The sequence below is a fragment of the Pleurodeles waltl genome, chromosome 1_1 (assembly GCF_031143425.1).
Source record: "Pleurodeles waltl isolate 20211129_DDA chromosome 1_1, aPleWal1.hap1.20221129, whole genome shotgun sequence".
Taxonomy (NCBI): Eukaryota; Metazoa; Chordata; class Amphibia; order Caudata; family Salamandridae; genus Pleurodeles; species Pleurodeles waltl.
This window is the reverse complement of record NC_090436.1, coordinates 277,729,725-277,801,813: the sequence shown is the minus strand read 5'-3', so window position 1 is coordinate 277,801,813 and position 72,089 is coordinate 277,729,725.

Below are 72,089 nucleotides of genomic sequence, written 5' to 3'. Positions count from 1 at the left end.
TGCCTCTTTGGAGGCCTAGCTGAGTGAGATGAAGACAAACCCAGAAGGTGCTGTATATGTGACTGTAATCATCATGTGCACAGTGCAATATGAATGTGTTTGCTGTCAATACCAATCTGGTGATGCATCTTGAGGCCTTATGAATACTTTTTCACACACCAAAGTAAGGTGTCAATCCTGTCCTCAAATATCTCATCTTAGGTTAGCAAGTCGAGATGTAACTATGTCAACAGATATGTCTCTGATTTGGGCATAATCTGTGCTTGATCCCTCCCAAGTGAGTATACTTTATTTGAGAGTTGACCAACAAGGGTACTTGTAAAAGTGTACACTGGGTTGGTGGTTGGAATTTCAGTAACAGGGCCTCCTGGCCTTAGCAGTAAGGTCACTCCCTCTTCTTCCCACATTTGACAAATGGTATGCTCCGAGATGAGTAAACTTTATTTGAGAGTTACTAAAAAGGGGTATGTGGACAATTGAACACTGATCTGCTGTTTGGAGTAATAGAATCAGTGCCTCCTGGGAGTTGCAGTCAGGTAACTCTCCCTACTACACACTCTATTTACATGTTATTCTACCAGGTGAGTAAACTTCATTTGAGAGTTAACAAATGGGGGTATATGGGCAAGTGAACACTGGGACGGTGATTGGAATTACAGACACAGGGCCTCCTGGAAGTTACAGTCATGTCATTCCCTCTGCTTCCCACATTTGGCAAATGGTATCCTCCCAATTGGCAAGTGAAAACTGGTCTGGTGCTTGGAGTCAGAGAACTCCCTGTACTGCACACACTATAACATTTTTGTATATTACATATCTCTATACATACTGCGTTTAGGTTAGGGCATACATCTACCTGTTGAAATATACCATGAGTCCTGGGATTACTATTGTATATTGAATGACGTACAGTCCCAATGACATATGACGGACCTTAGTAGCTGTGCTGTTGGGTCCAACAATACAGATTGACAGTTTTTAAACCCATATACTCTGGGTATTGATGTTTGGTGGGGTACATGAACAAGACAGTTGGTAAAGGTGAGCTATAAGCATGCATGACATGGCATTTTTGTGACTTTTTTTGTGTTCTGACTTAACAGACTCCACTCCTCCAGATATTCCTGTCAAGCCATAAGGATCAGGATGGCCAAGACCTTCTCCTTCCTATATCCTTGCTGCCAAGCCACCGTTGGTCTGCAAATTTTGCTTGGCTGTTGGTGGTCCAGCCTGTGTAACTCATAATAGTGCGATTTATAAGACCACCAACATGGCTGTCTTTTCAGTATGGTCAACATGTGGGTCTGGTGGTTCGACCACCAAACTTAGAATGAGGCACTATGGGGGTCATTCTGACCTCGGCGGTAAAAGGTGCTTACCGCCGGTCAGAAGACCGCCATAACATCGCCGCGGTCGCGGTAAACCGCCACGGTCATTCTGACCCGCAACTGGCAAACCGCCAAAAACCCGACATCAACAAAAGTCCGCCACAGCAACGGCCAGCGAAAAACTGGCGATGACCAAACCTCCACCGTCACGCCAACAGAAATACGCCCATGCCATTCCGACCCACAAATCCCCGCAGCGGTCTTTCAACCGCGGTATTCCATTGGCGGTGCACACCGCCGCGGTCAAAATACACACACCTTTACAAAACACTACCACATTGGACGATTCAAAATACACACACCTGAGACACATGCACACACCACTCCCACACACCCAATACAATATAAAACACACACCCACATCACCCACAAACCCTTATGACCACAATTGAGACTGAAGGACAGAGAGAGACAGCACAGCATAGAGTAGACCATCACACAGAGGCAAATCACAACATCACCCACACAATATCCACGCACAAAACACCATACACCACCACACTCACCACACTCTACAACACATACACCACCCCTCACCTCATCCACACCACCCCATGGCACCCCAAAGACACCCCAGGTTCTCTGACGCAGAACTCAGGGTCATGGTGGAGGAAATAGTTCGGGTAGAGCCCCAGCTCTTCAGGACACAGGTGCAGCACACCACCATTGCCAGGAAGATGGAGCTATGGCAAAGAATAGTGGACAGGGTCAACGCTGTGGGACAACATCCATGAAATTGGGACGACATCAGGAAGCGGTGGAACGACCTACGGGGGAAGGTGCGTTCCATGGTATCAAGGCACAACATCGCGGTACAGCGGACTGGCGGCGGACCCCCACCTACTCCCCCAGAATTCACAGCATGGGAGGAGGAAGTCTTGCACATCCTGCATCCTGAGGGCCTCGCAGGAGTAGGCGGAGGAATGGACTCTGGTATGTCAAATCTTCACTACTTCATTCCCCCCACCCTACCTGCATGCCAAATCATACCCCCACCCTCACCCCCACCCCCATCACACCAACTCCTTGCAAATGGCTCACCATCACAACCCACCCATCCCAAAACCTAGCCCTGCATGCGTCCACAAAGCATGGACACCCATCACCAAAGCATGCCCACTGCACATACCCATCTCCCCCACAAGCCACCGTCACAAAAGCCCCCACAAGGGAATGCCAGCACTGGGGTACACGGCCACCCACCCATTACACGAAATGGCACACACAGAAGCAATAACCATACTCTTATACCCCTGCAGGACCCGAACGCCACCACACCGCCCAGGAGGGTCCAGAGATGTCCATCCCACCCCCAGAAAAGGCCCCCAGTGATGACAGCAGCTCTGTCTCCCTGGACCCAGATGACCAGCCCGGCCCATCGGGGACCTCGGGACAGTCGGTTCCCCACAGACAGCCACAGGCTACAGCAGACCTAACCCCCTCTGGGAACACCAGCACAGCTCCCACCCAGCGGGCCCATGCCTCTGTCTCCAGGACACGTCAATCAGCGGTGTGTCCACCACTACAGGGCACCCAGGTTGACCCACCACCCCAACAACAACAGGGACCTGGGGGCAGTGGTAGTGGGCACACGGTCCAGGAGACAGAGGCCCAGGGAAACAGGGGAACTGGGAGGGCTGCTGTGGACAGGGGGGGACAGGCCCAGGGAACCGACTCTCCAAGAGGCCCTCTCCACCATCATGGGAGCATACCACCGCTCCCAGGAGACGATGGCTACGGTACTGGCCAGGTTCCAGGAGATCCAGGTACTGCAGGAGGAACAGTACATGGGGTTCAGAGAGGAACTGAGAAACATTAGTTCTGCAATGGGGACCATCGTCGTGGCCCTTAACCAGATAGTCACCACATTGCGGGACCATGTGGCACCACAAAGGGCCCCTGTCACTAGCATGGACCCAGACCAGGCTACCACCACCGCCGGTGCTAGTGGACAGGAGGCCCCCACAAAACTACATTACACCAGAACCCACCTGCTGCAGAAGAAGAACCACCCCGCAAGCGGTACCTGAGATCTCACAAGAAGACAGAGAAGGATGCCAAGACCCCCGCCAGCAAACGATACCCCCTGATGTCATCCCACTGTCCCACATTGTCACCCTGTCCAAACTTAAACTGCCCCTGCTCCATCCTTCCACCAGCATATGGACAATGCACCTGTGAGACTGAAAACTGGACTCTGCCATGGACATTACTCCACCATCACCCATCACCGTTTTACAATCATGTCCCTAAATTTAGCACTTTAATAAAATCACTTATTCCACATAAAAAATCTGGAGTCTGCTTGTATTTTGAACAAATGTATTAGACATAACGGTGCCAAAATGTTCAGGTACATTGTGATGACAACATACCACTGTCATACAGCTGTAGTCCATGGGCAAACAAAGCAGAGGTCACGCAGTGGGGCCCACAGCTCTGAAAACGGAAGGGAAAGTCACAACTCATTTAACAGGAACTGGGGGGAAACACAGAGAGTAGAGAGGCAGGAGACTTTAAGTAAATGTAAAATGGCGGGGTTGATTCGTACCTGTGTGCTACTGAAAATACTGTTGTATCACTGTGTCCCTGTTGTCTGTGTCGTCCACGTCGTCTTCCTCCTCTTCACTCTCCACAGGCTCCACAGCTGCTACAACACCACCATCTGGACCATCCTCCTGCAGGAAAGGCACCTGGCGTCGCAAAGCCAGGTTGTGAAGCATACAGCAGGCCACGATGATATGGCACACCTTCTTTGGTGAGTACATTAGGGATCCACCTGTCATATGCAGGCACCTAAACCTGGCCTTCAGGAGGCCGAAGGTCCGCTCGATCACCCTCCTAGTACGCCCATGGGCCTCATTGTACTGTTCCTCTGCCCTTGTCCTGGGATTCCTCACTGGGGTCAGTAGCCATGACAGGTTGGGGTAATCAGAGTCACCAATTAGCCACACATGGTGTCTCTGTAGCTGTTCCATCACATAAGGGATGCTGCTATTTTGCATGATGTACGCGTCATGCACTGACCCAGGGAACTTGGCATTTACATGGGAGATGTACTGGTCAGCCAAACAGACCACCTGGACATTCATAGAATGATAACTTTTTCTGTTCCTGTACACCTGCTCACTTTCACTGGGGGGAACCAAAGCCACATGGGTCCAATCAATGGCACCAATGATGTTGGGGATATAGCCAAGGGCATAGAAATCACCCTTCACTGTAGCCAAATCGCCCACCTCAGGGAAAACAATGTAGCTCCGCATGTATTTCATCAGGGCAGACAACACTCTGGACAAAACCTTAGAAAACATAGGCTGAGACATCCCTGATGATATGGCCACTGTTGTTTGGAATGATCCACTTGCCAAAAAATGGAGTACTGACAGAACCTGCACCAAAGGGGGAATCTCTGTGGGTTGGCGAATGGGGGACATCAGGTCTGGCTCCAGCTGGGCACACAGTTCCTGTATAGTGGCTCGGTCAAGTCTGTATGTCAGTATGACATGTCTTTCTTCCATTGTCGACAGGTATACCAGCGGTCTGTACACGGGAACATTCCTCCATCTCCTCGCAAGTCCCAGCGGACGGTGCCTAGGAAGGACAACATGGAGCACAGAGTCAAGCAACCCACAAGTACGTAACCACAGCTTGCACAGAACACGATTCGCTATGCATTGAATGGCTTGTATGAGTGGCAATGCAAGGCCTAGGCCTGTGTGACGCAGTAGAAATTAAGCCAAGTGGGCCCTTGAAATGGCGGCTGCCTGACCTGTGAAGTGTTACAATGGGATGTGAGGTCAATGCGCTGGCGTGGCACACCATGGCGGTAGGCGGTCGAAGACCGCGGCGCAAAGCAGCATTGGTTAACATTGAACCCTATGGGTCTCAGGAGCCAATGACGATGTGCGCCGGCGGTCGCGGTACGCACCGCCGCGGTACGCACCGCCACGGGCGTGACCGCCATCTTCTATCTGCTTAATCACTCGAGACCTGATCATCCACAGGAGAGGACCTATACTGCAAGTGCTGCTGTGACCTCAGTCTGGAAGATACAATGGCTGCTGCGACTGGGGAAAGGGCCCCTGCCTTCACATCTGAGGAATTGGAGAAACTTGTTGATGGGGTCCTCCCCCAGTATGCGCTACTCTACGGTCCTCCAGACCAACAGGTAAGTACACTGGGACCATGCTTTGTGGGAAATGCCTGTGTTGAGTGCGGTGGATGAAAGATGGTGGGGAGGGGAGCGAATGAGGCATGCATTGCACGACAGATGCGAGCATGTGCCATATGGCAAGGTTGGGGAGGGGAGGACACTCACATCGACCATGCAGAAAATGATGATATTTATTTTCCCACCCTGTCCATGTCACATAGGTCAGCGCCCATCAGAAGATCGACATTTGGCGTGCCATCGCCAAGGACGTCCGGACCCTGGGGGTCCACAACAGACGGGGCACCCACTGCCGCAAGAGGTGGGAGGACATCCGCCGCGGAGCAGGAAGACCGCGGAGGCTCTGCTGGGGATGGCCTCCCAACGTAGGAGGGGTGGCTCCCGTCAATTTACCCCCCTGATGTCCCGGATCCTGGCGGTGGCCTACCCCGATTTGGATGGGCACGTGAGGACATCACAGCAGACACAAGGGAGTGAGTACCAGCACATTCTGCTATGTTAGCGCACAGTGGAGGTGTCTGGGTGGGGGAGGAGGGCTGTGGGTATCTCTAGGCCAGGGCGATTTCTGTAGGCTGGGCCCCTCCGTAAGGCATGCCCTGTGCCCCCGCCCCCCACCTCTGTAGGGTGCTAAGTACAGCTATCCATGGCCCTGGGTCACCTATGTGTGCAGTTGTCGTCCATAGGCTTGTAGGCCAAGTCACAATAATTGAGTAGTGTACACCGAGTGCGCGGCGTAGTGCAGGGGGCTTCTGTGTCTGTCCTCTCCGCCAACGGTGTCGCCAATGCATGCACTCAACATGTCATTTTTTCTCCCCCCCCTTTTTTTTTGGTCTTCCTGTTCATGTGTGCATTAGCATCATCAGGCGGAGGAGAAGTGGCATCGGAGCATGAGGGAGCTGCATCTCACATGGCCCCGGAGGGCCATGCAACCGACTCCGAGTTCACCAGTGAGACGGAGGGCGAGGGGAGCTCCACAACGGGGACCCGTGGAGACGTCAGCGACACAGACACGTCCTCGGAAGGGAGCTCCCTTGTGGTGGCGGCAACATCCGTGCCCACCGCTACAACAGGTACAGCCGCCACCCAGCGCACCAGCTCTGCCCTCCAAGCAGCCCCTCAGCGTTCGCCCCGTGCCCGCTCGGCCAGGAAGGCGGGCATCTCCTTCGCCCCAGGCACCTCAGACCCTGCCCCAGTTACCCCTGCTGCCCTCAGTGAGGAGATCATTGACCTCCTCCAGACGCTCATTGTTGGGCAGTCTACCCTTTTGAATGCCATCCAGGGTGTAGAAAGGGAGGTGCACTGGAGCAATGCATACCTGGAGGTCATTCATTCGGGTCAGGCTGCCCATCAGCGATCGTTCAACGCTCTGGCCTCAGCACTGACGGCAGCCATTGTCCCTGTCTCCTGCCTCCCCCCTCCAATTTCCTCATCCCAGTCCCACTCTCCTGTTCCTCTGCCTATCCCAGCCACACCTACAGACCAGCCTGCACACACATCAACACCCAAGGGCAGCTCATCCAGACATAAGCACCACAGATCACACAAGCATTCACACATGCAACATCCACATGCAGACATGCCAACAGCCACTGCCTCCTCTGTGTCCCCCTCCTCCTCGTCTCCCTCCTCCCTCCCTGTGACGTCTCCACTCACACCTGCATGCACACCACCAACAGCCAGTACGTCCATCACCAGCACACCCACCAGAACACTCCGCACACGTGCAGTCACCACCCCCACTGCCATTTACACGTCCCCTGTGTCCTCTCCCAGTGTGTCTGTCACCCCCTATTCCAAACCACACAAACGCAGGCAGCCACCCACCCAACAGCCATCCACCTCACGAAAGCCTCCGTCACAAGCACCTGCACCCAAAGACAGCACACTTGACTCTCCTACAACCACATCCTCTTCCTCCACTCCCATACCCACTGCACCTACCCTTCCCACTGCTCCTAAAAAGTTTTTCCTCTCCAAAATTAACCTCTTTGCATCACCTGACCCACCCCCTCCATCTCGTAAGAGTCCAAACAGCACCTCAGCCACCACAAGCCCTGCACTTACAAGGACCATAGTCCAGGGCTATTGGAGTCCACCAGCTTCTAGGGCAGCAACATCGGCCAGCAGCAAGGGGCCAGCCAGCCCACCCCCTGGGAAAAAAACTAAAAAAGGGAAGGGCTGGCGCGAGAGGCCAGAGACGGCAGCCCCCAAAGGCACTACCCTGGCACCGTCACCTGGCACATCCACAAAGGGAGGCAAGGGCCCCAGAGAATCGGCGAAGGAGGGCAAGGGCAGCAGGGCGGACATTTCCGTCAGCAGGCGAGCTGCCCAGGAGGGCCCCACCAGCCCCATTTCGGGTGTGAAGGAGGACACCCACGGGCCCAGGACTCCAGCACAGGAGGGCCCCGCAAGCGAAAGGTCGGATGGCGACTGAGCGGAAAATATTGGCCCGATCTGGTTCCCTGGGATCACATGTCAAGCACCGCTGAACAGGGCCCCGCCGTGACAAGCACCGCTGAACAGGGCCCCGCCGTGACAAGCACCGCTGAACAGGGCCCCGCCGTGACAAGCACCGCCGAACTGGGCCCAGCCGTGACAAGCACCGCTGAACAGGGTCCCGCCGTGACAAGCACCGCCGAACTGGGCCCTTCAAGACAAGCACCGCTGAACATGGCCCTTCCTGTCAAGCACCACTCCGCTGGGCCCTTCCTGTCAAGCACCGCTCCGCTGGGACCTTCATCTCAAGCACCGCTCCACTGGGCCCTTCCTGTCAAGCACCGCTCCACTGGGCCCTTCCTGTCAAGCACCGCTCCGCTGGGCCCTTCATCTCAAGCACCGCTCCGCTGGGCCCTTCCTGTCAAGCACCGCTCCGCTGGGCCCTTCCTTTCAAGCACCGCTCAGCTGGGCCATTCCTGTCAAGCACCGCTCCGGTGGGCACCGCCGTCTCTGAACTGCTCCTCTGGGCCCTTCCTGTCAAGCACCGCTCCGCTGGGCCCTTCATCTCAAGCACCGCTTCGCTGGGCCCTTCCTGTCAAGCACCGCTCCGCTGGGCCCTTCATCTCAAGCACCGCTCCGCTGGGCCCTTCCTGTCAAGCACCGCTCCGCTGGGCCCTTCATCTCAAGCACTGCTCCGCTGGGCCCTTCCTGTCAAGCACCGCTCCGCTGGGCCTTTCCTGTCAAGCACCGCTCCGCTGGGCCCTTCCTGTCAAGCACCGCTCCGCTGGGCCCTTCATCTCAAGCACCGCTCCACTGGGCCCTTCCTGTCAAGCACCGCTCTGCTGGGCCCTTCCTGTCAAGCACCGCTCCGCTGGGCCCTTCCTGTCAAGCACCGCTCCGCTGGGCCCTTCATCTCAAGCACTGCTCCGCTGGGCCCTTCCTGTCAAGCACCGCTCCGCTGGGCCCTTCCTGTCAAGCACCGCTCCGCTGGGCCCTTCATCTCAAGCACCGCTCCGCTGGGCCCTTCATCTCAAGCACCGCTGGCCCATTGGCAGGGCCGGATCTGTGTCGGCCAGGGCTTCACGAAGCACTCTGGGCACCATGCCTCCTCCAGAACCAGTGGAGTCTGTAATCCATTTGATGGACTGTGGCTTTGCACTCCCCAGGATGGATCAGTGGGCAAGCCACCCACTGTAGAGACTTGTGAGACTGTGGCTTTGCACTCCCCAGGATGGTACAGTGGGCATGGAGGCCCCTCGTGGATCTGGCATAGTGGACTCAACTGGCTGAGGTGCCCCCCCTTCCCTTCCCCCTGAGGTGCCTGTAGTTTTACTATCTGATGCCCCTGCAGTGTTCTCTCCAATGGAATCGGGTCTCGTGTGTAGGCTTTGCCCATGTGTTTAGGCCCATTGGCCCACGAACAATGGATGATAGCCAATATGGGCCGGACTTTTGACCTATGTATATATTGTTCATGATGTAATATATTTTATTTATATATTTCATATTTCACTTAATTTCAATTATGCTATAATATACTTCATTTTTAATGATCATTTTATTTTGTCTTTGCATTCTTCCGGGGGAGTTGGGGGGTGGCACTCTGACTTGTTGCTCTGCATTGATGTGTGTGTTGTAGTGGGTGAGGGTAGGGGTGGGTGTGTGGTGTATGTGTGTCCCTGTAATTTTTTGCCTCCCCCCTCCCCTGTGTAGTAGATGCAGTACTCACCGTTGTCTTCTGCGCCGGCGTTCGTGCTCCTGGTAGAGGAGCAGGTAGACAATAGCTGGTAGGATGTGTAGTTCGGGTTCCATGCTGTCCAGATTCCTCGCGGAGTGTGTAGAGGTGAGCGTTTTCCCGTTCGTAGTCTGTTTCCGCCGTGTTTTTATCGGCGGGCTCCCGCCCCGGAAAAGGTGGCGGATTGGTGAGTTGTGATAGGGTGGGCGGTACATTGTCTGCCGCCTGTCTGTTGGCGGTGACCGCCGTGCTGCTTGTCTGTACCGCCGTGGCGGTCGGAGTGTTAAAGTGGCGGGCTGTGTTGGCGGTTCCCGCCAGGGTCGGAATTCCATTTTTTTGGCCGCCTGCCTGTTTGCGGGTTGGCCGCCGCTTTTACACCGACCGCCAGGGTTGGAATGACCCCCTATGTGTGCTACAGAAAGAGGAAAAATCCTCAGGGAATTCTTTTGTGTAGGTAGGAATCCATTTCTTCACAAAAAACAACCTTGGCTGTAGTGAATGCATCCGTGCACCATGGCCCAAGAGTGCCTGGGTTGACACTAGGCTGCACTGAAAGCGCCAGTGAAGGGAGAGGGCAGGAATGTGTCATATCCTAGTAGATATGGTTCATTCCTGCCCTCTCCCTGTCACTCACGGCAGCACAGCAAGTTATCTTGCTGCATTGCATTGCTTGACTTGTTAGTAAAGTAGCCCCTAAGAATATGAGAAAGTTTTTAGCATACGGATGTGGAAGAATGGTGGTATTTTGTCACAGGTAACCTGTAAATATTCAAATGGTTCCTTAACAGAGAGACAGTGACAACAGAGAAAGCGAAAAGAGGAGTGGGATGGAAACAATGGTATGCAAGCAGTATTATTAATTGGAAGAGTGTTACATATGCAGACAGAGCCTAAAGGAATAAGGAATGAAATGGAGAGTGATTGATTATAACACTTCTAAATTTCACTATTGACCACAAGTACCCTGCTGCTGCTATCACTTGTTACTGGTAATTTCTTTAAGTCTTCTGAAAAAAAATATGCTAGGTGTCAACCCTATACTGGAGGTCATGTGGCAAGATGGGGTTACTGGACCTCAAATGGGGGAGGGGAATGAGGGTCTTTTGACTCTGATGTCCTGGAGTCCATCCTACTGTAGTTCCATAAATTGGGCCAAGTACAACCCCTTCAGCACTTACCTCTTAGTTGTAACAATCGTGAGAAGTTACAGGCTCCTTAAGGATGTTGTGTGAGGGTGCTCAAGCTCCAAACTCAACACTCACCCAGTAGCACAATTCCAGATCTGTATGAAAGATTTTCAATTGAAAATAAGGTACACTGCAATTATTAAGCACCTAGAAGACAAAAGAAACAATAATTAACTATATTTGCTTTACAAATATAGTTACTTTATAAATTGAAAGTACTGCAGCAGCAATGCATCAAAAAAACTTGAGCTGTGGCAAGATGGGTTGCAACGCCATGAAAGCATCATATTTACCATACTAGGCACCATGGTGTAAGGTCCCAAGGTTGTGTCAGAAACTCTGGCGCATTCGAGGGAACTCTGCCGCAACACATCAGCCCCAAAAGTGTCACATTGCTGAAGGTGGCCCCAAAACTGAAACAACTTCAACAATCCATCAAAGATCAGAGGTGATGCATTAGTTCTGAAAGATGTAAGTAGCCTATTGTGCGGGGACCAATGTAAAAGATTGTAAAATGTCTTACATTGGTCCAGGATGTAATGTATGCAGGTCGGCTATGTGTTGCATTACAGTGGCCACAGTCTACTTATTTGTATGCAGAGACCTATTTATGTGTGACATAGTGAGTGACAGTGTAATGTTAGTGAATGAAAGTATAAGTTATGATGTTAAGTGGAAATACATTGCCTACCTTATGTGTGTACTTTCCTGTTGTCCTTTGGAGTGCACTGACCTGGGCTTGGGGACCCATTTCTCCATGGAGAAGTGACATTTCTGTCCTGTTCCTTCCATGGAGTACACAACGTCACATAGCCTTGCTGCAGCCATGGTCCCAGGTTGGTCAAAGTGTCCTACAACATGATTGTCAAATGTGTAGACCCACTACTAGGAGAGGGGATGTGAAATGCAGATATATTCCAGTATGTAAAGTGACTTCAAAAATGGGCAGATTCCTGTCACAACACCACTGCACTGCCTGGTTTGAAGAGGCATAGGAATTTTGACACACTGCAGGCTCAGTGCCACGTATCTCAAAGATACGCCACACATTGAAGAACATTGAAATATCACTGCATCAGTTCGAAGTGTTTTTTTTACTAGGGAATGCCTACCCTGCATTCATTATAAACTATGTGGCACAGCCTGTTCCAGCACAGGTATTTGTTTGACACAGGCCATCAAAAACTGAAGCATTGGGCCCAATGTTTTGTTTCATTATATGGGACAGCCTGGAGCAGAAAACTGTGTTGCAGAGACATAAAAAACATGATGCAACAGCAGTGCAGGTTCTTTGTAAAGAAGCCCTCAAAACTAGACAATTCAAAACTATTAGTGAACAGGCACAATTTAGCAAATGATTGAGCCTTGATCTGCTCTCCACTCCTCTCACCCTGGGTTCTCTCCTCCTCTAAGCTAGATGGTGCTCCCCTAAGAGTTTCACTATTAACATACATCAAGGTTTAGGTGGTGATTACCTCCTCTGGTATGTTTAGTACTTTCAGTTAATCACAGCTTGTATTAGTCTTTGGTACCTCCCCAAATGAAAAGTCTCTGAAGTGCAGTGCTGAGGCCTGCACTTGCCCAGTGAGAGTCCACTGGCTTCCTCCTACTTCAAGGAGAGAGCATGCTTCCCAATCAGACACAGCCTTCTTCAGCTCTGTTGAGGTCTCAGTGCAGGATGGTAGTAGGAACTGAAGTCAGTGGTCCTCCAACCAGGGCTTTCAGATAACTTTGTGTTTGTGTAGCTCCAGAATGCTGGTTTGGTCACAGTATCCCTCCTATGCACTTCTGGGCACTAAGGCCCATGTTTATACTTTTTGACGCAAACCAGCGCCCGAGCAGGTTTGCTTCCAAAAATTTACAGCCAGCTAACGTCATTCCTATGAGCCATGCGGACGCCTTGTTTAAGGATTGACGTTAGCCGGTGCTGCGGGCTGGTCAGAGTAAAAAAAAATGACTCAAACCAGGCAGCACCGGAGTAGGGAAGAATGGGGGTTGTGCGTCAAATAATGGTGCAAGTCAGGTTTGAGTAAAAAATCATGGCTCAAACCGGACTTGAGCCATTTTTTGATACACAACCCCCATTGAAATGACTCCTGTCTTACCAAAGACAGGAGTCATGCCCCCTTGCCTAATGGCCATGCCCAGGGTTGACACTAGGCTGTACTGAAAGCGCCAGTGAAGGGAGAGGGCAGGAATGTGTCATATCCTAGTAGATATGGTGCATTCCGGCCCTCTCCCTGTCACTCACGGCAGCACAGCAAGTTATCTTGCTGCATTGCATTGCTTGACTTGTTAGTAAAGTTGCCCCTAAGAATATGAGAATGTTTTTAGCATACGGATGTGGAAGAATGGTGGAATTTTGTCACAGGTAACCTGTAAATATTCAAATGGTTCCTTAACAGAGAGACAGTGGCAACAGAGAAAGTTGTAACAATCGTGAGAAGTTACAGGCTCCTTAAGGATGTTGTGTGAGGGTGCTCAAACTCCAAACTCAACACTCACCCAGTAGCACAATTCCAGATCAGGGCATAATCATTGGGCACAGTGGCATGTAGGGGGCCCAAATTAGACCCCCTATGCCACTTTAAAAAATAAATAAAATATACTTACCTCAACTTAACTGTACTTACCTAGGATGGGTCCCCCCATCCATGGGTGTCCTCCTGGGGTGGGCGAGGGTGGCAGTGGGTGCACCTCTGGACTGCTTCCATGGTCAGAGACCATGGAAGTGAGCCCACGGGTCCCTTAATGCCTGCCCTGACCCAGGCGTTAAAAAAGGGCGCACATAAGGCTGTGCGCCGTTTTTTAAGGCCCACTCCCTCCTGTGCGTCAAAATGACGCGGGAGTATAAATAAGGCGCACAGGCCTTAAAGTAATTTTTGGGACAGGAACGCCTACCTTGCATGTCATTAACGCAAGGTGATTTCCTGCATCCAAAAAATCAAGCACACAGAGGTTTTTTGACGTCCGCGGGGTCGGGCGTCATAGTTTAAATATGGGGCAAGGTTTGCGCAGAATATGCGTCAAAATCTTTGATGCACATTCGGCGCAAACAGAGTATAAATATGCCCCTCATTGTGGCATGAAAGCAAATAAGCAATGCCACTCTGTGGTTCACAGCAGCATGGGATGAGCCACGGTTGCACTTCTTGGTCAGTTTCGGCATGAGATTAGCCACATTCTCAGTTCTTGGCCACAGCAGCCCAAGATGAACCACACTTCCACTTCTCTGGTCACAGCAGTACGGAGAGCCACATTCACATTTCTCTAGTCACAATGGCATGGGGTGAGCTGCGGTCCTGCGGTTCCCAGATGTGACTGCCTCTCAGAAAGTCTGCTGCACAACAACACCAGGTGAAGGCAGATCCCTCTCCTCCATATGCCTTTTTCTGGCAGACCACATCAGCCCCAGGGTCTTGCTGCTTCTGTATGGATCTTTCTTATCGGTCTTACCTCCTGCAGGCTTAGCAAGCTATTTCCATCTCTCACCAGTCAAGTTGGCTTCTTGGCACCTCAAGTCACATGAACAGCTTCTTACTGCAAGTCAACTCTTCAAGTGTTGACCCCTCATCGTCCCCTAGAAAGCTGACTGTCAGACAGGCACCACCTCTGATTGCAGAGGAGTCACCAGAATAGCCTGTGAAATACTCCCATCCTTGGTCATAGAGATCTTATAATTGGGACAACAAGTGAGTCAGTGGCTCCTACTTTTTACAGTAAAAGCAGACAAATGATGTGTATCCAATGTCTACACTTACAGGTTTGCGTAGTTCTCCTTTCAAGTTTCTTCTCTGGGGTGCTCTCCAGACACATACCTTGTGTAGAGCGATACTCCTCATTGTAGGGACATCACCATCATGGAGCACCCACAATGGAGGCACAAAGAGGTGTGAGCTATCTGCACTTTCCTGTCATCTGCTACACTGAACAGTGAGCATGCTAAAAATAAAAGGCTAACCCCACCAAAGGAGTCCCTTTACCCTTGTAGAACAGAGACTGTAGCCGAAGAGGGGTCTATGAGGCCAGACACCTTTTGCACAAAGACACACTATATCGGATTTGCTTCTGTGGAGAAACTTTTGGCAGAAGCAACTTGAATCTCTGGCCCGGTACCGATGCACCGTCATCAGATCAGCATGGTAGGTTGGTCCTAGTCACCCATCGGTGCAAGAGCAAAAAGTCTGCCAAGATTCGGTAAACGGTAGGAGAAGTACCCTTTGACAACAGGCAAAGGTCCAGGACCTTGGTGACAAAACCAGGAAGTCCAGGAAGTCAAGACTCACTCCAGCAGAGGCAAGGAGCAGGATCCAGAGCAAGTCCAGTTGTAACTGGTCAGTTGAGCAGTTGCAAAAAAGGCCTCTGGAAACTTGTTGTGTTCCTGTAGCTCAAAGAGGAGGCCAGCCAATTGATCTTTGGAGTCACATCTGGGGACCTGAGTTCAGGACAGCCAGGTCCAGTCTTTCTTCCGTTTCTTCAGGCAGCAGGGCAGTCCTTCTGATCTTTACAGGTTCAGGAGTGTTCTGAGAGGGGTACTGGGTATGTCTCTTCTATGTTGAGTGCCAGCTTGAAAGTGTGGGAAACTCCTGGCCAGTTTCTAAACAGTGGGGTAAAAGTACCCAGGAGTGACCCTACCAATGTTTGTAGCACTCCCTGCATGTTTTACTGAAACCATCCCACAGTGCACTTATCGATAATATATTTATATTGACAGAATCCTTCTTCCCCTGGCCTGAGCACCCTGTACCCACCCAGAGATGTGGCAATCATAATGGGCAAACCCTTCCTTGTGGTCCCTCCAAAACAGTTCTGGGGCAACCCCACTCTCACGTTGGGTTTGGAGCCAAGCTAACTAGGAAGAGAAAGGGAGGCAGGCCTAGCAGGAAGCTACATCTGTTGGTGAGAGAGGAGGGGCCATTTGAAGTTCAGAAAGGGGCTGGGCAAAACCATCTTGCTAAAGGAAGAAAAACACCTCTTCACACGCAAGCCTTTTATCCACTGTGTAGGCACAATCCACATAGCAACACAGGGGAGCCATTTACCAGTCTGGTGACACTGGACACTGACAGAAAGGCACCTTTATCTCAGGAAGGAAAATTACAACTTTCCAAAAGTTTCAATTTTAAACGAGTAAAACAAAATCTGACTTTAACATTGGGTTGGATTTTGAACTACAATTAAAAAAGTACTTGAATAATTTTCTTACCTGCTCCCAAATGAAAATTATGCCTTATAAATTGTCATAATGTAATCCAGTGTTTCACTATAGGAGAGCCAGCGTTGATACAGTAAAAAACGACTTTGGAAGTTCGTCACTGCCAAAATATTAAATATACATGTCCTACTTTGTAAAAAACCATGCAGCCTGCTCTATGGGCATTCAGGGCCATATTTATACTTTTTGACGCAAAACTGCGCTAACGCAGTTTTGCGTCAAAAAAATATGCGCAGGCTAACGCCATTCTGAAGCACCATGCGGGGGCCGTATTTATTCAATGACGTTAGCCGGCGTTAGCCGGCGGAGCTGCCTGGTGTGCGTGAAAAAAAATGACGTACACCAGGCAGCGCCGGCGTAGGGGAAAATGGAGCTTGGGCGCCAAAAAATGGGGCAAGTCAGGCTGAGGCAAAATTTTCACCTCAACCCGATTTGCGCCATTTTTTTTTACTCCCAACCCCCATTGAAATGACTCCTGTCTTAGCAAAGACAGGAGTCATGCCCCCTTGCCCAATGGCCATGCCCAGGGGACTTATGTCCCCTGGGCATGGCCATTGGGCATAGTGGCATGTAGGGGGCACAAATCAGGCCCCCCTATGCCACAAAAAAAAAAAGAAAATATTACTTACCTGAACTTACCTTATGTTCCCTGGGATGGGTCCCTCCATCCTTAGGCGTCCTCCTGGGGTGGGCAAGGGTGACAGGGGGTGTCCCTGGGGGCATGGGAGGGCACCTCTGGGCTCCTTCCGAGCCCACAGGTCCCTTAACGCCTGCCCTGACCAGGCGCTAAAAAACGACGCAAAAGCGGCTGGACGTCATTTTTTTTTACCCGCCCACTCCCGGACGTGATTTTTGCCCGGGAGTGTAAATACGGCGCACATGCCTCGGAGTCATTTTTTTAGACGGGAACGCCTACCTTGCATATCATTAACGCAAAGCAGGTGTTCACGCTAAAAAGTGACGCAAACTCCATGGACTTTGGCGCTAGACGCGTCTAACGGCAGAGTATAAATATGGAGTTAGTTTTGCGTCGAATTTGCGTAAAAAAAAACTGCGCAAATCCGGCGCAAACGGAGTATAAATATGCCCCTCAGGGTCTACCAAAGAGGTGATTTATAAGTATTAAAAACTAAGGTATACTCCTGGTGAAACATTTATTTTGTCAGGTAGAAATATCAGTTTAAAATTCCCCACCTAGGCTAGAGTGGCAGACCTGTTGGCATGTTTTACAGCACTACTTTGGTGAGTGGCCCAATGAGCGCTGCAGTACACTAGTTACATTTAAATTACAGGTCCTGGCTACAGATTATTCCATATACTTGGAATTTACAAGTAAATTAAATTTTCAATTATGTATATAACACTTTTATCATGTTCAAAAGGGAGAGCACAGGCATTTTGACTGGTTAGCAGGATTAAAGTGTGTAGAGTCCTTGGCTAACAAAAATGGGTTCGGCTACAGAAGGCCAAAATCTAGGGGAATCCCACGCACATGATGGTCATTTCCACGGAGGACTAACCACAAGATAATCCCCAAATTAAAGAAAATTTAAAAACATTGAGAAATATTGCACTAGCTTATAAGAAAACAGTCGGCTTTGCTTAAAATAATTTACTTTTACAATTACAAAGATGTCACAGCTGTGGAACTGGCTAAGAACTATAAAATAAGTCTTTAAATTATTTAACTTTTTTGATTCAAATCATTTGCCTTTGTCCTATGTTATGCAGTTTTAATGGTTAAATTAATCAAAATATTGAAAATGCAATTCTCAATGTTTATATCTGAGAGCCTTCTAACAAGCTATAAAATGGAAGGTGAAATTACTCTTGCAGTCTAGATTTTTAAATGAACATTAGATACACTAATGCTTATATGTAGTTGTTTAATGTTTTGAAAGAAAAATGTGGCAAACTGAAAATGATATAGCTTTTTATGTTTTCCACTATGTTATTATTTCTTCCACTTACTGCTTAATTATATCACGAGTTTCCGCAAATGGATTTCTACTTAGGGTAACTGATCAATGCAACTACTTCATCACATACTACTTTATGAAATGGAGAGTTCACGCTGAGTTCCATTTTACCAGCCCCCTGATTGCGATCCTAAAGCTCTCGCACATGGCATATTTTATAGTTATGACCGAATAATGTGCAATTCACTAAATCTTATTGAGAATCATGTTTGTTTCCAGTTATGCGGCATTACTGATTTAAGACATACTTTGATCACTCATTACTGAACAGATTTCTTATAAAGTGTTGCTGTTAGCAATCGGAAACTGCAGGTGTACAGACCTGAGTGCTTTGAAACATGAAGCATGTAATAACTAATTCAGTGAAAGGAATCGATTCATATGTGCTCAAGAACATACTTTATTTTATTGCAGTAATTCATGAAATATGTTGCCTCAATGCCCCTCAAACATCTCATTTTGGCCTGCAGAATCAAATCACAGAAACATATTGATAAAGGGATACAATTGTGTTTCTAAAAGTCAAGTCTACAGCGCGATGTATCTACTGAGAAATGTATTTTCAGATCGCCATAGTAAAATGTAAAGCCGAGCATTGCCCTTTTAGGTATAAAATATAGGTTATACGGGTTTATTGTATGACAAAGAACAAATGTCATTTTGAGGGCCAACGGGATTGTTTAAGTTCGCAGAAACCAGGTACATAAGATGAAAACTAAATCCTCAGTCTATCAACTTGTCCTTTATTTTTTAATAAAAATGTCAAAAGTACTTGAAAATATTACAATCATAACAATCTCTGTATAAAAGTTTTCCAATTAAAAATAAGGTACACTGCAATTATAAAGCACATAGAAGAGAAAAGAAGCAATAATTAACTATAGCAGTTCAGTAGCAGTCCAAGAAGAGATATTAAAGGAGATGATGGTCAGAGCTGACATGGTACATAAATCCATAGTGAGGCTCAAATCAAGTAATTAAAAATGAAGTATAAATAAAAGGCATTAGTCTGTCACCTACACTGCATTAGTAACGCACATGATAAACACTTAAATGCTGAACTATATCTCTGTAGTTACTTTATCAATTCGCAAAGCAACCATTGAAATAACTACCACATACACCCAAGAGCACATCAACCACAAACATCAGTAAATTTCTTAAAATCAACAGGCATAGCAAAGGCAATAGTCCTATGCAGTGAAACCTCACTTGGTATTGCGTTATTTGAAGAAACCCAGTCATATGTATGCTGTTAGACCTGGCTTCTGGCGTCCTTGGTGTGATCTATCCTAACTTGTTGCTAATTCCTAGGTTATTTCTGTTTGCTGGACTCTGTTTTGTTGTTTTTGTTACTCTGGGCACTTTACCAATGCTGACCAATGCTAAAGTGCAAGTGCTCCCTTTGTAAAATTGTATGTATTTGGTTTTCCATGATCAGCATATTTGATTTACTAATAAGTCCCTAGTACAGTGCACTAGAGGTGCCCAGGGCCTGTAAATCAAATGCTACTAGTGGGCCTGCAGCACTGGTTGTGCCACCCACATTAGTAGCCCTGTATAAATGGCTCAGACCTGCCACTGCAGTGTCTGTGTGTGCAGTTTTAAACTGACAATTAGACTCGACAAGTGTGCCCACTTGCCAGGCCTAAACCTTCCCTTTTTATACATGTAAGACACCCTTCGGGTAGGCCCCAGGAATCCCCAGGGGCAGGGTGCAGTGTATGTTAAAGGTGGGACATGTAATGATGTGTTTTACATGTCCTAACAGTGAAATACTGCCAAATTCAGTTTTCACTGTGCAAGGCCTGTCCCTCTCATAGGTTAACTTCGGGGCTGCCTTTAAATATTGTTAAAGTGCAGATTCCCTCTGAGAGCAGATAGAAAATGGAGTTTGGGGTCTCTCAAATCACAATTTAAAAATACATCTTTTAGTGAAGTTGGTTTCTAGATTGTTAGTTTGAAAATGCCACTTTTAGAAAGTATGCAATTTCTTGCTTAAACCATTTTGTGACTCTGCCTGATGGTGGATTCCCTGTCTGGGTCATTTTGACAGTTGGGCTGTTTGTGCATCTCCTCTAGACAGTGACACGAAGGGAGCTGGGGTGTAGTCTGCATATCCTCATGAGCCATTTGTGCTAGAGAGGAGTGAGGAGTGGTCACTTACACCTGAATGGGCAGTGCCTGCCCTCACACAATGCAATCTCCAACCCCCTGGTGTGTGTCTGGGGCCGGGCCTAGGCGAGGAAGGATCTTGTGAACAACAGAGACTTTTCTTTGAAGTTTGGCAACTTCAAAGGCAGAAAGGGGTATTAGTAGTGGACCCAAAACCCCAGACTTTAGTTCACTTCTGGAATCAAGAGGAACCTCTGCCAAGTAGAAGAGTGGAGGAGAAGTGCTGCCCCTGCCTGTGACGGTGCTTTGTTGGGCTGTCCAGCAGTTGCAGCTTCTGCCTGTGAAAGGGGACAAAGACTGTATTTTGTTGTGCATTCCTGCTTGAGAGGTATCTCCAAGGGCTTGGAGTAGAGCTTGCCTCCTGTTTTGAAGCCTCAGGGACAGCAGAGGCATAACAATCCAGTTTTGAGTCTGCATGCTGTAGGTTCCAGCTTGCCAGAGGGTGCCATTCCATTTCCTGGGGCCCTGGAAGTGAATTTCTGGTAAAATCCTGTGAAACGACGCCAGACAACGTGGTGCGACTTTGCTAAGGACCCCGCTGCACGGAACTCACAAACTGCCTGCACCTAAAGGCGTGGCCCTCTCAGAAGCACCATGACCCCAACAACTCTGCATGCCTTGCATCGCCGCAGCTGCTAATCCCGCAAGACTTTGCTGAGATCAGAGTGTCGTAGCACCGAGGTTTGTGACACCTAACTCCGTCGTGGGGCCTGTAGCCCCATGACATGAACGTGACCCCGTGAGGTTGCCCCATAGCATCGTGACTTCGCCAGACTTTGTCTCTGCTGTAGGTACCAAGGGACCGACACCTCACAACTGATGCTGCCTTGCCTCCACCGCTCTGCAGTAGGGATCCAATGTCTTTTTGGGATGCTTCTGCTCCTCCGCCCTGCAGCACCGCAACTGACGCCGCATCAGGACAAGCGATGCCTCGCTCCCTGACTCCATGCACCATCCTCTTTTCTACTTGCTTTACCAAGGTACTGTACCTGGGGGTCCGCACAACTCTGTAAACTGCAGCAGTGGCATTGAAATGTAGGAAACGACTGTCACAACAATGATTAACATCAAAGTGCAGCATTTGTGTCTCTAGGCACTATTTTTGTGTTTTTAAATGCTAAGATCATATTTTTAATAGAGCATTGTGGATTTCCATTGTATTTGGTCTTTATTTAGATAAAATATTTACTATTTTTCTAAACCTGTATTGTGTCATTTGTTAGTGTTTCACTGTATTACTGTGTGTGTTGGTACACATACTTAACACATTGTCTCTGAGTTAAGCCTGCTCATGCCAAGCTACCAAGGGGGTGAGGGGTGGTTAACTGACTGTGATTCTCCTTTACCCTGACTAGAGTGAGGGTCCTTGCTTGGACAGGGGGCAACCTGACTGCCAACCAAAGACCCCATTTCTAACATATGCACAATAGCCATCTTTGAATGGGTTTTTAAAACAAATGCATTTAGACATGACTGCCATTGATGCATGTACCCATTCAGGGATGGCCTACAGGGGATGCATAAGCATCCACTACAGCCACTCTTGGATACATATGTAGTGTTTCAACAAACCCATTCAAATGTAGCTGCTATGGATGCATTTGTAGTGGCTATCTTTAAATAAGTTTGTTCATAGAAAAGCCACCCATGAATATTCATGAACACTTGCCGGAGGCCTTATTGAAATGGCATTCACTCTTAATCTTACTCTCGATCTCAGTCAAATTCACCCACACATGCTGACAGTAGGAATACTAACACTTTGCAAAGGGTTTACATCACTTTTGTGACATAAACCTACCACATAATTTTAGAGTGGTATTTACTATCTAATGCATATCCTGATTTGCATTGGATTATATCCCAAAGTAGCTTAAAATTTAGATATCCATTAATTTGCATTATATTGTGTCAAGGAGTTTTTCCAGAGGCGGTACATGGGCAATCCCATGCAACCACCAAGAGTTGGTAGATATGAAATTGTGCCAAAAGCTTTTGACAGCTCAAGAGTGTATGCCATGGCAAGTGGCTGCCAAAGCTGCCTCAGCAAATCTGGAGAGAAAAAATGCAGCATATCTACCAAGATATAGTGCATTTTTCTCTCTCCTTTTAATGCAAGACAGAGCAGCAACTTTGGTGCTGCACTGCCTTGCGTGAAAGAATAGTAAACATGGGCTTCAATTTCACACAATCTCACTCTCTATCTGCCGCTGACTCTCACTCACTTTCAATCACACACATGCTTGCATATACATACCTAAGCTCAAAAAGATACACATTGCCTGTCTCCCATAAACACACTGTCACCCACAAGGACGTACACAACATACATTTAAAAATCAATTTTACTTATCAGAGTCACCACCAAGGGTCTCTTTTTGTTGTATGATGAAATTAAGCATGCCTAAACCATGCATGCCTTAACAACGCAGACTGAACAACTATTGCATCCTTACCATGCATGCGTTTACAACAAATATCATTGTAGAAGCGTGTTTGGTAAAAGAACATGCATGGTAATTTCTCCCCCGCCCTGCCCCCTAACACCTGATACCTGACTCTGCAATCCACTCCTCCCCAACCCTTAAAACAGCCCCTTCCATCCCCTGCCCTGAGCCCTAAACTCCCTCAGCCTGAGCCCTAAAAGTAACCCCATCCTGCCCTTAAAACGTCCCTGACCCTCTGAACTGAACCCTAAATCCTCCCCCACCCTGTTCCAATACCCCCACCTTGAAGCCTAAAACCTGGTCGCCGCCCTTAAAGCTACCCTAACCCCCCTGCCCTGAACCCTAAAACTGACCCTGCCCTGTCCTAAAAAATACCTGATCCCCTCACCCTGGGGCCTGTAACCTGGTCACTGTGATTAAAACTACTCTGTCCCCCCGCCCTGAAACCTAAAACAGACCCTGCCCTGCCCTTAAAACTACCCCAACCCTCCACACACCCTGAGCCCTAAAACGGCCTCCCACGGCAAAAAACTACCCCCCCCAAACCCGGCCCCAGCCACACTTACCTCTCCTGTTCCTTCCAGCTAGCCAGTAACCAGGCCCTGGTCTTAAAACTACCTCGATCCCCCGCCCTGAACCCTAAAACTGACTCCACCCTGTCCTAAAAACTACCCGCCCCTCCTTAGTCCTAAAACCTCGTCACTGCCCTTAAAACTTCCCCAAACCCCCTGCCCTGAACCCTAAAACAAACCCCGTCCAGCCCTTAAAACTACCCCAACCACCCCCAAACCCAGCCCCAACCCTACTTACCTCTCCTGTTCCTTCCAGCCAGACCCCTCTCTGTTCCTTTCTATTTTGCCCGGACAGCTAAACCCCTCTCTCTACCTTAAGCACGCATATGCATGGTTGAGGCACATGCGTGGTTAAGGCAGTGTCATTGTTGAGGCAAGCGTTGTTTCGCTTGCGGGAAAAGGAACGCGTGGCTCTGCACCCATTTTAAGTCCATTTCCCATCCCTTTCCAGTTAACTGTGCTAATTGGTTTTACACTAATAGTGAATAAAAGAATATAATTTACTACTAGTATGATGAAAATGGGTAGAAAATAAGCAATACAGAGCCGCCACTGTGTTCATGGCACTGATTTTGCCACTTCGGAGGCCAGGGGTCACAAACTCAGTGACAGCGGTTGCAATGGGCACTCCAGGTGTCGCAACTGTGAACAATGGCGACCCCTAAATGACATCCATGAATTTGGCACCTATCCCCTGTATTCTATTAGGCGAGTTGAATAATACAATAGGATTCTCATTCAGTTAATATGCTGATTATGCTGAGCTGTGCCTCAATGTTAATGCCACAAACAACTTAGAAGTAATAGTCTTACTAAAATACAATCAAGGATGTTCCATAGAAAATAAAATGTCAAAGCTAACTAAATAAATTAACTTTCCACCAATATTCACAAGCCAATATGAACACCTTACTCTCATATTAACCCCGCACTGGAATTGATCGTAATTCCCAAAATAAATGAAATGCTAATTATCTACCATTTAAACTTTGACTCTTCCGCCTGCCTTTGAGCTCCTTGTGTTAAGTAAGCCTGCTCCCACCCATCAACACCTTCTTTCCTGAGAATGAGTTTAGGAAGTCTGTCAATGTAATGGTACTATCGTCCACTAACTATAGAAATTCTCTTCAAAACAGTCATCCCAATTCCCATCTACTCTTTTTTATAGGTGTATTAAGCACACCTGTCTGTCTCATTTTAATACAACAAAATGTGACCACATATCTCCTGACATCACTTCCTTAAATTGATTTCATCTGAAGATTGATAATATTTGTATTACCTGCAGAAATTTCGAACAAAACTCCTTCAAATAATTGACTCAGTGAAAGCTTCAGTTCAAGTATATTATTTTTTATGACACAAGAATATTGACGAAAATTAGCGGAATGAGTCTCGACCTTAATTTTAGTGACTCTATTGAACAATTCTAATATGCTGAGTATTTAGTAAAGCAACCTTCTCACTATTAAAAGATCGCACTAATTTATATTTTGTCCATTCTTGCAGTAGTGAAATTACTTGACCATGCTACGTAGCGAAGATATATATTTACATTTTATTTTCGATTCTTTCCAGCTACAGGAAGCGATGCATCCTGTTTCTGTTAACGTTTTGTGCTCGTTTATCTGAATCATATGTAATCCACACATGTACAATAACATCTTTATCAATAAATATAGTGAGCACAGTTAATTATTAAAGGCCTTGATAGTGTTATGACTTCATTCTATGTGTGACAAAAGCAGCTTATTCTGTGACAGAAAACACTTCGAATATTTGTGATTATATTATTTAGAAATTACACATTTCTGATGATAAGATTTAAACACGTGTCTTGAAAAGTAAATGTCGCTTTATGAATTGTACAGATTACATTGTTATCAGTAAACTTTGAAGCTTTGTTGCCTAATGTGAACAACTGACTCTTGTTTTTTGATAGCAGATATACTTGCAATGTACCTTTCCTGAACTAACTATTGTTTGCATAGTTCAAGCCCGGTAAAGTTTGTTTTCCCACTAACGTCGCATTGATTGTTTATAGTACCTTGATAAGTGTTGACCTCTGGCCTCCTTGTCAAGTGGAATTCTCCTGTGCTGCCTTAACTTCAATTGGATGATAAAAATATATTTGCACACAAATTCAGAAATAGGAACACCTAATAATGGGAGCTCACGCAACATTTGTCATACTGCCTTGCCAAGCACTATATTATTGAAAATGTAAAATATCTTCATTTTTTAATTGCCAAGTGTTGGAAAATGGCCCTCTCTGAGGGGTCACTCCAAGCTTGTCTTCTTCCTCCTCTTTTTCTGACCTTGTTTTTGTTGGCTTTAGGACTCTGGGCAATTTACCACCACTAACCAGTGCTAAAGTGCATGTGTTCACTCCCTAAAATATGGTGACATTGGCCTAAATTGGCATATTTAATTTACTTGTAAGTCCCTAGTGAAATACACTACACGTGCCCAAGGCCTTTAAATTGAATGCTACTAGTGGGCCTGCTGCACTGATTGTGCCACCCACATAAGTATCCCCTTAACCATTCAAGGCCTGTGTGTGCAGTTTCACTGCCACTTCGATTTGGCATTTGAAACTAATTGCCAAGTCTTAAACTTCCCTTTCATGACATATAAGTCACTTCTAAGGTAGGCCCTAGGAAACCCATTGGGGAGGGTGCTATGTAAGTAAAAAGCAGGGCATGTACTTGTAAGTTTTAAATGCCCTGGTGGTGAAACACTCCTGAAGTCGTTTTTCACTATTGTGAAGCCTGCTCCTCTCACAGGCCAGCACTGGAAATTCCCTTATATACTTTTAAGTGGTAATTTCTGATCTGAAAGTAGTGACATTGTCATGTTTGGTATGTTTGGAATGGTAGTGAGAAATCCTGTTTACTGGTGAAGTTAGATTTAACATTACTATTTTAGAAATGCCATTTTTAGAAAGTAGGCTTTTTTCTGCACTTCCTATCTCTGTGCCTTACATCCTGTCTCCAATCCATGCCTGGTCTGTGCTGATTGACAGCTCCTTTTGTACATTCCACCCACACAGACATAAACACTGAACACTCAGCTGCATCTCCATTCATCTGGATACTGATGGATCTTCCTGGGCAGGAAGGGTGGAGGGGCTCTCACTTACACTTCAAAGGCTAGTGGGTTGACCCCACACAAAGGGCAGATAGCCCCCATAGGTCTCCTGACAGACAGGACTGGGTTGAAGGGAGAACTGGTTGGTTTCAAAATCACTCTTTAAAGTCTCCTCCAATTCAAAGGCACATTTGAGTATATATACTGGGTCTGTGACCTCCTAAAATTAGACACTTCTGGACATACAACTGGATTCTGTCAGAAGAACTGCTGTGCTGCCCACAGGACTAAACTAGACTGCTTTTATGGAAGTGCAAAAACAACAAGTGATGGATGGAATGCTGAACATTGTCAAACATTCACCCCCAGTCAGAGATCTGGGTTTAATCCATCGTTTTTTTGCTGCCCATGCCATTCCAGTTTGGACCCAGCCATATGCAAATCAGTCTTGACCCTGTTCCCCATGGGAACAGTCCAGCCCGAACTGCTAGGCCAGGTCTTCCCTGGACTGGAAACAAGCATCCTGGGACCGGTTTCGGGGTTTAACCCCTCATCAGCCAGGCTAGCTTGAATCCAGTGGCATGGGAAGCACGGGACCCACGTCTGGGCATACCCTTGCCACTTAGGGCGACAAATGCAAAAACAACAAGTGATGGACGGAATGCTGAACATTGTCAAACATTCACCCCCAGTCACAGATCTAGGTTTAATCCATCGTTTTTTAGCTGCCCATGCCATTCCAGTTTGGACCCAGCCATATGCAAATCAGTCTTGACCCTGTTCCCCATGGGAACAGTCCAGCCCGAACTGCTAGGCCAGGTCTTCCCTGGACTGGAAACAAGCATCCTGGGACCGGTTTCGGGGTTTAACCCCTCATCAGCCAGCCCTCTGGGGTCAAGACTGATTTGCATATGGCTGGGTCCAAACTGGGGTGGCATGGTGAGCAAAAGAACGATGGATTAAACCCAGATCTATGACTGGGGGTGAGTGTTTGACAATGTTCAGCATTCCGTCCATCACTTGTTGTTTTTGCTTTGTTGCCCTAAGTGGGAAGGGTATGCCCAAACGTGGGTCCCGTGCTTCCCATGCCACTGGAATCAAGCTAGCCTGGCTGATGAGGGGTGAAACCCCAAAACCGTCCCAGGATGCTTGTTTCCGGTTCAGTGAGGACCTGGCTTGGCAGTTCGGTCTGGACTGTTCCCATGAGGAACAGGGTCAAGACTGATTTGCATATGGCTGGGTCCAAACTGGGGTGGCATGGTGAGCAAAAGAATGATGGATTAAACCCAGATCTATGACTGGGGGTGAGTGTTTGACAATGTTCAGCATTCCGTCCATCACTTGTTGTTTTTGCTTTGTCGCTCTAAGTGGGAAGGGTATGCCCAGACGTGGGTCCCGTGCTTCCCATGCTGCTGGAATCAAGCTAGCCTGGCTGATGAGGGGTGAAACCCCGAAACCGGTCCCAGGATGCTTGTTTCCGGTCCAGTGAGGACCTGGCTTGGCAGTTCGGTCTGGACTGTTCCCATGAGGAACAGGGTCAAGACTGGGGTGGCATGGTGAGCAAAAGAACGATGGATTAAACCCAGATCTATGACTGGGGGTGAGTGTTTGACAATGTTCAGCATTCCGTCCATCACTTGTTGTTTTTGCTTTGTCGCCCTAAGTGGGAAGGGTATGCCCAGACGTGGGTCCCGTGCTTCCCCATGCCACTGGAATCAAGCTAGCCTGGCTGATGAGGGGTGAAACCCCGAAACCGGTCCCAGGATGCTTGTTTCCGGTCCAGTGAGGACCTGGCTTGGCAGTTCGGTCTGGACTGTTCCCATGAGGAACAGGGTCAAGACTGATTTGCATATGGCTGGGTCCAAACTGGGGTGGCATGGTGAGCAAAAGAACGATGGATTAAACCCAGATCTATGACTGGGGGTGAGTGTTTGACAATGTTCAGCATTCCGTCCATCACTTGTTGTTTTTGCTTTGTCGCCCTAAGTGGGAAGGGTATGCCCAGACGTGGGTCCCGTGCTTCCCATGCCACTGGAATCAAGCTAGCCTGGCTGATGAGGGGTGAAACCCCGAAACCGGTCCCAGGATGCTTGTTTCCGGTCCAGTGAGGACCTGGCTTGGCAGTTCGGTCTGGACTGTTCCCATGTAGAACAGGGTCAAGACTGATTTGCATATGGCTGGGTCCAAACTGGGGTGGCATGGTGAGCAAAAGAACGATGGATTAAACCCAGATCTATGACTGGGGGTGAGTGTTTGACAATGTTCAGCATTCCGTCCATCACTTGTTGTTTTTGCTTTGTCGCCCTAAGTGGGAAGGGTATGCCCAGACGTGGGTCCAGTGCTTCCCATGCCACTGGAATCAAGCTAGCCTGGCTGATGAGGGGTGAAACCCCGAAACCGGTCCCAGGATGCTTGTTTCCGGTCCAGTGAGGACCTGGCTTGGCAGTTCGGTCTGGACTGCAAAAGAACGATGGATTAAACCCAGATCTATGACTGGGGGTGAGTGTTTGACAATGTTCAGCATTCCGTCCATCACTTGTTGTTTTTGCTTTTATGGAAGAACCTCTCTTCTGCTTGTTGCCTGCTGCCTGTAGCCTACTGCTCCTGACTCTGCTGGAAAGACTTTGCCTTCCCTTCACAAGTGACCTCCAAGGTCTTGTCAGTTTGCCTCCTGTTTAGAAGTCTCAGAGCCATCAAAGACTTCACCTAAAAGAGAAAATACACATCTCAATGCACCGTGCCAGAAAAATCAACACAATGCCTGTCCTGCAGCTGAAAAATCGATGCAACGCCTGCAGAATAGATGCAACAGCTGTCTCACAGCTGAAAAATCGATACAGCGCCTGCAGAATCGATGCAGTGCCTGTTTTACCAAGATTTGATCATCACAGCGCGTCTGGATTTTCCATGCATCGTCCTTGGGCATCAACCCCAAACTGCACTAAGGAACCGAGGCTGTGTATCCAGAAATTGAAGCATTGCCTTTCCTGCGAGGAAAGAATCAGCGCATCACCTCACCTGCACAATAGGGAACCATTGTATTGCTTTGCTGTTCCAGTGCCTCACATCCGCTGTGACCTGCATTGTCTTTGTGTTTGACACATCCCAGGTACTTTGCCCTACAGAGCTACATCCATTGATTCCTGGGGTTAGACCTGGCAACTTTTGGCATTTTTCTTTTTGCCTTCTCACATCCTGTTTTTATTGTATGCTGGACTCTGTTTTTGCTGGTTTATTATCTCTGCACACTTTACCACTGCTGATCAGTGCTAAAGTGCAAGTGCTCTCTATGTAAATTGTATTGGTGATTGGTTTACTCATGATTGGCATATCTGATTTACTCATAAGTCCCTAGTAAAGTACACTAGGTGCCCAGGGCCTATAAATCAAATGCTACTAGTCGCCCTGCAGCATTGAGTGTGCTACCCACATGAGTAACCTGTAAACATGTCTAAGACCTGCCACTGCAATGTGTGTGTGCAGTTCTAAACGGCTAATTTGACCTGTACCCACTTGCCAGGCCAAAACCTTCCCTTTTTGTTCATGTAAGGCAACCCTAAGGTAGGCCCTAGGTAGCCCCATGGGCAGGGTGCAGTGTACGTTAAAGGTAGGCCATGTACTGATATATTTTACATGTCCAGGCAGTGAAATACTGCCAAATTCGGTTTTCACAGTTTCAAGGCCTATTCCTCTCATAGGTTAACATGGGGACTGCCTTTCAATATATTTTAAGTGCTGTTTCCCATTGGGAGCAGATAGAGGTCTGGAATTTGGTGTCTCTGAACTCACAATTTAAAAATAGTTTTTTGTAAAGTTGGTTTTTAGATTGTCAGTTTGAAAATTCAACTTTTAGAAAGTGGCCATTTTCTTGCTTAACCATTCTGTGCCTCTGCCTACTTGTGCATTCTACATTTGGGTCAGACTGACAGTTGGGCTGTTGTAAATTCCCTCAAGACTATGACACAAAGGGAGCTAGGGTATAGCCTACATATCCTGATGAGTCTCCTGGGCTAGAGTGGGGAGGAAGGAGCTGACAATTACACTTCAATGGGCTGTGCCGGTCCTCATACAATGTAGTCTCTAACCCCCTGGTGTATGTCTAGGGCCAGGCCTGCACAAGGCAGGATCTTATGAACAACAGAGACTTTCCTTTGGAATTTGCCTACTTCAAAGGCAGAAAGGGGTATAAGTAGTGGATCCAAAACCCCAGACTATTAGAACACTTCTGGATCAAGAGGAACCTCTACCAAGGAGAAGAGCGGTAAAGCTGGAGGAGGAGTACTGCCCCTTTGCTGTGTGTGCCTTGCTGAGTTTGCTGAAGTTGCTACTTTTGCCTGAAAGAGGGCAAAGACTGGACTTTGCTGTGTATCCTGCTTGTAATGTTTCTCCAAGGGCTTGGAGTAGAACTTGCCTCCTGTTGGAAGTCTCAGGGACATCAAAGACTTCAGCTTCATCTGCCTACAGCACTAGGAACTGTGTATTTTGTGCTGCAATAGAAGAAAAACAACGGTGTCGCCATAAACAACGCCACAGCCTGCACCGTATCCTGATGACGATGCACGGAGCGGTACCCCACATCATACCACAACCCTGGTCTCACCAATGCCACCACCTGATGCCGTCACCAAGCCGCTGCTTGCACCGTGCCCTGTGGGCTCCGCACTTCACATCGCCTTGTTCACACCTCATCCTTGGCATCCCCTATGACGACACTCCATGCTGACACTGACGCTGCTCCCAGCACCATGGGCTGTGGACACCGCTCGTGAGGTACATGGTGCACATCCCATTCTGCACCGCAGCCCTAGTCCACCAATGCCAGTGCCATAGACTCCAGTGTCGTCAGCAGCCGCCCCTGTCTCCACTGCGACCCATGAGTGCTGCATGGAAGCCGCCCCGCATTGTACCGCCCCTTTGGGCATACTGTCGACAGTGCTTCAGCAACGACTACGCCACTTCCTGCACCATGATCTGGAGACACCGCACGTCTCACTGCCCGCTTCACACCACAACCCTGGTCTCACTGACTCCGCAGGACAAAGTCACAGAACCACTGCCTACACTTGGGGTCTTCAACGGGGGGGCGGGCCCTCTTGGTCCCCCCACAGGGGGGCCTCAAGTGATCCCAGGGGGGCGCCAACTCTGGCCAAAAGCAGCATTATACAGATTACAGGCCTTTGTTTTAAGCAGAAGCATGTTATGTATTTTTAAAAAGGTAACATAACTTAACTGCAATATTTAAATAGGTCTAGACATATTTAAACATTGCCATCTTTATAAAGTCATTGTGAAAAATTCTGAGGGGGGGCAATGATTTTTATTTTTCAACTGGGGGGGCGCGGCATTAAAAAGTTTGGAGAACACTGGCCTACACCATGACCTGGGGGTACATTATGTTGCATTGTCCTGCTTTGCAACGCAGACCCGACGCCATCCACACCAGCGCTCCTGACTTTGTCATCAGCCCAGAGTTCAATCTGCAACGCAAGTGACTTCATGGGCCTGACAAAATCCGCACCAACCTCTGGAACCAACACTTGCAACACCAATGATGCCGCACTCCAGATCTCATTGCGAGGATCACAATGCCCTGCAATTCCAAAGTACTGTTTGTGGGTCTTCCTGAAACCGTAGATGGCCTGCGATGCCGCAGCCAGCCGGAACTGTTGGATTTGTTGTTCACAACACTGTGATAGTCCCAGAAAGAGCTACTGACTTATAGGAACTGTATTTTTAAGTTAATTCTTGTAAAATTTATATCTCTACTACTGTTGGTTGGATTTTTTCGTTTTCATCTTGTTTTACACAGATAAATATTGGCTATTTTTCTAAAACTGGTGTGGTATCCTTTTGTAGTGTTTTCACTGTATTACTGTGTGTTATTTGCAAATGATTTACACATTGCTTCTGAGATATGCCTGACTGCTCATACCATACTACCAAGGGGACGATCAGGGGTAATGTGAGCTGGGTATCTCCCTTATCCTGACTAGAGCAAGGGTCCTTACTTGGACAGGGTGCAAACTGACTACCAACTAGAGACCCCATTTCTGACACCTATGGAATAAGACTTACTTTAACCTCTAAACAGTGATATCTTGACCTGTGTATATTGGATCTTTGTCATTTTGGTCTTGTTTTATTCACATCTGTATAATCTATGTTTCTAAACTGGTATGGAGTAGGTTTGTTGTGTTTTCACTGTGTTAATGTATGAGTTATTGCACATATACTTTACACATTGCTTTCTGAGTTAAGTCTGCCTGCTCTGTGCTAAGCTTCAGGAGGTTGAGTACAGGATAAATTAGGTTGTGTTGTGACTTACCCTGAACATGTCTGTGGTCCCTATTTGGACAGGGTGAATATGTCTCCCAACTAGAGACCCAATTTCTAACACCACATAATGTTCCTGGGGTATTGCAATGAGAATGAATCCTCTCAAAGTGTTATTTCAAAAGGGGATGTGCTAGAAAAACCTAATTTTACAGGTGAAAAAGTTCTCTTTGAGAGTGATCTCAGATTTCCATTGGTTCAGGGACAATCCGTTCACACTAAAACCCATGAGTAGTCACATGTTAACATTACCTTAGATGTTATTCATCCTTTGCAGTAAAGCTTAATTTCAGTTCTACGTACTATTATGCAGTCAAGCAGATGCCACCAAAGGAGGCAACACAAGAACATCCAAAACACTAGTTGGTAGCACCTGCCAATACTCCTTAATATTAGAAATGATAATTGTTATGATGTTAGAAAGTCCACTCCAATATGTAGTTATTGCTACTAGTTGCAACTATAAGTTTAGCTACTTAAAAGGAGCATGTTGACACCAACTTAGTCTAGGAATAATGAGCCAAATCAACATTTTTCATCAGATATCCTATGGACATATCCTTCAGGCTCAATAAAGTACTGCATGTAAGACAAGACAAAACTCACCTTCTTTCTCCTTCAACCCAGTTAACATCCACAACAGACAACACATGCAAAACAAATCCGAGTATGAACATGCAACTTCACACAACCTACCCACGACACCATGGAAACAAACCAAGCACTTACCCCTCTCACGTGCAACACATGAACACCAGCAGAAAGCAACCAAAGTATGCAGTATATGACTCCATAGCTTGCACATGACCCACCTACTTCCTAGAAATGATGCATGTGATCTGTAGCTTGCCCATGACTTACACAACCAAAACAATATATACTCATAATTGACCTTTCATACTATCCCTAAATATGGTGTAATGCATGGGATCGTCTGTCTGCCAATGACTTAAATACAATCAAATGAGTAACCAACAACCTACTCACTAGGTTCACAATGTGGAGATGTGAATTATGGTTAGGGGTTTATCTTGAGAAGGTAGTGTGCTTCAGTTTTCCTTAAGTATTGTCAATCTTCTGGGTTGAGCAGTTGAGACTTGGAGCTGCCCTGGGATGGTTGGTGAATCTATGGTCTCCAATCAATATTCATTCCACAATTACCTGTCTTGGTGTTCTTCGTTGCCGTGATGAGCTGCTTGGGAGTAGACACCAACTTCTCCTTGGACTCACCGAGGGATCATGAAGGAACCATGACCTCATTAACCCCAGATGGCTGGATTCATGTCTCCCTGAACAAGCGCTTCTCAATCACTGCAAGGAGCAATAACGAGTGGTCTGGCATTTCAGGGGCGGCTAAAATTTTGCATTGTGTGAACTATATCAACTTCCTGTGCAGTGCTCATAAGTTACTCTCTCCGAGCGTGCACAAGATCGCTTGTGCACGTGCTGGTCCGCACAACTTCTATTGCAAGTAGTTTCCTTCAAGCATTAGTGGAACGGCTCAAGAGTGTGCTGAATATAAACAAACACGTTCACAGGGCTCCCAAAGTGACATCACTGGAGCGCCCAGGCTGCGGGGTATCACACGGTACATTATGCAATGCATCCTACATGCATAACACCCTATATGCAGCTGCCATATTAGATTAGGGTCCTTCTCAACTTGTAGTTCGTATACACCCAAAGGATTACTTTGACATAGGACTGGTAGTTCAATTGAAGAGAAGTGCAGTGGATAACTTAGGCGATTGACCATACCCAAGGTAATCTTCATTGGTGGGTGAAATTAAATACTCTAATGAAATTACCCAGGGCAGTATGGTGTTGTTTGGCGTGTAATCACTCAGGAGTACTACTACATATGACTATGTAATATTAAATTGCCTAGCCCCTGCCACACAGCATTATTACTTGATTAACTATTTCATCTGTTGGGGGTGGCTTGCTTAGATTTATGGGAGCTTCTAGTATGTACCAACCACCAGCCTTTTTCTCAGATAGGGGTGAACCACTGTTACCTTCAAAATGTTGGAAAAAGCTCTTCAATTCACATCTTGAGTGGTTGGTGGGGAAATGTTCTATACAAGGGGTCTTTTTACAAAATCTTTGTATTCAAGTCCACAATATATATGACAGTTTGGAACTCTTACCAACAGGTAGTTGGTGGAGAGGAAACAGTTGTAACCTTCGCGTCACGCTCACTCAAAGGTGCTGAAGTACAATAGCTGGTTATTGCAAGAGCGGCATTGGAGTGTGTTTGGGCGATTAGAAATCTCAAATTTTATCTGTGGGGGTTACGTTTTGTGGTCAGGACAGATCATGGACCACTGGTACAGATATATTTCACAAAAACACAAGGAAGTCACTCCCAGGATCAGAGGGTGGATGGAGTGGAGGACTGAGTTACTTTAAGTTTTTGAACATCTATCCGTAGTAAAGAATAAGTTGCAGACTGTTTGTCCAGCATGTCTATTGAAAAGGGAGAAGATGGGTGTGAAGTGCAGTCCATTAATTGGGTACCTGAAGATGCCATCAATGACCATGAGTGGGAGTCAGCAAGAAAAAGGGTTGCTAAAGAAAAGGAACTCAAGGAATTCATAGTAAAAGGATGAACTGAGTACAAGAGTCTTCCTGAAGCTTTGTAGGGTTATTTGAATGCAAGAGAGGAGTTGAAATGGTTTGAAGAAGAAGTTTTCAGGGGGATAAGAGTAAAACCTTGTAATGGTTTGAGACATAAAGGAATACATCTGGCACATGAAGGCCACCTAGGAAGACATTTACCTAAATCCAGTGTGAGTAAGGTGTTTAGGTGGCCTTGCCTCGACAGACATGTTGTAGGGGTTGTGAAAGACTGTGACTTTTGTGTGAAGAATGACAAGAGTAAAGCAGCATCTAGAGCCTCCTTGTCTCCTTTTGATGTACCGGAGGAACCTTGAAAACAATTGGGATTGGACTCTATGGGTTCTTTCCAGTTGTTGTCTTGCAATGAGCAATATGTGATACTGTTTTTAGATTACATCAAGTGGGTGGTAACCAAGTGTGTGAGTTCATTAGCAACCACAGTAGTGATTGATTTTCTCAAATAGGAAATCGCTCACAAGGGTATTCTTAAATATTTAATCACAGATAATGGGATTCTAATTAAGTCCAAAGAGATGCAAAAGTTTTTGAGTGGTCCTTTCAATGTGCATGTCAGGGCAGCGTTGTATTTGCCTCAGGCAAACGGCCTGCTGAGACAAAGAACAGAATGGTCAAATCATGCTTTCAAAGGGCCTTAAACAGAAGTTCATTGTGAGAATTGGTGGGCTCATTACACCACTCCAATTAGGGTAGCTGGTAGATGTTCATTTTTTAGTGTGAGAGGAAGGGTAGGAAACATGAAACTGAATCTTGCTTGGATGACTAGACCATTGCCTGAAATATGTTTTGAAGTAAATCAAAAAGACTTGCCACACTCATGGTAGAAATGCCAATCCAGATAGAAACAGAGCTATTATCGTAAGAGTAGTGTGAACCTTGTGAAGTTCAGTGTGGAAGATGTAGTACTGATTAAAACACCCAAGTTGGTAAAGAAGTGTAGCTTTGCATTAATGTGCCCTTGTGTAATCCAGGCAGGCATGAGAAATGGTGTCAGGCTGAACAATGGGATGTTTAGAACATGTCAAGGCTTGTGAAGTGGAGTGTTGGGAAGGTCCATAAAATTCCAACTCTGTAGCACCGAACACTGATCAATAAGAATGCATGGCTGATCAGAGTCATTGCGGAAGACAAGTATGGTGGAAGGATATTTCATGTCATGGGAAAACTTGGCTAGGAATGTTTTTGATTTTGTGATTATTTATTTTATGTTTAGTTCTCTGCATTGTTGATATGGTTATAATTGATGGAGGGAGGGGGTGTGTTATAGTTATGGGCTTATCTATAGAAGTAAGGCCCTGGTTTATACTTTTTGACCCAAAACAGCATTAGCGCAGGTTTGCGTCAAAAAATTTACCGCCGGCTAGCGCCATTCCTGGACACCAGCCAGGCATTATATTTAAGTTAGACGCTAGCCGGTGGTAAGGCCCAGTTAGCGCCAAAATTATTTACGCTAACCGGGGAGGCGTAGGGGAAACTGGAGGTTGTGCGTGAAAGAATGGCGCTAGTCAGGTTAGAGCAGAAAAAATTACTCTAACTTGATTAGCATCATTATTTCCATGCACAACCCCCATGGACATGACTCCTGTCTAAGTAAAGAAAGAAGTCATTCCCCCCAGCCCAATGGCCATGCCCAGGGGACTTAAATTCCCAGGGCATGGCCATTGGGCACAGTGCCATGTAGGGGGGCCCAAGTTAGGCCCCCCCATGACACTTTGCAAAAAAACATAAAAATACTTACCTGGACTTACCTGGGATGGGTCCCCCCATCCTTAGGTGTCCTCCAGATGTGGGTGTGGGTGGGTGGAGGTGCTCCAGGGGGCAGGGAAGGGCACCTATGGGCTGTTTCCATGGTCTCTGACCATGGAAAAAAGCCCACAGGTCCCCTAACGCCTGCCCTGACCCAGGTGTTAAATAATGGTGCTAAGCAGGCTTAGCGCCATTATGTAACGCCCTCCTCCGCCTGATTTTTGCATGGGAGGATAAATAAGGCGCTAGGGCCTTTGAGTCATTTTTTCGCCTGGGAACGCCTACCTTACATCTCATTGACGCAAGGTAGTTTTCCGCAGGCAAAAAATTATTTTAACTTCAATATTTTGGAGCTAGACATGTCTAGTATCAAAATATTAATATGCAGTTACTTTTGCGCTGGATTGCATAGTAAAAAAAGACACAAATCCGGCGCAAACAGAGTATAAATATACCCCTAAGTGTGATCCTGCTTTCTTTTATTATTGTCAAAGTTCTGGAATGGTAGACCATAGAAAGTTGAGTGGAGCAGTTGAGACTTGCAGCTGCCATCAGCGGATGGTAAACCTATGGTCTCAAATAATTACAAATTCTACACTTACTTGTCTTGATTTTCTTCGTTAGAGTGAACGTAACAATGTGATGCATGTGACACATTGCAAAAACTTTGAAGGAGAAGGGGCTAGTATCATCCTAGGAAGAAAAGCTTATTTTCCCTTAGAATCAAAAGAGAATATTAATTATTTTAATGATAGTATTCTAAGTCCTCACCTACCCAACGGTGACATGCTTACTCATAGGTTCGGCTCTTCTACTGAGGTCACACATTTGTGACATGAGAGGGCTCAACCTTTACAAATAAGGGAGTTCTGGAGCCTGTTATAGCACTTTCTTTGGATATTGCAACAATATCAACTAGTAAGCCCATGGATGAAAAGGCTTTATGGTCTATCAAAAGTGGAATAAATGACTGCATGTCTGTGTCGCAACTTTATTTTGGTAGGCATTTAGGGACATTAAAATACGGGAAATAGTTCAACACTTGAAGTAAGCGAATATGTTGTGAGCTTGCTAGATGGGGGGGGGGGTTCCATGACAACCCTGGTCCCAAAAACGTACTGGTTTTGGAACAACAGAAAGTGTCTCAAAATGGCTGTTGAATCAAAGAACAACTACCAGGGTGATTGTGAATGCTTCGTGCAAAACATAAAATAATTCAACTGTCATGGTGGTTTCCAAAGTAATAGTTAAACAGCCACCACACTATTGAATACTTGCATGATTTTGTATTTTTTGTGAGATTCTTATTATGAAAACAGCTTATCATGTAGATGGATAACGATCTTTTTTTTTAGGGCAGTGAATTTCATGCCCCTGATAGTGCTAAACAATAAAGAGGAGTATCTAAAAGCAGCTAAGTCAGTGAAATGAACAGTGGCCTAAATATTTGCTCAGAATTTCGCTCACCTAAATAATAAGCCCTCCTACTCTTTCGCACCCACGATGTAATCCGCCTCGAGCCATGCTACGCTTTTCAGCTTTAAAGGTAATCAGGACTACATAAGGTCACAACAGAAGCAGTACTTTTCAATGCTTCAACAACGTCAGCATTTGTGACAGCTATGTATTGGTCATCTTTGTCCAGCTAGGTCAACCAAAGATGGTAAATAGTTTTTAAAAAAAAGTACAATGCCCATTAATTGTATTACCACGTCATGTCACGTAATTGCATGTGACGTCATCGCTGACATACTGCATGGGCTGTGCCCGTGGTAATGATTCTAAAAGGTTAAATATATATGACTAATCAGCCTAAGGAATGCTGCTTTCGTAGTAGGGTCCTTTGGACATAACAAAGTAAATGGTGATATATATTGTATTAAACAGAACTTATGTTGAGTGCAGGGACTATGAATAAATACTGAAATGGGAAACACTGATAGAGAACTCAAACAAGGACGCATCCTAGGATGAAAAAACAGGAGATGTGAAACGAGTCTTGCACATGAAGTCCAGCATGTCAGTAATAAAATGTTTTGTCTGAGTTGATGAAAAAGGATATCAAGACAACTCTTCATTACATTAGATTGAATTGAGATTGAATCGCCTAGTAGTATCGCCTTGCTCAAAATGCACATTTTATAAAGGTTACAAGATGACATTGGGAGAGTAAATGATGATATACAATAATTTTCCCTTGGCAAGTGAATACTCAATACTTGTGCCCTGACAGGCTTTCTTTAACCTGCAACTTATTATCTCTCTGATCAAGCATGCCGCAATCGTGTGGTTGAGGGCTCAGCACCCAATTCAAAAAGGAATAAACCCCTACTTTTGTATTCTAACCTCAACTGGAAGGAGCAACGTTTTTCCCAGAGTGATGGCATTCTATACACTCAGTTATAGTTTCATTTTTGTTTTCCACATAAGTACCTTTTGTGTTTGGACATGGGATACATAGCCTATCTACTGTCACAATAATCAGGGTTTTGATCTACTGGGTTATGTTACAAGACATAATAGCAATCAATAGAAGGGTAGGTGGGGCTTAGATAAGTAAGGTATGACAAAGTCCTTCATTAATTTCCATAAACGGATAAGAAATGTGTTAGTTCTTTTACAATATGGATGGCATTGCTTCTGTGTGGGAGGTAGCTGATTTACCCGAGAAGCCAACCACATTAGATGTCGCCATTGATGGAGCAAGCTGTAACCGCATGGAAGGTAAGGATGGCGTAGTTCTTGGTCATATGTCACACTGAAGTGTTCAAGGTAGGCATGGTCAGCTTTGCTCTATATAAATGAGTCTTCAACCATGTATGATCACTCTCCAACAGCGGCTTCCAGGACTTCAATCATCTCAATGACAGGTGGATTTTGCTCTCACAAAGATTGTGCCTGATCTTGTTTGTAAGACTTCCCACTCCCTTTTTCTGTTTCACATTGGATTCCTTCAACCTCTAAGGTATTGAAGCCTGTATGTTTAGAAAGTAGGTTTGCTAACTCACCATCCACTGATTGGTTGTGATGTAACAACCAAACAATAGATTTTGGAGACTCTGATGCAGTACTTGAGAAAGAGGTGAGTGTAGCATATATCTCTACTTAGGATAGGCTTGAGTAACTCATAAAATATCCTACATGATATACTGCCCCTTCATAGATACAGCTGAAATCCTAATATATAATAATAGGGCATAAGAATGTAGACAGAGATAGTGTTAGGTCCGGTATTACTTGTTTGAGTAATTTCTCATAACAAGTCATTGCTTTACCCTGATCCTGAAGTTTAACCTCTTTATAGGGAAGGCCTTCTCATGTGGTAGATGCATGAACTGATATCATTGATAACTACATCAGATAGAAGATTGTTTCCTACAAGTATTTGTTCTCTTTCCACTACACACATCTTCCACAGGAATTTAGCCATCTTGTGAATTTAAGCGTGACTGGCACATTTCTGGTCAGGCTAGTTGGACCAATCTTCAGTGGCATGGCATTCCTGTAGTGAACAGGTTGGAATTGTGACATCCCGATATAACTAATATGTTAAAATATACACTACAGAAGGCAGGCAGCATATGGTTCACAAGCTTTCCCATGAATTAAATAACTCAAATTCGAACAGATAGCCAAAGTCTTAACATATAGAGTGTGAATATAAAGAAAAGCCATCTCACAACCTCCACAAAAAACAAGACCATTCACTTCCCCAACTTGTATTAACCTAAGTCACATGTATATCGACAATCTGATAGACAACGCACAATTATTTATTGTGTGGAGAGCACAAAAAGAAGCCCCTTGGAGTCTCACCACTATTTTACTTCCTCTAGACAAAGGGCCTTAATACGAGTTTGGGTCTTCCCGTCCGCCGAACGTCCGACGGGGAGGTTGCCGCCATGCTGGCTACCTCCCCACCGGGCCCATTATGACTTTCCCACTGGGCTGACGGGCAGAATCCAAGGTTTTTGCCTGCCAGCCCAACTGGAAAGTTGCAGCAGCATTGCCGCATGCTCGTAATCGAGCCAGCGACAATGCTGCCACCTCAGAAGTTCCCCAGCACAGCAGACAATGAGCATTGCAAGGGTGCTAGGCAGGGGTGAGTGAGTCTCACCAACTAAATCTCACTTACAGTAAATTTTGTGGAAATGCACTGAGAGTGCTAACCCCCAGGTTCCACCTTCTAAAATAAGGCTGCTACTGCACTGCTAGATTTAAAGGCTCTGGATTGGTTACATATAAACACATGAGCACACGTGTGAACAAGTGTGGGCTGAGGGTGTGTGACTGTCGTGTAGCTCAGCCTGGTCTCTGTACACAGGTTGCTTGTTGTAGAATCTGAGTGGGCATTCATAATGTAGGTCTGTAGCACTTACTGAAAAGGGTGCAAACTCACAGCATTATACCTTAGTGGAGAAATATGCTCCACTGAACAGTTTTAACATACTTGGGTATAGGAGTATGCACATCCTGTGCAGATCTACTGCCATGTTTGTGATAACTATACTCCTTATACCACAAGCAGTTTCTTGACAAACAATTTAAATCACAATTTATGGTTAAGTTGGATTTTAAATTGTAAGTCTGAAAATGTCACTTTTAGAAAGTAAATATTTTCTTTCTTCAACCATTCTGTGCCTGTTCCTATATCTGAATACACAACTGGGGTGGATGACCTCATTGTCCATAACCAGGCTGATGGGTCTTCCTGGGCTAGATAGATGGGAGGCGCTGACACTTACACCTGAATAGGACTGTGACTCTCCTCACACAAAGACACAAAGGGCTGCATACCCCCCGTTAAGTGTCTGGAACCAGGGACGAAAGGGAAGGGACCTTGTGATCTTCAAAGCACTCTTTGAAGTGCCCCCACTTTATAGGCACATTTTGGTATAAGTACTAGACCCCAAAACCCACCAAATCAGAACTATACTGGAACAAAGGACGTTCTGCTCTCTGCCAACTAGATACCTAATTTCTAACACAGTGCTAAAGTGTTTGTGCTCACTCCCCTGAATATGGTTTGATTGGCATATTTAATTTACTGGCAAATCCCTTGTTGAGTGGTATACCATTACATAGGTCATGTAAATTAAATGCTTCCAGTGGGCCTGCAGCACCTATTGTGCAACCCACCTAAGCAGCACTCTAAAATATGTCCCAGGCCTGCCATTGTAGCCTTAATATAGTGAATAAAGAAAAGTACACTGATCCAGATAGAGAGACAGAGACAGTAGCAAAAGGAGGGTCCTATTTTCAGGAGCAAAAACCTCACACACCCAAATGGGTGTCATGCTTCATCATTGGAGTTGCTCCTCGTCAGACTGGCGCTGCAATGTCTGACGGGCACCACCCCAAATCGGGGGGGCTCTTTGCCGGAGTTCTTATCTGAGATGATGCCAAGACCCTAAGTGTGTGTGTAAAGTTAGGAGATCAGAAGAAAGGAATCTAAAATTGACTCACTGAACCTAAAGAAGAAATCTATGTAATAGTCAAGATAGAGGTCAGAGGCCAAGATTAAAAATAATCATGAGAGTGAAACAGAGTTAATGGTCAATCACTCTAGGACAAAAGGGTGGGGAATTTCCACGCCATCCCTCATAAAGGTCAACATGTTTTGCGTCTCCCAGAGGCCCAAGCGGGTCCAGTGACGCTTCTTCAGGACCAAAAATAGACTAGGTGTATCTCCTATTTGTGAAAAGTATGAAAAAACTAATACCTGAAATTGTCAGGACAATGTATCCAGTCACTCACACTAGTATGGGATTGCTAATCCTATCTGTCGCCCTGTGGAATGGGATAAACATAAATGATTAATGGCAAATAATATCAACACAAGTCCACATAATGTTGTATTCTTCAACATGGGAAAGAGAAACAGTGGTGTCAAAAAAGTGGTAAGGCTCGGTGAGCGTGTCAAACACGTGATCCCAAAAAGGTGTAAAAACATCAGAATAAGCTTACCGTCCCCATTAAGGAGCGTGCTACATGGGACTGAGCGGACCAATGGTCAGGTGTATACCTCCTCTAGGGTAGGGGAGTAATGGTACATAAAATAGTTAATGTAACACATAATGATATGTTTATATCGAGCGTAGATTTTTTTTTTTTCTTAAACATAATCAAAAGAGCGCGTAATACTGCAGCACTAATCTCTGATGAGAAAAGACATCCAAAACAAAATACATCAATGCAGAATCAACACATCGGTAATGAAGCGACAATAAATGGTAATAAATCCGTCATTATCAAAATCGTAGTAAGTCTAATATAAACAACCCGTTAGTAGAAGCCATTGCATTGTAAACGTGAATGTACAGGAAAAATATATACTGAGAGAAGTAAAATATAGTCTCTGAACCAGATGTGGCAATAAACGGAGAACAGTCGCCGTTGTGGTTATCAAAAAAACAAAATAGACATCATCGGAAGCCATAAAAGACCCAACTGCGGCCTGAAGCACTAAATGGGATCCTTGAAAATGAGGGTCCGACTAGTGTAGGGAAAGTCATGATATCAATACCAGAGAGCCCGGGGAGCCCCGTGAGGACTCAGAGAGGGGCAGAGAAACCAGTGTAAAAAGAATAAACAGTAACTCACTGTTAAAGGTTCCTCCTGCCGGCGGGTGACCTACCCGGGTCCGCGTTTCCCGAATGAGTGGAGAGGCTCAGCGGAACCCAGTAAAAGAGTAGTTCGATGCGGAAGTCACCGCCATTCAAAACCGGAACTGCTGTGGTTACGACGTCTGGTCGGGGAGATCATAGAAAGTGAAGAAGGACTCCAGATTACGGGCCCAACAGAGTAAACATAAAAAAGGGACTGATATGGAGGTAAAACTACGAGAAGTTAAAGAAGATGGACGCCATTATGAGAGTTCGTTATTCTGAACCCAACAACGGGCAGGAGAATTGTCTGGCATCTGAAAAAATGCTCTATTTACCCATGGGAAGAAACAAAGTGAAAAGGACATATTAGAAGTGCCATAAGAGTATTGAATACGGCATTGCCTGCAAGAAACAAAAGATGGTCAGTCTTATACTTTGATATAGAAGGGAAAGTGCAGAGTACTAATAGTCAAAGTAAGTTCTACTGGACTAAAGTAGACCAAGGGATATCATCATTAAGACCAGTTAAATGGGTGTGAAGTTTATACACCCACCGTTGTTCTAATTCAAAAAGAGCACTGGTATTGTAGGGTGTGCTAGTCTGGAGAACGACCCACCACATTTCGTCTGGACTATGTTTCGCCTCAAGGAAGTGAATACTTAATTTGGTAGTGGCCCTGCTGCATCTATTGTTGCTGCGATGTTCATTGATGCGGAGTTTAACCGCACGTGTGGTCATCCCCACGTATTGTAACCCACATGGGCAGGTAATCAGATATACGCAGTTGCGTGTATTACAATTAGTGTGTTTCAAGAGATGCCAAGTGCCTATTGGTTCCAAAGTAAGGTACTTCAATCGTTTAGTCAGAACACATGCGTTGCAATTACCGCACGGAAAGTGCCCAACTACTGGAGGAGTGTCCCAAAGAAATGTCTGTTTCTGAGGTCGGGGAGCAGGGGGTGGTCTGGTATGGACTAGTATGTCCTTGATGTTAGAAGTGCGTTTGAATGCAAAAAGAGGTTTGGGGATCTGTAAACCTCCACTACATAAAATGGACCACCTCTTGTTAACCACTTTCTTGATGGAATTAGATAAGGGGGTGAAGGTGGACACACAAGTAAGCTTTGTGTCCGTGGTGCGTGGAGAGTGAGTCAGTAGAGAGTCTCTATTACAAAATTTAGCACGCTTGAAGGCTGCCCTGACTACCGGAGTAGGGTAATGGCGGTTGTCAAGCTTACCATACAAGTCTCTGGCCTGTGAGACAAACGTCTGTAAATTGCTACAATTACGTCGCAGACGGAGGAACTGAGCGTATGGTAAGTTGTCTCTTAATGCCTTCGGATGATGACTGTCATATAGTAAGAGGCTATTACGGTCAGTGGTTTTACGATAGGTGCTGGTATGTAGCTGGCCATCCACTATTGTAATCAGAAGGTCCAGAAAGGGTATCTCGGAGATAGAAACCGAGGACGTAAAGTTCAGAAAGGGATCCAATGTGTTGACCCAGGATGTAAAAAGATCGACCTCTTCTAAGGTCCCTTGCCAGACTATCAAAATGTCATCGATGTATCTACGTCATAATTTGATATTATCGTGAAATGGATTGCTGTCTGGCAATATGTGGCGTGACTCAAAATCAAACATATAGAGGCAGACGAGACTGGGGGCAAAAGTACTACCCATAGAAGTCCCGCAGATCTGGTGAAAAAGGAGATCCTCAAATTGAAAGAAATTCTCTTACATAGCCAGGGACGCACAGTGCATAATAAAATGTGCCGGAGTAGTGAGAGGATGGTCATAAGAGGCAAGGGATGTTTCAACGACCCGCAATGTGGCATCTTGAGGAATATTGGTATATAATGCCTCAACGTCCATAGTGATTAAGGCATGGACATGGACAGTGGAGTTGATGGTCTCAATCAAGTTGGGAACATGCTTCGTGTCTTGCAGGTAGGTAGAGGATGACCGTACAATCGGTTGCAAAAAATGATCGAAAAAAATAGAGAGTGGTTCAAGGACAGAACCAATGCCAGAGACAATGGGCCGGCCGGGAGGAGGTAACTTGCCTTCATGAATTTTGGGGAGACAATAGAAATTCGGGGTACGTGGATTCAAAGTATCCAGGAACTCGGCTTCTCTGCGCGAGATCCATGTGTTGCCAAGGGCTTCCTCTATCATTCCACGTATCTCAGTTTGAAGTCTCTCAGTCGGATCGTTAGTGATCTGGATATAGTGAGAAGAATCCCCAAGGAGTCTAAGGCACTCCTGTCGATAGTCGGTGGAATTCATCACGACTATGGCTCCTCCTTTGTCTGCAGGTTTGATGACAATGCTCATGTCGGATGCCAGAGTCTTAAGGGCACTTTTTTCAATGTTAGAGGTATTAACAAACTTCTGTTTAGGTTGTAGAGAAGCAATATCACTGAGTACAGCTTTCTCGAAGGCAAGTACTTCGCAAGGAATGGCTGAAGTAGGGGGCGTAAATTTAGAAGGTCTCTTAAGACCGGAGTCCTGAGACTCCTCAATGTTGGGTCTGCCTTCGAAGAAACACCGTAATCTGATTTTCCTGAAAAACTGAGGCATTTCACAGTGAAGACCCCTTTGGGTCTTCACTGGGGGTGGGTACAAAGCCTAACCCTCTGTTCAAAACCAGTGTCTCTACTGAGGAAAGTTGTCTAGAAGAAAGGTTGACCACTAAGTCCGACTGGGTGGATTCTTCCCTTGACTGCGGGTCACCATCTGTGGTTCTTCCTGGGCCCAGTTGACCCTTCTGCCTCTTCCTCTCCTTCTGCCTCTTCCCCTGCCCCGGCCTCGGCCTAAAAAAGGCAGATAGGGGAGCATAGGGCGAGGTTGATAGAAGGGGAAGGGTTGTTGCCATGCAAGTGGTTGTCCTGGAGGATATTGGGGGTAATGATAGAAAGGATGTGTTCCATCATCATCCGTATTACATCCGTCGGAGGAAGAGCTATTGCTGTATTTCCGGGTTTTCTTCACTGAGGAGGAAGAATCATCCGAGGAGACAGAATGAGTCTCAGCGGAGAAGTCGTCTGAGATATAAGGATATACTTTTTCTCTATTGAATTGGAAATATCCTTTTGTAATTTGGTAATCTTCTGTTGGGTTAGAAATTCCTTCGTCTCGTTGAGTTCAGAGTTAATTTCAGATAACCGACACTTGAAAGCAGCGAGAGAGACAGAGGTCTTAAGTGTGCCCTCAAGAAGACTAGTCTGTACCAAGATGGATTCTGCTAATCGTTTGGATGTGCTAATGATTAGTACCAACCAATCCCTGGTACATTTCCAGGCGATCTGGGCCCAGTCTTTTCTAAAGGCAAGATCCTGAAGGAAAATCCTGGGTATGTTTTATACTAAGAGACCGTTAGGAGCTATATTCGCTCTCAAATATTCGGTCATTATGGTCCCGTGTAGGACCGTCTTGATAAGGTCACGTTTAAGTGTGGAGAGCCTGTCCCACTCTTCCTTCGATGGGCCAGAAGGTCCGGCACCATCATTCCCTAAAATCGACGGGGTCTGCAAAATTGCAGAAACAATGTCGTCGTCAAAACTAAGCCCCTGGAAATTATCCATCACGAGGGTTTAGTAAGGCACAAAATCCCACAGCTAAGCAGCTGCGCTAGTATAATGATAAACAGAGGGATAGGGAGGAATATTGGTCCAGTGTACAGCCTCCCTAGAGATATGCGAATAAAGAAAAGTACACTGTTCCAGATAGAGAGAGAGACAGTAGCAAAAGGAGGGTCCTATTTTCAGGAGCAAAAACCTCACACACCCAAATGGGTGTCATGCTTCATCATTGGAGTTGCTCCTCGTCAGACTGGCGCTGCAATGTCTGACGGGCACCACCCCAAATGGGGGGGGCTCTTTGCCGGAGTTCTTATCTGAGATGATGCCAAGACCCTAAGTGTGTGTGTAAAGTTAGGAGATCAGAAGAAAGGAATCTAAAATTGACTCACTGCACCTAAAGAAGAAATCTATTTAATAGTCAAGATATAGGTCAGAGGCCAAGATTAAAAATAATCATGAGAGTGAAACAGAGTTAATGGTCAATCACTCTAGGACAAAAGGGTGGGGAATTTCCACGCCATCCCTCATAAAGGTCAACATGTTTCGAGTCTCCCAGAGGCCCAAACGGGTCCAGTAACGCTTCTTCAGGACCAAAAATAGACTAGGTGTATCTCCTATTTGTGAAAAGTATGAAAAAACTAATACCTGAAATTGTCAGGACAATGTATCCAGTCACTCACACTAGTATGGGATTGCTAATCCTATCTGTCGCCCTGTGGAATGAGATAAACATAAATGAGCAATGGCAAATAATATCAACACAAGTCCACATAATGATGTATTCTTCAACATGGGAAAGAGAAACAGTGGTGTCAAAAAAGTGGTAAGGCTCGGTGAGAGTGTCAAACACGTGATCCCAAAAAGGTGTAAAAACATCAGAATAAGCTTACCATCCCCATTAAGGAGCGTGCTACATGGGACTGAGCGGACCAATGGTCAGGTGTATACCTCCTCTAGGGTAGGGGAGTAATGGTACATAAAATAGTTAATGTAACACATAATGATATGTTTATATCGAGCGTAGAGTTTTTTTTTTTCTTAAACATAATCAAAAGAGCGCGTAATACTGCAGCACTAATCTCTGATGAGAAAAGACATCCAAAACAAAATATATCAATGCAGAATCAACACATCGGTAGTGAAGCGAAAATAAATGGTAATAAATCCGTCATTATCAAAATCGTAGTAAGTCTAATATAAACAACCCGTTAGTAGAGGCCATTGTATTGTAAACGTGAATGTACAGGAAAAATATATACTGAGAGAAGTAAAATATAGTCTCTGAACCGGATGTGGCAATAAACGGAGAACAGTCGCCATTGTGGTTATCAAAAAAACAAAATAGACATCATCGGAAGCCATAAAAGACCCAACTGCGGCCTGAAGCACTAAATGGGATCCTTGAAAATGAGGGTCCGACTAGTGTAGGGAAAGTCATGATATCAATACCAGAGAGCCCGGGAAGCCCCATGAGGACTCAGAGAGGGGCAGAGAAACCAGTGTAAAAAGAATAAACAGTAAGTCACTGTTAAAGGTTCCTCCTGCCGGCGGGTGACCTACCCGGGTCCGCGTCTCCCGAATGAGTGGAGAGGCTCAGCGGAACCCAGTAAAAGAGTAGTTCGATGCGGAAGTCACCGCCATTCAAAACCGGAACTGCCGTGGTTACGACATCTGGTCAGGGAGATCATAGAAAGTGAAGAAGGACTTCAGATTACGGGCCCAACAGAGTAAACATAAAAAAGGGACTGATATGGAGGTAAAACTACGAGGAGTTAAAGTAGATGGACGCCATTATGAGAGTTCGTTATTCTGAACCCACGAACGGGCAGGAGAATTGTCTGGCATCTGAAAAAATGCTCTATTTACCCATGGGAAGAAACAAAGTGAAAAGGACATATTAGAAGTGCCATAAGAGTATTGAATACGGCATTGCCTGCAAGAAACAAAAGATGGTCAGTCTTATACTTTGATATGGAAGGGAAAGTGCAGAGTACTAATAGTCAAAGTAAGTTCTACTGGACTAAAGTAGACCAAGGGATATCATCATTATGAACAGTTAAATGGGTGTGAAGTTTATACACCCACCGTTGTTCTAATTCAAAAAGAGCACTGGTATTGTAGGGTGTGCTAGTCTGGAGAACGACCCACCACATATCGTCTGGACTATGTTTCGCCTCAAGGAAGTGAATACTTAATTTGGTAGTGGCCCTGCCGCATCTAATGTTGCTGCGATGTTCATTGATGCGGAGTTTAACCGCACGTGTGGTCATCCCCACGTATTGTAACCCACATGGGCAGGTAATCAAATATACGCAGTTGCGTGTATTACAATTAGTGTGTTTCAAGAGATGCCAAGTGCCTATTGGTTCCAAAGTAAGGTACTTCAATCGTTTAGTCAGAACACATGCATTGCAATTACCGCACTGAAAGTGCCCAACTACTGGAGGAGTGTCCCACAGAAATGTCTGTCTCTGAGGTCGGGAAGCAGGGGGTGGTCTGGTATGGACTAGTATGTCCTTGATGTTAGAAGTGCGTTTGAATGCAAAAAGAGGTTTGGGGATCTGTAAACCTCCACTACATAAAATGGACCACCTCTTGTTAACCACTTTCTTGATGGAATTAGATAAGGGGGTGAAGGTGGACACACAAGTAAGCTTTGTGTCCGTGGTGCGTGGAGAGTGAGTCAGTAGAGAGTCTCTATTGCAAAATTTAGCCCGCTTGAAGGCTGCCCTGACTACCGGAGTAGGGTAATGGCGGTTGTCAAGCTTACCAGACAAGTCTCTGGCCTGTGAGACAAACGTCTGTAAATTGCTACAATTACGTCGCAGACGGAGGAACTGACCGTATGGTAAGTTGTCTCTTAATGCCTTCGGATGATGACTGTCATATAGTAAGAGGCTATTACGGTCAGTGGTTTTACGATAGGTGCTGGTATATAGCTGGCCATCCATTATTGTAATCAGAAGGTCCAGAAAGGGTATCTCGGAGATAGAAACCGAGGACGTAAAGTTCAGAAAGGGATCCAATGTGTTGACCCAGGATGTAAAAAGATCGACCTCTTCTAAGGTCCCTTGCCAGACTATCAAAATGTCATTGATGTATCTACGCCATGATTTGATATTATCGTGAAATGGATTGCTGTCTGGCAATATGTGGCGTGACTCAAAATCAAACATATAGAGGCAGACGAGACTGGGGGCAAAAGTACTACCCATAGAAGTCCCGCGGATCTGGTGAAAAAGTAGATCCTCAAATTGAAAGAAATTCTCTTTCATAGCCAGGGACGCACAGTGCATAATAAAATGTGCCGGAGTAGTGAGAGGATGGTCATGAGAGGCAAGGGCTGTTTCAACGACCCGTAATGTGGCATCTTGAGGAATATTGGTATATAATGCCTCAACGTCCATAGTGATTAAGGCATGGACATGGACAGTGGAGTTGATGGTCTCAATTAAGTTGAGAACATCCTTCGTGTCTTGCAGGTAGGTAGAGGATGACCGTACAATCGGTTGCAAAAAATGATCGCAAAAAATAGAGAGTGGTTCAAGGACAGAACCAATGCCAGAGACAATGGGCCGGCCGGGAGGAGGTAACTTGCCTTTATGAATTTTGGGGAGACAATAGAAATACGGGGTACGTGGATTCAAAGTATCCAGGAACTCGGCTTCTCTGCGCGAGATCCATGTGTTGCCAAGGGCTTCCTCTATCATTCCACGTATCTCAGTTTGAAGTCTCTCAGTTGGATCGTTAGTGATCTGGATATAGTGAGAAGAATCCCCAAGGAGTCTAAGGCACTCCTGTCTATAGTCGGTGGAATTCATCATGACTATGGCTCCCCCTTTTGTCTGCAGGTTTGATGACAATGCTCATGTCGGATGCCAGAGTCTTAAGGGCACATTTTTCAATGTTAGAGGTATTAACAAACTTCTGTTTAGGTTGTAGAGAAGCAATATCACTGAGTACAGCTTTCTCGAAGGCGAGTACTTCGCAAGGAATGGCTGAAGTAGGGGGCGTACATTTAGAAGGTCTCTTTTACATGTCCTGGTAGTGAAAAGCTCCCACATTCATTTTTCACTACCATGAGGCTTACCCCTGCCAAAGGATAACATTGGGTATTCCTTCTTACATTTAATAAGCTGTAATTTCTAATTGAGAGGGGGTAGATATATCATGTTTGTATGATAAACATTCTTTAATGGTAAAGACAGATTTTGCATTACCATTTTGAAAATCTCACTTTTAGAAAGTTGGCATTTGTCTGCCTTAGCCCATTGTACCTGCAGCCTGTCTGAGTTCACATGATTTGGTATAGCTGACTTTATGAGTTCCTCACAGACAGTCACACAATAGTAAAATTAGGTGTGTCTAAATGGGCCACCAACTTGCAGGATGGGGGGTGCACAGCTCAGCACCTCACCTGAATAGACTGACTTTGCATGCAGAGGTCACCACCCACTTGCAGATGATGCTTAAAACGTAGGGTTAAGAGGGTGAATGGGGCAAGGAGTCAACTGGAATGATGTGCGTACAATGTAAGGTGTTAAGTTGTACATAGATATACTTGTACATACTATGTGAATGATTTAACATTAATGTTCAAAATGAAAGTGATTGAATGTGTGTGAAAGGGAAGTATAAATGTATAAAGAAATAGTGCATAGCATGTTTGATTTTGGCGTTATGAGAGAGAAACTGTCTTGTCCCAGGATGGTATATGGTGAAGGTGTAATAGTAGTCCACCATTTAATATTGACTAGACACTATCCATTCACATAACATAATTACAGCACCCAAACTAGCAGCTGCAGTGAAATAAATGAATCTACTAGTCAAACTGCACCTGAATACTCTGATCTCTATTCTAAGCCCCACCCTAGGAACTTCAGTGTGATCAAAAGTAATGTTTCCTGTCACATGGAGGTGTTGTGCGACATGCAACAAGCTACTACTATCTTGCAAACAACCTCTCTGAAGTTCAACAACAACCGTTGGTCAAAGTATGTGAATCATGGCTTAAAAATACCAGAAATGGGACGGGTGAGCATTTTCCCCTGCTACCTCGATCAATCCATCAAAGTGGTCATACCAAAGACGCACTCACCATCCATCTCCTGTGCTGATTACCTGCCCATTTCTCTTATTAACTGGGAAGTTAAGATCTTCAGAACTGTGGTGGCCCACAGCCTAAGACAAGTCAGCTGGTCCTTAATCCATCCGGACCAATATGGCTTCAAGCCAGCCTAGAGTACAAGGAACTGTTTGTGGCACTTGCATGTGGTACTGGCCCACGATCACTTACTTCCAGCCCCACTCCTGATAGAGTTAGAGAAGGCCCTTGACATGGTGGACTGGCGCTACCTGCTCCAGGTGCTGGAGAGGGCAGGGTTTGGGCCAGCTTCTGTGGTTGGTCTTGTGAGAGTCCTGTACTCCAATATAACAGCCCAATGAACAGGGTGGTCTCTGATGAATTTCCCACCCGCCAAGGGACCCAGAAAGTTTTCCGCCCTGTCTCCCCTCTTTTTTGCATTGGTCATCAAACCGCTAGCTTGACTTATACAGTCTGACACACAGATGGGATGGGATATGGGACATGAAGACCGCACCGTGCTCTAAGCAAATGACATGTTGCTGTATAGTTCTAATTCTCAGTGGCTCCGATTCCTGCGACTTTTTGAAGATGCTTCGGGATTGACCATCAACCCAGCTAAATCAATCCTTGTACCTCTAACATCTTCACAAGATTGTGTGAATTGGCAAACAACCATCCTCATCAATCCCCTTAGCCTCCGTTACCTAGGCATCCAAGTGGCTCTCAAACCGGCCTAATTTTGTCTGTTAATTTATCCCCTCTAACCCGCAAGGTCAAAGCTGACCTAAAGAAGTGCCAAATGCTTCCATTGCATGTTATGGGAAATATAACCCTATACAAAATGATGGTACTGCTCAGATTTTTGTATCTTTTTCAAAATTGTCCCCTCAGTAATTCTTACCACTGGTTCAAAGAGATGTACTCATTGGGCGTCTCCTTTCTTTGGCACAAATGTAGGCCCCACTTGGCTTTCCATGCCTGTCAATGAGCTCCTTACGATGGGGGCCTGAGTATGGTCAATTTGTATTTATACAACCGTCCCTCCTGTTGATCATCAATAACTAGCTTAGTGGGGAGTGATCAACGCGGACTTCAAGCAGGACCTTGCCCATTGGGATCCCCACAAATTATGGAGCTGCTCCATGGCTGTGCCATTCCCAAGGAGCTTCCGGAAGTGACTCAGCTGTTATTTTGTGGGTGGAGGGCTGCATAATGGCATACAGGGTGGTGGAAGAAAATCACCCAGCGCACCCCCTTTTGGCACTGCACATGGTTGAGAGAGATAGTGTAGGTGGAGGGGGTTGCTCATTGGGATGCCATCCATATCACACTCTTGGGAAACTTCTGGGCAGGCAAACATAAGGCCTCCTTCCTGTAGCTCTAACAGACATACCCTTTATCCATAGCCCAATTCCACAAATTCCTACAGCTGCTCCAGGCATTGTGAGTACACAGTCCCTCAGATACTTTAATCCTGGAATTCAGCCCCATGGAGGCTAAAGTAGTGATGGAGACTCTGTGTAAGGGAGGTGTCTCCCAGATCTATTTTACCCTGAGCTATTACGTACTCTTAGAGCCCACTGGGAGAATTGGCTTGGACCTCTGAGTGATAAAGATTGGCAAGATGCATTAATGGCTCCCAGAGTCTTTGCAATCTCTTCCAGGCTCTGCTTGGTGCAAACATTCTATTTACATTACGCTTACCTCACCCTTGTCAGATTGCTAAAAGCAGGCCTTCTAGCCAGCCCCGCATGTGGTCGCTGCTCTCGCACTCGAGCAGATTTCTTTCATACGGTATGGTCCTGCCCCATAATAGAATGCTATTAGGAGGTGGTGCTGGTCAGGCTTTCAACTGTGTTAGACATGCCATTTGACCTTTCCCCTCTCTTGATCCTGTTGGGGATTGATGATGGAATGGGGGGCTCTCAGACTGGCAGGGCACAGCTGGGAACCCCATTGCAGTAGCTAAAAGAGACATTACAGCCCACTAGAAGGTCCCCAAGCCCCCAATGCTGTCCACATTAAGACAAGGAGTAGATTGATGTGCTCAACAGGAGAAGCCACTGTACTAGGCATGGGGTTGTCCTACTAAACATGCAATGATTTGGAGTAAATGGTTTGGGGCTGCTGAGGTGGATGCTAAGTTGTTGTAAACATACTGCCCTTACAATGCTTTTTATTCCCTTTTGTAATAAAAGTGCTGCTCACTGGGGCTTTTTTTAGGATTTCCAGTCTGACTTGTTGCTTTGCTAATAAAACAATAACACATTGTTTATCAAAAATAAAGGATATCAAAAGAGCATTCAGTGATGGCTTATGTCTGTATTTTACTTCTGTTAAGAAAGAACAGTTGAATTTCAGAAGGGCATGAGGAGATAGAGAGAGAGAGCGCAAACTCAGCATCACATGACTTTTTTTAATGTGCTTTTAGTCTTCTTTTATTCTAGATGTGAAGAATCATGCATACATATATGCAGTGTTTTAAAGAGCATCATGTAACAAATATGTTGTAAGCAAGGAGCGATTCTATTTGAGATGCCATACCCAAATGCACAGACAGCCCTAGTGAAAGATATTATAACTTACCTATGATTTACATGTTACTGAAATAAGTAACAACAAACTTACATGCAAGAGGTCACTGGCGGAAGATGTTGTTGTATGTGATACTATGAAAGACAGTGGATGCATCAATAAAACAGACACTGACATCACAAACAGCCTGCACATTGATGGAGTGCTAGCTAAGTCTGTTGAAAAGGTGTTCCCTGTGGTGAGGCAGCTCAGGTGCCATGTGGGAGCAATCAATTGCATCTAATATGTGAGTGAATTGCAAAAAGGGATGGAATTCCCTTGCTACCTTTTTACTTTCCTCCAGTGACTGTGGCATGGCAATAACCCAGTGATAACCTGGTGCACTCTTCCAATACTGCATCTCAGTTCCTGGTGCAAGCATCAAGAATTGCTTGTCTGTGAGATGCCTACAATGCCTCAACTAATCCTCTAGAAGCGCCCAGTGGCCATGAAATGGAATATACCCATCATTTTGACATGGGCAGTAATGGTATGGGATAAGGCCTTATGTGAATCTAGCTCCTGCCACCAGTCTGTAATGAAGGACTAATTTAGATGAGAATCAGTATCTGGCAATGTCTGCTCCCTTGAAATGCAAAAGAAATTGACTCTTTGGCTGTAAACCCTCTGTCTTCTCCGCAGATAATTGTTCTTCAAAATGAGGGGCAAAGATATGAAGAATTCTATGACATAGTGAAGGAAACAAGTTGTTTGAAAGAGGTCTCCAGTTGTAAATTTGTGAATAGCATTTTGTAGTAAGTGAGTAGTGCTGCAATAGTACTACTTTATTCATACCTTCCTGCACAAAACCAATCCTAAGGGGCAATTTCACCCTTCTTTATGCAGAAGGCATCATCATCATACATACAAACGGAAGTGACAAAGAGAAATACGCCTACCTCATTATGCCTGTCTGTAGGAGGAACACGATTTTGCTGCAATCCCAGGTTTACAGCCTTTACTAAATCTAGGACTGCACAGGAACGCCCATGCTCGACCCATGGAATGCCTAACACAACAAAATATAATACAAAACAGTGCAAGCCACTGTGTTGCTTTACATTTCTTTACAAATGAAAACGAGTCAGCTCAATAGTTCCTTATGTGGCTTTGTAAAGCCCATTTATGAACTAGCACTGCATTGTGTCAACTTGCTTCATGCAAGGAAAATGAAAGGCATTAGGATATCTGTTTACAAGTTTTTGTACCCACTTGATACTCTTTTTTGTTTTTGTTTTTTGTAAACAATCTCTCAAAGTAGGAGTTTGAGACAAAGAAAATGTAAATGGCTCTGACGTGCAGTTCCATCCCTGCTACCAAAGCCGTTGTCTGTTTTCCTTTTAAAGGCCATCCATTATTGCTGATGCCTGAAGAAAAATCTGTGGCTTAGGCACTGAACATGGTGGCAGAATGCCTCTGAGAATGTGTGGTTCTTTGCCTGGCGGTTCTGTTGGTCAAGGATTTCTGACAGTGGATCCAGCTGAGGCCCCACCATTGGAGGCATTGCAATTCCAACTTAGGGTGGGGCTCCTTCTTTTCTGACCTCTAACTCACCCTCTAACCTGCCTGAGTGTGGGTGGTTGCTTTGTTCCAGTACTTGTTGTGAGATTCCTTCTTTGCCCCTGTACATCTTTATGCTGTTATATTCTAGGAACCACTGTGTCTTGGACTTCACTGTGAAGCAGCTGTCCAATCCACAATTGGCATATTTACGGGTGCCCAGAAGGGGCATAGCACTTATTGCATGGTGTCATGACGATTTATCCATCCATCCTTTTCTGGTATGGGTATGGATAATCTAATCAGAGCTAATCTTCTGTGGTTTTACAGCAAACAATTAACAGTGAACAGTTTTCAAGCTGCAGGCATGATGGGGCCCATTCACAAAGGTATTCGTGAGTACAAAAGTGGGATTTTTGGTGTACTGTTCCACGAACTGCAACATGCCTACCTAATAAGTAGTTGGACAGATTTAGACAACTTCACAAAGATATGTAAGATTACATAAAAAGTACTCCTATAGAACTATTCCCCATACCGATGAAGGTGTTTGTGAATCTAGGGCCAGATGTATGAAAAAGTTTTGCACTCGCAAACGGTACGAATCTGTAAATTCGTCCGTTTGCGAATGCAAAACAGTGGTCTGCGATGCACGAAAGGCATTCGCAGACCACAAATATGAAATCGCTAAAATTGCGATTTCTTGCGTTGCGACCTGGAAATTGCGAGTCGCAAATTCCAGGTCGCAAGGCTATGCTGCAAAAAATCGCAAATTGCGATTGTTCGCAGAATGGCATTTTGCACATGCAAAATACCATGATCTGCAACCAGGTGGTAACCTGGAGCTAAATTTAAAAATGCAGTTAAACTGCATTTTTAAATTTAACATATAAAGCACACATGCCCTTTTGGCATCTGTGTACCTTACATTTTGAAAAAAATGATTTTGGGGTGCAGCAGAGGGGGCCTTAGGCCCCCAGCACCCTGGCCTTTTGCATTTCCAAAATTGCGATTTCTGGTTCAGAAATCCCAATTTTGGAAATGCAAAAAATTTGCAGCTATGGGCCAACAGGCCCACAGCTGCGAATGGGGCCGGTATCGCAATTTGCGATTCGGTAATGGCATTTGCGATTTTTAAGAAATCGCTATTACCGAATCGCTAATGTGATACATAGCCCTTTGCGAGTCGGTAATAGCGATTTCTTAAAAATCGCAATTACCGAATCGCAATGGGCCGTGATGATACATCTGGCCCTTAGTTCCTTATCTTTACAGAAGTTCCAAGACATTACTTTGAAATGTGCAAATTAATAATACTCATTCAAAAGGTATTTCAAAGTACTCTTTGTGCATTTTTGCAATGTTTATACACCACCTGCTGATCTGTATTTTCCTCAGAATGCTTTAAAGTGTATTTCTCTTCACAGAGATAAAACAAAATTGACAGGACACTTTTGTTCTACCATTAATTGTATTGCTTTCATCTGTCTGTGAAAGTAGAAACCAAGAAAGAGGCTTCATTTCACATCATCCATCTTCTAGAAAGTGAAATCACTGGGTTCCCTCTAACCTGCCTTCAGTTAATGGAGGCTGCAGCATGGACAAAGGCATGCCAAAGCTAAACCCATTTGTGCCCATCTGCACCCTGCCCACCACCAAGACCACTGGTCCTCCTACCATCCACCTCACTCACCATCACTACTCCATCACAACCCTCCATATCCTGAACCCAAGATGCATCTGCTAGCACTGCTGCTGTGCCTCGCTGCCCAACTGTTAAACCTGACATCCATAGCATGGTTTCCCCTATTTGCCTTCTGACCTCCTGTTTTTCTGACTTCATTTTTGCTGGCTTTAGGATTCTGTGCATTTTACCACTGCTAACCAGTGCTAACTACAAGTGTACTGTACTCTAAAGCCTGTTAATATTGGCTTAACCACAATTGGCATATTTAATTTACTTGTAAGTCCCTAGTAAAGTGCACTAAATGTGCCCAAGGTCTGTAAATGCTGCTTGTGGGCTTGTAGCACGGATTGTGCCAACCACTACTGTAAACCTTTAAAATGCCTCAGGTCTGCCACTGCAGAGCCTAAGGCCCATATTTCTACTTTTTTAGCGCCGCATTTGCGGCGTTTTTCTACTTAAAATCGGCGCAAAACTTCAAAATGCAATTGTATTTTGGAAGTTTGCGCTGCTTTTGCGTAAAAAAATGACGCAAATGCGGGGCTAAAAAAGTATAAATATGGGCCTAAGTGTGCAATTTTAAACTGCCATTTCGACCTGGCAAGTGCATCCCCTTGCCAGGCCCAAACCGTCTTTTTTTTAACATGTCACCCCTTAGGGAGGCCCTAGACAGTCCTAAGCAAAGGGTGCAGAGTAAGCTGAACATGTACTTTTGAGTTTACCTTGTCCTGGTAGTAAAAAACTATTGAATTAGTTTGTCATTACTGCAAGGCCTATCTCTCCATCTCTTCCATAGGTTAACATTGGGGTTACTTTGATGTAGCCTTTAAGTGTAACTTTCAATTAAGAAAATATGGTGAAGTTGGATTTTAAATTATAAGTGTGAAAATTCCACTTTTAGAAAGTTTTTTTTTATTATTTGAACCATTCTGTGCTTCCACTTGTCTTTGAATACATTTCTAAGGTGGGTGACAGCTGGGCTTTGTGCATTCCATCTAGACAGTCACACACAAAGGAAGCTGGGGTGTGACATTTACATCCTGATGGCCCATCACCAGTCTGATGGGCTTTTCTGGGCTAAATGAGAGGGAGGAGATGACACTTACACCTGAATAGTGCTGTGCCTGCCCTCACACAAATCGCTGCATATGCCCTATAGAGTGTCTAAAGCCAGGGAAGGAAGAGCAGGGACCCTGTACACTTCAATGGCCTCACTTTGAAGTCTCCCCCACTTCAAAGTCTCAACTGGGTATCAGTACTGGACCCCACCAAATCAGTACACTTTTGGATCTGAGGACATTCTGCCATCAAGGACTGCTGTGCAGACAGGGGGGACTGTCACTCTGCTTAACTGCATTGCTGCGTTGGTCTGCTGCCTGCTATCTCTTGCTTGGTAGTGAGAAGGATTGGACTTTTCTTTGCAGAAAAAGTGACTCCAAGAGCTTGCTGGCTTGCTTCCTGTTTTGGACTCCTCGGGGACATCAAAGACTCCCCTTAACTTTGCTTCAGCCACTGTGAGTCCTACCTTGCCAAGAGGTGTCAATACAGTCCTGGGCCTTCAGAGGGGACTCAGCAGCTGTTTTTCTCCTAACACAGACTTTTAAACACTACATTGCAGTTTATTCTTTAAAAATTCAAATTTTGAGTTCTACTTTTTTGTTTTTTTGTTATTTTGATCTTGTTGGTCTTGGTTTACTCAGATAAATATTTTTGGGTGTTTTTCACAGTGTTACTATAATTTTAAGTGTTGCACAAATACTTTACACATTGCCTCTTAAGTTATGCCTGACTTCTATGTGCCTAGCTACCAGAGGGTGAGCACAGCTTGTGTTGCACAAATACTTTACACATTGCCTCTTAACTTATGCCTGACTTCTATGTGCCTAGCTACCAGAGGGTGAGCACAGCTTGTATATTTGACTTACTCTGACTAGGACTGTGGTCCCTACTTGGACAGGGTGCACACCTCTGCCAACAAGAGGCCCAGTTTCTAACACCAACACTGAATGTGCATGTTTCTGCACCATCTGCTATTTCACAACCACCTCCTGCACCCACTTCATTCCCCCAGGTGCCTCACACTCCCAACACACTCAACACACATGACCACACGCACCCCACCCCTCTACATAGCACTCCTTTCTGTCCTACATACTCCTCAACACTCGCTCCCTCACTGAACATGCCACTGAAATTTGTTTCTGCTACATGAATGCTTACTGGACCAGCACTTTGTGGTCAAAACCTTTCTGACTCCCACTTCGGCCTCTATCATTGCCAGTCTCCCCCTGGATAGAAAATCACAAGACAGGACAAGACAAAAACACCCAAAGGTGAAATTTCTATCATCTCCAAAGATTCCATCTAAAGCTCCACCACCTTGGAGAGCACCTCCAGCAACATGGAACACTTGACCGTAAAACTCCTCATCACTGTCAACTAACCCTGAGTGGAACCCTTGTTTACGTTCCTCCCGGACCACGCGCTAATTTCAGCAGCACTATTGCAAACTTTGTTGCATCCCTGATCTTCAACTCCAGAGCCCTCATCCTTATCAGTGACCTCAGCTACCACCTGGAGGAACTTATCAATCCCAAAAAGACCAACCTCCTCAAGAATGTGTCTAACATCAGACTTAACTAATGAGTGGAAGTCCCCACATATGTCGCCAAACAGCTCCTGGATGCCATTCTCACCAGCTGTAGCCACATCCAAGTGGACAAGGCAACACTGATCACCTGGTTCAACCATATCCTGATGAACTTAAGCAAACCTATTCAGCATCACTGCAGAAATGCCATCACCAAATCTTCACATTGGGACTGAAACAAGATCTCAGAAGTATACTGGTTTTCCAAACTCCCTCACCACTGACCTGTACACAACTACAAACCTCCCAAATCCATCTCTAACTTCAGTGCCTGGATCACTGCCTGGGCAGATATCCTGGCTCCTTTCAAAACCAACAAAGACACAAGTAAGCTGTCACACAGCAGAGCTTAGGCTCACCATACACCACTGCAAGAAACTTGAACACAGATGGAGACAAAATCAGACCAACACCAAGAGATCTACAAATCTACCCTTAGATGGTACCATCAGCAAATTAGAACTACCAATCACTATGAGCACACAGACTTGGAATTGTCAGTTAATGCCTGCTCCCTGCAACTATAAGGTTCATGTAAACATTCCACATAAAAGTCAACAGTGAGCAGCAAAATGGTAAACAGCTCAGGTGTAAAAGGTAACAGCAGAGCACAACTCAGATATACCAAAAAAGAATTCAATATAGAAGAGATTAGGGGTGATCCTGCCCAATTTCTGAATTTATGATGAGTGTCGTCCCCCTCTGGGAGAGAGGCGACCATGGTCTAAGGTAACAGATAGCTACAAGCCTGCATTGTCACTCCCACACATGTGCATTCCATGGCTCTGGTTTATTCAGGAAGTATTTTCATCACTGTTTCAAATGACAAGTCAGATTTAGAAACTTCCTGAAAAAAGAAGTAGAAAAAGGAGGATTTTTAAACAAACAGGGAAGAAAGAAAGAAACATTCTTTCAATGTCCCAAAATAGTCTACTGCTGCCAAACAGTGCTAAAGCATCCCCTAATGGCATTCAACTCAATGTACAACTCATGACTTTACCTCAAATCAGAAATGTAACAGATCCCAAAGGAAGATGAGTAATTTGTTACATAATTTACTGATACATAAATATTTACCTAGAAAATGACTGAATATAGGATGAAGTTCTAGCCAGGGAGCTATTCTTTGCTTTGCCATAGAAATTCTCAATAGCTCTCAATTTTAAATGGCTATTCCTTCTTCCATCAGAAGGTGCTCAGGCTCTCCCCAAACAACCCCCATATTGAAATTAAATCTCCTCCTTCCATAAGGGGCAACAATTTAAATGTCCGTCTCCTTGTTAGAACTGGAGTCAGAGAATCTAGGATGTCTTTTAGGCTCAATTTAGCCTCTGAAAGTCACATGCAATAATTTGAAGGTTTTTCTTTGTTCTGCCAACTGCTTTCTCCTTCTAGCTAGCTAATATCTGTTAAGTGGCAAGTTAATGATAATATCACTAGTTTCCTTTCTCCAGAGGCCAGGCAATTGTTCTCTGGAGATCTGGGTCATTAAATAGAGCCTGGAATGTGCATTGGGTCTCCTGGATCAGATAGATTACAAAACGGGTCATAAGGCAGGTTTTGGTGCAGGAAGGACACTGACCATTGTTATAGAGTTACTTTTCCACTAAAGTTATCTATTAACTATTTTCTCTATTAATATTTTAAGCTAAGCAGGTTATAGCTTTGAGTATTTTTGCTAGCCAAAAAAAGATTTAAATTAAGGGTAGTGATTATATATATATACACACAGTTGATTAAATAATATACCTTAACCTATATAGTAAAACTGTTGTTGAATATTTAGTCATTATGAGGGCACACTATTTCCAATATGTAGATGACAATTTTGGTTACACCAGTCTAACTGCAGCATGCATTTCACATTACCCTCATTAAGTGGAAAGTTTGATGTAATGCCACCATGCCAACCAACATGAACGATAATTTGATCAGGAAAAACGTTCTACAGGTATAGGGGACAATACCAGAAAGCTATGAATCATGGATATATGTGTTGTTCCTTAGGTGCAGCATGTGAACTACTGAGTGATTTATTTTTGCTAGCATTTTACCCCAAAACGATTTAAATTAAGGGTAGTAATTATATCTAGACAGTTTCATGGCAAATATACCTTAACTTATATAGTAAAGCTGACATTAGATATTTAGGGCCTAATTACGACCCTGGCAGAGGGGATTACTCCGTCCCAAACATGACTGATATCCTGCCTGACATTTTACAAGTTCCAAGGACATAATGGAACTTGTAATATGGCGGGCGGGATATCAATCATTCTTATGACTGAGTACTCCCTTCTGCCAAACTCGTAATGAGACCCTTAGCCATTATGAGGGCACACTATTTCCAATATGTAGATGATAATTTTGATTACACCATCCTAATCTTGCATAACGGCATGCATTTTACATTACCCATATTAAGCAGAAAGTCTGATGTTATGCCACTATGCCAACCAACATGAACAAGTTTTCGATCAGGAAAAAAGTTCTACAGGTAGAGGGGAAATTTATTTCAAGTGGATCTTTTACTCAAGAGCACTGTTCAGACAACCTTTTGAGTGTGAAACACATTATTTTTATAGGGGAAGTGCCATTGAGAAAGAGGTTACTCTACAATATTTGGTAAATCTCTTTGTCTCCTGAAGACTTTTTCTTCCTTCTTGTTGAGTTTCTTTGTCGTTTTGATTTGGATACTGGAGGGGAAAAAAGTAGACATGGCTGAAGTTGAAATTATGTTGGTGTAATACGGGTAATTTCTAGAATATCATGTTATGGTTTTTATGCAACATTCATTAAATTACACCACCGTGCCACTTCCCTTCAATACCCACTGTTTGTGGTAAAACAATATTGCAAATTACACTATTTGTTGCAAACAATTACCATGATCGCACAGGAGATTGGCATCAGGGCCACCATGTTTACTCTTTTAGAACTGATTGTATTTTATTTGTTGTTTCCTGTAAGTTCTGGAATCTAAACTATGTCTAGTGGGATTGATGGCTGGCCTAGTAAGAAACTATCAGGAGATAACAATAAAGGCGCAATGCTCATGTTTTTTGTTTTCATTTTGGACCGGGGAGGGGCCTTTAAATCCCCCTTGGATCCTAGGTGGGCAGTGTGTCCCTACCCTGTCCTCTTACATGTTTTTCTCCTTTAAGCTTCAGGTCAGGGACCTATCTCCCTGAGTCATGTAATGGCTGACAAATTTTATCATGTTGATAGCATCTAATTAGAGCATTCAACCCCGCTGGGGTCTGACTCCTGTGGGTGCGAGATGATTAACAGGGAAACATATTCACCACAGACATGTGTACTGTTGAAATGCATCGTCTGACCCAACCCACAATGCTTGTTGAGTCTGATTTCCAGCCGCCTGTGTCTTTATGGTATTCTCTAATTTTGAAATCCAAACTCAAGTAGTGGGCTTTGGGAAACTGTCAAACTCTGATCAAGCACACAAACGTCCTCATGTCCAGAAGCTGAGATGGCAGTGGTGCGAGCCTTGGTGAGGAACCTGTATGATTCACACTTCCACTCCTCTCTACCAGATACAGAAAGAGTCATGCACTCTGATGTTGCACTGAGAAATAATTGTATTTATTCAAAAATTATATTGTAGAGAAACAAGGGCACTGTGCAGAAAACCAATACCACCCAATGAGTTTGGGTATTCTAGCCTGAATTCATTTATTTTTGACTTGCTCCCTAGTAATCCCATGGCATGGTTGTTAATGTGTCTGTGTATGAATGACTGTGTTATACAGCAGTGCTTTGATTTTTTGATTCACGGGCATTTTTTAAATCTATTGGATTAGTACATTTAAAGATCTTGGTGCGAGCAGGTGGAGTTCAGCTCAGCCACCTGTGGATTGATTGGTCACTGATTGGTGCGAGTAGAGCACTCTGCCTAAAGCAAGCACGTATGGCATCATGTGGTCACTCCGCACATGCAGCCATCTTGTTTTTCCTAGTCTGTGCATGGTGCTCAGCCTACTTTTCAATCTAATCTATATCTTTGCAATCCTTACTTTTGTTCTACTTATCGTCCCCTGTTTTACATTTATTTAATTAGTTTGTGTATTTGTGTAGGTGAATTTTATGCTTTTGCCTATTTTTTTATTTTACTTTTTGTCCTTTTTTTGTTTTCCCCTAACTTCCTAATTTCTTCCTCTCTATTCCTTTCTTTTCTCCTGTCTTTTTTTTAATCCCCACCCAGCACCATGGCAGAGCGTGGAAGAGGTGCTGCCAGTGCAGGGGGTGCAGCAAACCACACGCCCTACGGGCACGAGCACCACGAGGGGGTGCAGCCTTGTGTCATTTTCAGTCACTATATTTGTTAAGTGAGGCAGATCTTCCCCATCATCATCCATGATCTCACTGCCCATGGTATTTTGAGATCCATGGGCCATGACCGCACCTGACTGCATCATGGTTCAATTCGGCACTGCACTGTTGGCTAAGCAATGTGTTTCTATTTCTGTTAATGCTTACAAAGTTTTAGTGGATTGCAAACTAAAATGAAAACAAAGTGTCTTTCAAAGCCAAATCTAAAATTTACTTATAGTGCACAGCTTATCACCCCGGGGTTCTCCAGGTGCTGGGGTTTGTCGCTGTGGGCTGATATGGTCATTGCTCAAATATTCAAGTCTTGAGTTTTCTCCTGAATTTGATGAGGGTGGGTGTGGTTCATAGGTGGGTGGATATGATGTTCCAGCTGTTAGTGGTGATCGGGAGAAGGCATGGCCTCAACTTTGGGTGCAACAAATTCTGAGGATTTGGGCGAGGGCAAGGTAAGTTGATCGTAGCTCTCTGGTGGGCTGGTGGAAGGTGAGTGTGTGGTAATGAGGTTGGGTCTGAGGTTGTGGAAGGATTTGTGGGCAATGGTGAGGACCTTGAACTTGTTCCCCTTATGTATGGACAACCAGGGTAGGTCCTTAAGGTGGGGGTGATGTGGGTTATTCTGGGTAGATCCAGGACGAGTCTTGCTGCTGCATTCTGAATGGTCTGGAGTCTGCAGAGGAATTGTGCAGGGAGTCCCAGGTAGAAGGCATTTCCATAGTCTAGTCTACTGGTAATGGTGGCCTGGGTTACTGTCCTTCTGGTTTTGGCGGGAATCCATTTCCAAATCTTATGAAGCATGCAGTGTTGGTGGAAGCAGGATGATGCCACAGAATTTACTTGTTGTCTGAAAGTAATCTTTTTGTCCATGATGAAGCAGAAATTTTGGACGTGTTCTGTCAGGGTTGGGAGTTGTTTGAGTGCAGAGGACCACCTCGAGCCATCCCAGGAGGAGTAGTTGTTCCCAAAGATGATCACTTCTGTTTTTTTTGTGTTCAGTTTTAGGCAGTTGCCTTTCGTCCAGTCGGTGTTGTGTTTCTTGACAGTGTTGAAGTTTTTGCTTGGGAGGCATGCTCTCTGGGTGAGACATGGTCTTCAAAGAGGGAGAGGACGTGTTGTATGTTGTTTGCATATGAGATGATGTTGAGTCCGTAGGAATGCACAATTTCCACCAGCGGTCTAACATCGGTGTTGAACAGGGTGGGGTTGAGGGAGGAGCCTTGGGGCACTCCGCATATGATGTCTTGGGTTCTGAAGTAGAAGGAGGGAGGCTGATTCTCTGGGTGCATCGTGTGATGATGTTTTGCATCAATTTGAGGACGTTGCTTCTGATTCCAATGTTTGGTGAGACTGGAAGTGAGGGTGTAGTGGGAGATGGTGTCAAAAGCAGCGGAGACGTCAAGTAGGATCAGTGCTACTTTTTCGCCCAGGTCTAGGAGGGATCTGATGTCATCTATTGTGATGATGAGGGTGGTCTCAGTGCTGTGGTTTGGGTGGAAGCAGCTTTGAGAGATTTCCAATAAGTTGTATTTTTTTAGGTGTTCAGAGAGTTGTTTGTTGATGGCTTTTTCCAGGATTTTAGCTTGGAATGGGAGCAGTGAGATGAGATGATCATTTTTGAGTTTGCTGTGGTCTCCATTTGTTTTTTTGAGGAGGGGTTTGACCTCTGCTTGTTCCCAGGTTTCGGGGATGGTGGCTATTCGGATGAATATGTTGATTGCAGGAGTGAGGACGTGGCTGATTTCCTTCTGGCCCAGGTTGAAGATGTGATGGGGGCAGGAGTTGTTGGGTGAGCTGGGGTCCTGGGTGGATATAGGCATCCAGTCTGTGATCAGGTGGCCGCAAGATCCTCCTTCTGGGGTGAGTAGTTGTTTGACATTGGTGGGTTGGGAGAAATATTGCTGTAGACTGCTATGATCTTGTCATGGAAATATTCAGCCAGTGAGTCGCAGAGAGTGCATGATGGTTGGATAGAGTTTTGGTGGCCTTTGTGGAGGAGAACACTTTGATGATCTTGAAAAGTTCCTTTTGGCGGTTGGCACTTTCATTGATGCGATTGAAAAGGGAAGTCTTCTTTGCTTCTTTGATGCGGGTATTTTTTTAGAGCTTTTTTGTAAATTGCACGGTCCATTTGGTCTCTGCTAGTGCATCACCATCATTCTAGTTGCTTGCACTCTCTTTTGAGTGTGTGGAGTTCCGGGGTGAACCAGTTCACCAGTTTACTGGACCTTCAAGGGGTGGAACTCGTGATGGGGGCTGCTTCATTGGCGCAGTTGAGAAGCCAGTCCGATAGTCTGTTGGCGTTTCATTCCAGGTTGTCCGAAAGTGTGGGTCTGTTGGAGTGGAGGGTGTTGCTCCATTGAGTTTCTGTGTCTTTCTACTATCTGTAAATGGGGTTGGTGGTGGAGCGGTCGAGGGCTCGGGTCTGTAGGCTATAAAGAAATGTACCAGGTGGTGGTCCGTCCATGTGAGTTCTGTGTTTTTCCCTTCTCTTCCAGTGTCCACTCAGCCACCTTCGAGTAAGGCACTTCTTTATTCATTCCTATGTTCTGTCCCAGTCTACCAAAAACTTTGTAAAAAAACATTTTTGGCATGAGCCTCATGTTACGGGACAATTGGTTCATATGGCTTCAATAATGGATTGACGCCTGTTCAAAATGTTCCCTTTTGACACTTATCAACTTTCAGTTGCAACTACAGTGACTGACTTAGCCTAAGCTTAGTAACATCCCACTCTCTATAGCAAAAGCTTGACCATACAGACCCGGACTTTTCCCTGTACCTTTCCCTGCTGCAGCAGACTAAGGCCGTCATTACAACTCTTGCAGTCAAAGACCGCCAGGGTTGAATTGGCAATCGTACCGCCAACAGACTGGCGGTACAATTCGCCATATTTTGGCTGCGGCGTTATCCGCCATCATTGTCCAGGCGGTTTTCCGCCATCGTTGTCCTGGCGGTTATAATCCACCAGGGCAGCGCTGCTTGTAGAGCTGCCCTGGGGATTATGACTCCCCTTCCCGCCAGCCTGTCCATGGCAGTAGAGACCGCCATGGAAAGGCTGGCGGGAAGGGGAGTCGTGGGGCCCCTGGGGGCCCCTGCCCATGCACTTGGCATGGGCAGTGCAGGGGCCCCCAGGCACAGCCCCACCCTGCTTTTCACTGTCTGCACAGCAGACAGTGAAAAGCGCGACGGGGCAACTGCACCCGCCGCACGGCCGCAACACCATCTGCTCCATTAGGAGCCGGCTGCAATGTTACGGCCGACATCCCCGCTGGGCCGGCGGGTGGAAACTCTGTTTCTGCCCGCCGGCCCAGCAGGGATGTTGAAATGCGGCCGGTGGGTTTGCGACCGCATAGGCGGCCGCTTGGCAGTTCAACCAAGGTTGTAATGAGGGCCTAAGTCAAGTTTCCTTCCATTACTGCCAAGCAAATGTGTTTGATTGAAATATTTTGTGTTTGAGGGTGAGGCCAAGAAGTAAAGTGGGATTAAGTGTCTGTGATTATTTCAAGTTTTTCAGATCGTATACTCTGTGATGAACTTGTTCAATAAAATCTATAAATCCCTTTACTATCCCTGTTCTGCAGTGCGCCGTTTTTTCACCATCTACTTATAGCAGACAGGATATATATTGTATGCATGTTATACATGAAGCATGTAACAGATTATTCATTATCTGCCTCCTGGGAGACAGGGTTGAGTTGAAAGGCATTTAGAGAAGAGCAGGGCCATTGGAATCAAGGTAAATGTTGGTTTCATTGCAGCTTCCCCAGCTGCAGCCTGCAGAGAGTAGCAAATTTGCACCGGATGTGCTAGCTAGCATGGTTCCAGTCATTTATTTATTAATCAGAGTTATTTTGTGCGTGTGGTTTACATTTTTAAAGAAATCTTTTACAAGAAAAAAATTCACTGTTTTTCTAATCTCATGCTGCCTCCTTTCAGCCAGTCAGTGCTTTTATGTGAGGGATGTGTCGGTAAAATCATGTCCCAGTGACTTTCCTAATCACATAAAAATCCCACAAGCCATAGGGGACCAGCAATGTGTTTATACGGTGCCACTATATAATTTAAAAAACAAAACAAGTGTTTGCATAGAGAATCCTTTACGATTTGTCTTATTTTATTTATTTTTCTTTCTTGTTATAGCTACTCCTGTTGGTCCTTCACCATCACCGACCCTGCAGGAGATAAAGGCCCAGCTCTGCAGCAGAGGCGGCAGGCCACCAGGGCTTAGTACCAGTGGCTGGTGGACGAGAAGGGCCAGGCACATGCCTCTGCTCCGGCGCCCAGATCTACCAGACACCGCCTGTGCCTCCAGCCTCCAGGCAACACTAGTGCAACCAGCAGCTTGGAGCTTCCCATCCCTGAACCTGTAACACCATTCCCACCCCCCTTTCAGAACAAATTCGAGAACCAGATCCAGCCCCTCTGGACCCACAGCGAGAACACCATCGTATAGCCCTTTTTTAATGTTTTGTTTTGGTGGGAGGGAGTTTTGTTGTGGGTAATGAGGGAGAGAATTTGTGAAAGGCATTTTTCAATTTTTGGACATTTGGACATGTATTTATATTAGACATTGGTTGGGTATTCGGAGAGATGTGGGAGAGGGATGGGTTTAGTTTTAGAATTTTGTGTGTGTTTTGATTTAACTTTGCACTGATGTCATTTTGCGCAGCCTGTCTTTTTAGTCTACTTCTCAAAGTGTATGTCAGTTAGGAGGGTATGCTGATATTCCCTAAATTGCCTACAGAAACTTAGATAAACAATTAACTTGGCAAACAATTACTTATCTCATCTGCAGCAGAAGTTAAATATGTACTAACTCAAATACTTCACTCAATAGTACTCGTACCTGAATCAATGAAATTATGGCTGCTTCTTATGTCAATCTTTCAACACCTTACTGGAGGGTTTCCGAAGGTCCCTTCCTAATGGTAGTGGTAATGCCCTATCAGGGAAGGCATCAAAAGCGAGGTCTCACTCCCACCTTAGTGATTTCCAACTGCAGAATTAATCAAAAGGTTTATCCATCACAAGCAAATAAACTGAAAGAAAAACATAGTGGGTTATACACATACATTTATGTTATAGTTTTAGAAGGTCTGAGGACAGACTTATCCATAACAAAGACAGACCAAAGGCCTGAATGATAAAAATCATGTTGACAAATGATGTTTTTTTATGCATGGCTGGGTAGGAGGGGCCGATGTGAGCACAGGAAATAGAAGAGCCTGCAATAAATTGGTGTCACATTTAACAACATCCAACCAGCCAATTTTGTGATCCATTTGGTGTAAATTAAGTCACACCTCAATAAATCATAAAGCCCGGGGAAGAGGGTTAGGGGTTGATGAATGGATGGGAAATGGGATTTGGGGAAAGGTGTGACAAAGACAAACACAACAGAAGAACAATGTTAATGAGGTTGATTAGCAGCATATCATCATCAATCTGTTATGAAAGGAAATGAAGGAATGGATATGACACATTTCAATTACATGCATTGCCAACAGTCCTTCTGCCCCAGAGACACAAAATATTAGGGCCCATATTTATACTTTTTTAGCGCCGCATTTGCGCCACTTTTTGACGCAAAAACGGCGCAAACTTACAAAGAACAATTGTATTTTGTAAGTTTGCGCCGTTTTTGCGTCAAGCGGTGCAAATGTGGCGCAAAAAAAGTATAAATATGGGCCTAGATATCTAAATGTTCTGTCATCTAGGTTTAAAAAATCTAATTATGGAGGAGAATTAAATCCACCCAATTCTAAACAAATATGATTGTAAAAAGAAAAATGATATTGGATTGCTAAACTGGGTGGTACATCTGCAATCTTTTCGGGAATGCCCTTCACTTTTGAGTGCCTGGCTGAACTGGTCCAGGAGGTAAGCAGCAGTGTTGAGCTCAGCTATGATTTGTTGTTTGTGCAGGAGAGGTGAGGGCCTTAGGATTATAAACCAGAAACTGTATTTTAGAGTCAAGGAGAAGGACAGAAAGAAGGAATGCTTCATGAGAAGTGTACCAAGAAGACTCAGAGGCAGACCAAATACAAGAGAAGTTTTAGGTTTTCCAGCACAGCAGCACACATACTCAGCAGCATTTCTCAAATCAATGCACCTCTCTCCATTCCACATAGCTGAGTACTAGACCTTAGAGTCCTGATCATCACGGTTTCCCCTTTGAAGTCAATAACTTCCTTCTTCTATTTGTTGAGGTTTCCCACCCTGACTCCTTCCATCCTCCTCCTGACTCCAAGTAACTCTCTATCAGTTCCTGGCCTGAGCAGGATAGACCTAAAATGCACTGCTATTGAAGAACTAGTAGCAAAACAGAATTGCAGTATTTTGTATAGATTTGTGTTTGTTAACTAAAGTGACTGGCCTGGTCTTTGAAGATCCAGAATAAAGGAGTAGACCCTGCGGGGAAATTGTTGCCAAGGAAGTTTATACAGGCCAATCACCTTCAGGAAAAATGATCACCTATCAGGCACCAAACATTGCAATTCATCGAAATGAAGTTTGCTTTTAGTTGAACACCCTCTCTTACTGTCTGCTACCACATAAATAATCAAATATCACTCACAACCACTCCCTCATTGATGCAATAGTTGTTGTTACCTCTTCCAATTGAAGCACAGTGGTAGATACACAATTGTATCTTTGATGCAAGCAAAACATGGGAATTCAGTACTGGCAGTCTTGTAAATCAATGATCTTCTGGGGCAGCCTTGCTAAATGATAAAAAAAGGATAGGCATGTGAGGGAGTCAGGCATTGTCTCCAATGTCAAGAAGAAAGTGTGGAGGATTGTTCACTGCACACTGGTCGAACTCCAATTTGGCCATACATGTGACTAAAAAATGGTGGGGCAACATCAGACACAAACATAATGTTCCACTAGATACTTTTTTGCGCAAAGAAAGAAGTTCAACGATAAATAAT